Genomic DNA, 72,089 nt, shown 5'->3' with positions numbered 1-72,089 from the left:
ACATAATATAAACAAACAAATAGAAGAACGTTTAGAAGAACTCTTTGAATCCTTGCTCCAAGATGTTGTTCTTCTTCTCCTTTCTTAGCTCCAAGATGAAGCTCCTCCTTCTTCTATGGCTTTTTATCCCTCAAAATTTGATCTCTCTTCTCAATAATGGAGCTTTACTTTATGTAAGTTGAGTGGATCCTCTCAGATTTCCCATTTTGCCCCCAAATAATTGATTTTCCGGACTGGACTAGCGCGGGAGCGCATGACCAGTGCATGACCCGCGCATATCGAGTTTCTTTCTGTCCAAATCACTGAACTAGCGCGGGAGCGCATGACCCGCGCTAGTGGGGTTTTCTCTTGTTAAGATGTTGCTGCTCAACTTTTCGTCATTTGACTCCATTTTTCACTTGATTACCATCATAAATCCTCATTTGTTTATTGAACTCCTGTGAGACATTAAAGTCATGATTAGAGCCAATTTTTGCATTATTTGAACATTTACAATAGTAAACCATCCTTAAGTTGAGCTAAAACATAGGCTATATTAAACAATTTAGCCTATTATCAACACCCCACACTTAGCTTATTGCTAGTCCTCGAGCAATCCACTATATTCTTTTTAGAGAATTCTTCACTCAACCATTTCCCCTCACGCATTACACCTAGAACATTGTACATATATTACGCCTATCAGTGAACAATCCTAGCCTCAAAGTCAACTCTCAAGTGCCATGCAATATTTACACTTCCTCAAAGTACTCTACACAGAAATCAAGACTTGTTTCTCCATCATGATTCATATGCCCTCACAATTACATCAACAAAAACTGAGTTCAATCCACCACATTCAATTCATATATTCACATATATCAAGGAAATCACTCACTCTCACAAAAGAGGTCACATGCATGCAATTGGTACCATAAGCTTGCCCGTAATGTAAATCTTTACTAATGTAGGCTAGCTCAATCCAAAATTAATTAGGACTTTTTCATGGTTGTAATGTGGACTAAGGGACTTGTAGGATGTATTTAGGAATAGTGCATCAACCCCTAAGCACTTTAACACATCACACGAGCAATTTTCAGCATAAATTCTTCAACCCACTTCTCATTTATACATAATATCATCCCACAAATACGCCCTTCTTCTTTATGCACTCTATTAATTCATTCCCACTAGCTAGAGCAAAACACAATGTAATTATCTCTTTTTTTTTCTTGTCATTCAATTTCTGCTAGTGGTGTATTCGTTTACAACATAAGTGCACCTTTCATCCTTTTATTGGTTCCACTCAAAAGCCACTCCACACTTATTTCCTTCTTACTTCTTTTAGCGCTCTTATCACAATTAAAGTGCTTTAAGAGGTAAAAGGATCAAAACAATGTCAATTAAGAACAAAAGGGTATAGGCTTGTAATGCGGGTGCCAAACAAAAAGTCTGAAGGCTCAAAAGGGTTAACTAGGGGCAAATTTTATTTTTAATAAGCAATTAAGCTCAAAAAGGTCAAAGAAAGCCTAACATCATTTTTCAAACCGAGCATCACCTCAAATTTCGCTTCAACTCACATACCGAGCAAGTTCTAGACACAAGTACAATACATGGACTACACAAATACTCACCACACATGGCATATGACTCATTCCAGATCAGCTCATCAAGACACTCCATTACGAGCATTCAATTCAGTACAAACATACAAATAAAGTCACTTTCAGTGAGATTCAACAATTTAGATTAAGTGCGTTACACTCCAGGGTCTAATGTGTTCAGGTGTGTCAACACTATGAGTTCTCTTCTATAGCTTGCATCCCTTATTTTAGTCTACAAATAAATAAAAAAATATAAAAACAGAAATTTAAAACTACCTATGCCCGGTTCAAGATAAATCCTTGGAAAAGAACTGCGGCTTAAAGAAAAACCAAGGGGGGATTGCTACACTTCCTAAGACACAAATAGGCTTTTTTTTTGTATTTTCTTAGACTAACTTCCCTCAAGAAATTTGTCTAAAGGATCCGTCATCAGAAAGAGTTTACATATTTTCCCTTTGTGTCAAAAACTACTACACTAAAATTAAGTACTACAACTGAGCTAAGATAGCATAGAAAAGCACCCAAACAATCTCCTCACCTGACACTTAAAATTGTGCAATGTCCTCAATGCACACTGAGAATAACAAGAAGGTAAAAGAGACTCCCTGGTAGGCCAAAGGCCGAAGAATTAGCAGTTCACGGGATACTCAGACTTCTCTCAGGTATGATCCCTTGTGCGGGTACCTCACACTTAGTTTCAACCACCTGCTCGCTTTTGCACATGCCCATTGGCTTTGACTCCATATGCTCAAAATCCTACAAAATAAAAAAACACTGCAAGAATATTACAATAAGAAAAAAAAGTCAAAAATAAAAGAAAGCAGTAAAGCTGGGTTGCCTCCCAACAAGCGCCTAATTTAACGTCGCGGTACGACGTGAACCACTTTTTGCCTCCACCTCGAACTTATGAATTGAGCCCCCAATTTGGCTTCAAGTCTGCGGCTATGCTCAAGCGGTGGGGCTACAATGATAACCAGGCCAAGTAATAATTTTTTCATTCTGCACTTCTTGGCCTTTAAATGGGGAATGTAATTTTTGCTTTTCGACACAACAAATTCAAGAATATAGGCACTTTCATCCTCACTCTTTGACTCCCCCATAGGCTCAGATGGCTCAATTACTATCTTACTATCTAAGCACAATGTGGAAAAATGATTGGAATGAGGTCTAATGCGCCATAACTCATGAATTTTACTACTATTTACATCCCCAGTTATACAAACACTCAATTCTCCCAAAGTAATGTTATTTACTCCCTCACATGACTCTAGAGCACTCTTCTCAATATTGACATCCTCAAGAAAAACAGGGTCTAGTGATTGGTATTCTCGTTTTAGCTCCTCAATTTGGTCTAGAAGATTTTTTTCAGCTTCACATAACTCATTATTAAATTGTTGGGCGTTACACGCATCAACCTTTGCACTCAAATCTGCATCTAAGTTATGCACAACCAAGCCAAAATTATCACATTTTTGTGCAAGCTCATCTCTCTCCTTAGACCAATCTTTCATCACCGTTGTTAGTAAACAATGTCGTTTCGCATAATCCACTAATCGATAATATCCGTCCCAATACCAACCCTTACTCCCATATTCAAATTCAGATGTCCAAAAGGTAAGGTCATGACTAAATTCAGATGTCCAAAAGGCGCCAAAAACTTGTTGTGACCAAAACACTCACGCAAGCGTACGCGATCGACAAGTAATATAATAGTAAGTAAAGTATCGTTCCCACGAGGAATTGTGATCAACTTATCGACTGATGTAAACTCAAACAATTATCAATTTATTACAAAATTACTACACCAATTTCACAATATTTTGATAACAATTTGGATAAATATATTCCCGGGTCATGGACTTGCTAGAAATTATGCTACTATTTTAGCTTAAAATGGATTTATTGAATTATCCGGATTATTGATTATAGGGTTAATAATATTCATAAGAATCTTTCGAGTTCTTATGCATCTATTCAAGTTAAACTAATACCTATATGTCTATGGTATTAATATTAGCAAGAATGCATTTACAACTCCTATTTTTCAACCAAACAAGGCAATTAAGTATATGTCTATCTTAATTGCGAATTCTTCACCCGATGCCCGAGATTCAAAACTTGTTCTATTTGATTCTATATGCAACCAAGAATTTTCTTTGTCAAGTTTAATTCAAGATTCGTAAATAATATTTCACTGTTAGCTACGCAGTAAAATAATTAGAAGCAGAATCAAATAAACAACCCATAACGATAATTTCAATGTCTTCAATCTAAGCTTCAAACAACATAATTATCTAACGTCCATGACCCAAAAATACTAGAGTTTTTAGCTACTCATAATCATACAAAAATCAACAATAAAAATTTTAAACATAATATAAACAAACAAATAGAAGAAAGTTTAGAAGAACTCTTTGAATCCTTGCTCCAAGATGTTGTTCTTCTTCTCCTTTCTTAGCTCCAAGATGAAGCTCCTCCTTCTTCTATGGCTTTTTCTCCCTCAAAATCTGATCTCTCTTCTCAATAATGGAGCTTTACTTTATGTAAGTTGAGTGGATCCTCTCAGATTTCCCATTTTGCCCCCAAATAATTGATTTCCCGGACTGGACTAGCGCGGGAGTGCATGACCAGCGCATGACCCACGCTAGTGGGGTTTCTTTCTGTCCAAATCATTGAACTAGCACGGGAGCGCATGACCAGCGCATGACCAGCGCTAGTGGGGTTTTCTCTTGTTAAGATGTTGCTGCTCAACTTTTCGTCATTTGACTCCATTTTTCACTTGATTACCATCATAAATCCTCATTTGTTTATTGAACTCCTGTGAGACATTAAAGTCATGATTAGAGCCAATTTTTGCATTATTTGAACATTTACAATAGTAAACCATCCTTAAGTTGAGCTAAAACATAGGCTATATTAAACAATTTAGCCTATTATCACATAGGTCCTTCCGCGATAGCGTAAAGTCATGATTTACAGAGTTATCTAGACTTATGGGTTGAGTCATTTACTCTATATTTCTTCCATGTCTGTTATGTACTTATTTATGTGCCTTACATACTCGGTACATTATTCGTACTGACATCCCTTTTGCCTGGGGATGCTGCATTTCATGCCCGCAGGTCCCGATAGACAGGTCGAAAGCCCTCTAAGTAGGCTATTAGCTCAACGGAAGATGTTGGTGCGCTCCATTTGCTTCGGAGTTGCTTGTTTGGTTAATATGATTTAGACGTGTATTATTTGGTATAGCGGGACTCTATCCTGACCTTTATGAAAATTATGTATTCTTAGAGGCTTGTAGACAGATGTCATGTACGTAAAAGATTGTATGGTCTTGTCGGCCTATGTTCAATGTACGAGTGGTTATTTTGGTCTTATGTATAAATATGTCTTGTGTATAAGTTGGTATCACATGTTGAATTCTACTTATCTCACGGCATCCTTCCGGCTTATTTATCTATGATAGTATGACATAAAAAGATACGTTATGTAGGTACTCGGTTGAGTAAGGTACCGAGTGCCCGTCGCGGCCCATCAGTTGGGTCATGACAATCTCATCGGCCCTTATAGATAATAAAAAGGTTAGCTAAAATGTACGTTGGTTAAGTACGTTGGTGCTTGGCAGGTATGGTTCGAGTGCCAGTCATGGTCCTCCAATTTGGGTCGCGACATGGAGTGGCTATCTAACGTAGTATTAGTGCCTCAAAAGAATGACAATTTTAGGATATGTGTAGATTATAATGATTTAAATAAGGCGTACCTCAAAGACTATTCCCATTGCCAAACATTGATCAAATGATTGATGCTACGACCAAGAACAAGTTAATAAGTTTTTTATGCTTATTTCGGGTATAATCAAATTAGGATAAACTCGGAAGATCAAGAGAAGACTTCTTTCATCATAAACTTTGGCACATATTGCTATAATGTGATGCCTTTTGGGCTTTAAAATGCCGGATCCACTTATCAGAGGCTCGTTAATAAGATGTTTGAAAACATATAGGTAACAAAATGGAAGTTTATTTTGATGATATGATAGTTAAGTCTCTTAATGCATGAGATCATCTGGAACATCTACAAGAGACGTTCGACATTTTGAGAAAGTACAACATGAAGCTCAACCCGGAGAAGTGTGCCTTTAGAGTGGATTCTAATAAGTTCCTAAAGTTTTTGGTCTCTCAAAGTGGAATCGAGGCAAACCACGATAAAATTCAAAGCCATTAAGGATATCTCGAACCAGCTGACAAGCGTGAAGGAGGTAAGGAGGTTGACCGGTAGGTTGGTGGCTCTAACCAGGTTCATCTCCAGGTCTTCGAAAAAGTGCCATCACTTCTTTTCGCTTATCAAAAATAAGAACGATGTCGTATGGACTCCGGAATGTCAACGTGCACTAAAAGACCTAAAAGGATACATGTCTAGCCCTCTGTTATTGTCAAAACCAGAAGAAGGCGAGCAACTGTTCATTTATCGAGTTGTCTCGGAAGTAGCGGTAAGTGTCATTTTGGTCTGGAAAAACAACGCTATCCAATAGTTCAAGGATATTTTTCGTTTATTATGTTAGTAAAATATTATCAGGAGCGAAGACACGCTATCCGCACCTTGAAAAGCTGGTCGTAGCTCTCGTAGTTGCCTCTCGAAAGCTTAAGCCTTATTTTTAATGTCATCCAATAGTCATTATGACAACCTTTCCCATAAGAAATGTCCGTCATAAGCCTGAATTGTCGTTCCGTTTGGCTAAATGGTTAGTCAAAGTCAGCGAATTCGAGATTGTATACAAGCCCAGGACTGCAATCAAGTCAGAAGTTTTAGTCGAATTTGTGGCCGCTTTAAGTATGGGATTAATGCTTTTAGCTGCTAAAGAAGCATTGTTGGTATTGGGAATGGTATCGGGAGTTTAGACCTTATTTACGAATGGGCTTCGAACGTAAAAAGGTCCGGTCTCAGGGTAGTATTAATCACTCCTTCCGAGGAGAGACATGCCATTAGAACTGTGCAAATTAACTAACAATGAAGTCGAGTATGAAACTTTGGTTGCACGACTCAAACTAGCTCGGGACTAGGTTCCGAGGTCATCGAAATAAAATGCGACTCCCAGATGGTAGTGAACGAAGTATACAGAGTCTTCAACACCAAGGAGGAATGCATGCAACAATACTTGAACAAGGTCGAAGTGCTACTTTCTCAGTTCAGAGAGTGGTCGATCATCCAAATTTCAAGGGAGGAAAATATGGAGGCTGACGCCTTAGCCAATTTAGATTTGTCCACAGAAATTAAAGGATCTGATTCTGGTGTGGTAGTGCAATTGCTGCATTCGGTGTTAGAATTGTGAAGTTAGTTCGACCAACTTGATCTGGGATTGGAGGAACGAATATCTAAGGCATGGTAAACTGCCTGAAGACCCGAAAGGATCTTGGGCACTACGGACCAAGGACCTTTGGCTCGGTGTTTAGGGACATCGTAGGTTGACTACATGATGATGGAAATCCATGAAGGAGTTTGCAGAAACCACTCCAATGCAGACTCGTTGGTTCTGTTAGTCAAGGTCGGATACTATTGGCCCCATATGGACGCAAAGACATTTGTACAATGATGCGATGAATGTCAATGCATTGCATAGTTAGTGCATCAACTGGCAGAACTTTTGCATTCGGTGGTACCGTGGCCATTCATGAAATGAGGGATGAATATAGTTGGTCCCTTACCATAAGGGCCGGTAAGGTAATATTTATTTTGGTTTTAGTTAATTATTTTACTAAATGTGTTGAAGCAGGTGCTTACCAAAAGGTCGGAGAACGACAAGTGATCAATTTCATATGGGATCACATCATCTACCGATTTAAAATACCGAAAGAAATTACTTGTGACAATGGGCTGCAGTTTATAGGTTCCAAAGTCACTAGATTTTTGGAAGGATTGAAGATAAAAAGAATTAAACCTTCACTATACCACACGAGTGTTAATGGACAGGCGGAGTCAACCAACAAGGTAATTATTCAAAACCTTAAAAAGAAGTTAAAAGATGCAAAAGGCAAGTGGCCAGATGAGCTACTAGGTATGTTATGGGCATACCGGACCACGGCGAAGTCGAGCACGTGTGAGACATCCTTTTCACTTGTGTACGGTTCAGAGGATTTGATACCAGTGGAGGTGAAAAAACCAACCTTAAGATTTTCCTGAGCAAATGAAGAAACAAACTATGAGGCGTTGCTGGTTAAGCTAGATTTGCTGGAAGAACACCGAGATATGGCATATGTGAGGATGGTGGCACAAAAGCAAAGGATGGAATGATATTACAACTACAGAGCAAATCTCCGATGTTTTAAAGTTAGGGATTTGGTTATGAGGAAAGTCACTCAAAGCACTCGGGAAGTTAATACCAGGAAGCTGAGATCGACATGGGAAGGACCTTATGGGTTTTAGCTATAACCAGTAAAGGTTCATACGAATTAAAAAATAAATATGGAGTTAAATTGCCAAGCAATCGGAACGTGACTCACCTCAAAAGGTATTACTGCTGAAGATCCTTGCTGGTACTGAAAGTATGTGTTGCATTTTTTTTCTTCGATCAGTTTTTGTCCTAATTGGATTTTTCTAGCAAGGTTTTTAATGAGGCAGTTATGTAAAGCATACTATGAAGGAAAGATCATCAGCAAGCTGGTGAATTAACAACCCAAAGCTCTGTTGCCTTCACTTTAGTATGAGTATAGACAACTCTGTATGGATCAACTCGTGTGGCAATCAACCTGTGGATAGTTAAATGATCTTTGGCTCGATAGAATATCTTATCTCCCAAGACTCTCGTTGTTTCCGTTGGCCTCTAGAAATAGATTATTTACCTATCCACAAGTTGTTTCATTAATAAGGAAGCAATGCGAAAGCATATTACGAAGGAAGGGTCATCGGTGAATGCAAGACTTCCAGTGTGCGAATTGACATACTTAGCATTAGAACACTGGGGGATAATACATGACAAGGCATTAGAAGTGTTACAAAGATCGGGGACTGTAAGGACTGGGATCAATGCCTTATCGAGACTAGGGACTGCATGATCAGCCCCGTAGAAATAAGTTGCACGAGTTAGCCACATGTATTAGAATCTTTATTTACTGAAGCAAATGAATGTATATGTAAATGTACTTTTAAAAATAAAGGGAAGAAATCAAAGTTTTTTTGTTTTTATCTTATTTCTTGTCCAAATGATAAGTTAATTTATTTTACCAATTGAGAGTTAACAAAAACTTCAAATGCATGTGCCGGAATGAACAGGAGACGTCCTCTTCAAGAGAATCGTCAACATATGGACCCTCTATTATGAAACACTCATAGTAAAGGGTAGATTCCAGAATTGTTTATGCCCAGACTCAAAAGCTTTCGGATGTAAAAAGATTCTCAAAGCTTTGTCAGTTAAATAAAAAAGAATATTTTAACACAATACTTAAGCAAGGGGCTTCTTTTATTAGTTAAAATGCCAAGCTTAGTAAAAGTTGGCATGATTACAAAAGGTAAAGAAAGATCATTAGTTATTGCTGCCAGAACCTAAAGGAAGCGAAGAATCTTCATTTTCTATATTCGTGGAAGGCTGTTTTGCTTCTGGTTTGTGGCCTTCATCTTCTTCAGTTTCTCCCTAGGTTACCGAATACTCAGAGTTAGTATTCTAAGAATCAGAAGCAATGGGCTGAGGAGGAAGTTTCTCATAAGCAGTTGTCTCCAGCTCCTAGGCCTTGGCAATACATTCATAAATATTAGTGATGCCTTCTTTGGCCTCCTCCAAGGTTTTCCTCTTATGATATATGGCATATGTTTTTTCGAGGAGGATAGAATCTTCTTGGTATTGGAGTATTACTCGGAGCTTATAAATCTTGGATTGGAGCTTTTCATTTTTAGCTTTCATTGTGCTGATTTTTGAATCAAGCTCAACATTGGTGGTTGAGTGAAGTTTATTCTGCTCCATGACTCTTTTGAGTCTTTCTTCCGTTTTTACTCTCCTCTATTTGGCACATTGGCCTCCTTAGTTTTGGAGTGTAAGCTAGCCTCTAAGTTATTAACTTGCTCCATGAAGACAGACTCACGCTCGGCAGCCACGGTTACAACATCATGAAGTTCGACCCACTTAGCCTTAGCATATTTAAGGTCTTCATGTAATTGGGTGTCTTCTTGGCTATGAACCATCCTATCTTGTTCGTACTGCTGCAACCGGGCCTCAAGCTCGTCCATTTGAGCAATTCTTGCCTCCAACACTAGGGGGCTTCGACAAGTTGATTCCTTTCAACCAAAAGTTGATCTCCTTCTGAAGTAAGCTCTTGCTTGTCTAGAATCAACCTTTGCAGGCCTTTGGAAGCAAGAAGGTTGGCCTGAAAAAGGGCAAATCTAGATTTATTAGTGCAAAGTATAGATTGAAAGAAGATAGAAGGAAGTTAAATTGTTACCTGCGCCGAGCAGTGCATGCTGTTGTTTAACAGACACTCACCGAAGAGAGAATCCATTTTTCTCCAATCTCTTTCTGAGGCCAGAGGTAATAGATAATTGGCAAGCTCACCTGCTTGGAAAGTCATGGCATAAATTTGAAACCGTGAGGGTGACACTTTGTTTGCCACTAAGGTTGTGAGTTGGTAACGGGAAAGTATTTCCTAGATTCCCATAGTCGGATGACCGCGGGGAAAGAACATATATTGTTCATTTGGTTAGGGCCGGTGGAGAGGTAACAAATGGTGGAAAAGGAAATGCAGTGGCGGCAGGCTCAAAAGTTGAGGGTGGAGGAAGGTTAGAGGTTGAACTCTTTTGACCAGAAGTAACTATAGGGATTCAAAAACGAGATGAAACGTTTTTGACTATATCCATTTCCTCCTAGAGTCCTTGATCTTCTTCTGGTGGTGGAGTTTGAAGCTCCCCTGGCTGAGTATCTGGTTGAGCTAATGCGTGTCTTTTAATTCTTTGAAGGGGATCCTCTTCATCATTGTCTCCTTCTTCATCGTCGAGGACCACTGTGGTCGGTTCGGTTGATGTTTCTTTTATCCTCTTCTCCTAAGTCTCAGCCGAGGAAGGATGTTTCCTCTATGGTTTCTTATTTTTAGGTTGAGGACTCCAGGAGGAGGTACCTTCATCGGGAGCGCGAGTAGAGTCGCGATCTCTCCTCCGGTTAAGGATATTTTGCAATAACAGTTCAGCTTCCATTGGGTTATTGATAGCCTCGATGTTAGTGCAGACGACATATCCCTTAGAAAGTCCTGTGAAATACAAGAAAACAGTTAAATTACTACCAAGATATATTGAAAGATTGAAATGAGGAAAGAAGAATTCTTGTTTACAACAGTTTTTGAATTTCCACCCATATTTGGGAGCCATTTCCTTCCACCTCCGGAATTTTGGTGTAGTGACATCCAAAATTTTTGTACCCATCGGTCCAGATCTTGAACCTGTGGAGGCTCCCAGTAAGTGGCTGGAATGAAGAAAATAAAAAGTTTTAGCAAAGAAAGAAGTTTTCATTTTACATGGAAAGGAAACAGATACCCGAAAAACTTACGAAAAAGATTCCATGATTCAAAAAAACCCAGTGTTTTGGTCGCGATGATGTCCCTGGTAGCTATGACACCAAACCGTTTCATCCGTCCACGGTCATCGTCATCGTCAACGCTGGTAAGGAGAGCATAATGGTCATGTTTTCTAAGATTTAGAGCACACCCACAAAAACTCTTTGGGGAGTAGAGGTTTATATGTGTGAGATTTAAGGTTTCCCCGATCTCAGAGCACAATTGGAAGAGGCAAACCACCATATGCCATACGGATGGGCCTACTTGTGCCAAATAGACCTGGTACGGGTGACAAAACTCCAAGATTATTGGGTCAGTTCCTTCACCAGCTCTCAAAGTGAAAAGGCTCAAACTAAAAGGGGCATGTGTAAACATACATGAACCTGGCCTGGGGAAAGTAACTCTTTCTACCTTATTGGAAAAACCAGATGTAAGTATGTGGCCGGTGCTAGATGAATCTTGAAGGTAGAGTGGCCGACAATAAAGATTCAAAAATTTGATATCGGATAGCAATGAGCATCCGTTACAGAGAATACCAGCATTTACATCCAACTGTTATGCAGCCATCAATGCCGGTTTTATTCTCATTCAAGGGGAGCTTGATTTGGGGATCTTGCCATTCTAGATAAGGCTATAAATAGGAGAACTAGTACCATTTGGCGGACACGAAACATTTTGTATGCAAAAAAGCTATAGTTTGCTCTCATTTTAACATTATTCTCAATCTTTACTTTGAAACATTGTTCATACTTTTGTCATCGGAGAGGCTAAAATCATAGCCAGTGTATTCCCTTTAATTTCTTTTCATAATCTTATTTTTATTCTTATTTATTTACTATTTTTAGCTCAAATCGATTCGCTTGTTTATAAACCACACTATAATTTCAATTGGACCGTTTTACACATAATTTGCCACGTGAAACGTGCCATCTTTCTCGCACTAGATGTCGCGTCGCGACCTTCAACGCGACCAATTTGATTCGCAACGCATCAGAAAATGTAGCTGCCTCCAATGCTGTATAGGAAGTGTTGCACGTCATTTTGCCCAAGGCTGATAATTGCCTTCCACGTTTTACTTTATTATGTTGCTAAATTCAACCAACTTTGATGCGCTTTTCCAATTGTAATTTCTCCAAGTTCCATTCTTTGCTTTCCTTTTGCAAATTTATATGTCTTTAATCATTAGCCAATCATTAATAGATAATCATGAGCTTGTCATAGTGGTGTATAAAATATTCAAAATCTTTACTATGCTCCTAAATTTCATCTCCAAGATATCTACATTATATTAACACCTAAATAAGTATAAAACTTCATAATCAAGTTAAATTGGACATATTCAATATCAAATATAACCAAAGAGCGATAACAATATGAGTAAATTAATATTGAAATATTTGAAAATATGCCCAACATCAATAGCTGATTTCAAGAGTGCTAATTAAACCTACTCCCTCCAGTCCACTTTTTTTGGCAAATATACCACTAGGCAGGCTGCCTAGTGGCTAATATATATATATAAATCAAAACAAAATTTGGTCCAAAGTTTACAATATGTCCAAAATCAAAGCTAAAAGAGGTAGAGCTACAACTAACTACAGTGCGCATTCTAACTATTACATCAACAGATCTTTGAGATACCAAATAGCTGTAGTGTGTGTATCCACAAGCCAAGTACAAAATCTCACAATAGCACCTTTAACGCTCTCACCAGGCTCCAAGTTTTGCATGCCAAAGGGCAAGGCAAATGTGCATACCAAACAACAACCAACATCATCTTCAACAACTCTCCAGTTATCCAAGCAGCATGTATAATTGTAGTAGCTGAGCTTCAACCTTGAGTTATAGAACTGAAACAACAGGAGTACCTCCTCATTATAGAACAATCGTAGAATGAAGTTAGTTTAGGACAAAGTCCACTTGCAATCTCCTCTTCTAAAGTGGATAGCCTGCCAGTATATCTCTAGTATGAGCCTATGAACATTGTAGCACAACTGGACAATAGGTTGAGAGTGAGAAATATTAATAAGACAATTAGAACAAACAGAGCTATAACTGCCGTCATTGGATCCCATGTAAAACTTGCAAGTACCAGCTTTAATTGTCTGCTTTTCCAATCCATCTTGTACACTACCATATCACCTCCAGGTTGAGCATGCAACCATGCTAATACCACTGGATAATAACAAGACAATATATAGTCATAGATAGTAATGAAAAGAATACCAAAAGCAGGCAAAACCATCTGGAAGTGCTTCATCAATAAGGTGCCCTTCTCTTGGCAATCCTAACCCTAAGATTAGGTATTTGAGCTTTGTCTATATTCAACAGTCTTCTTCCTACACTTGGCAGTTCATAGGAAGTATTAAATGTTGATGCACTTTCAAAGGAAAAACCATAATTAACTCAAAAAATTGCCACAACATTACCTTCGTAAGCACACATCACATTAAACTGATCCCTCATCTCCCGAATCCTCTTCACTTCTGCCATAATGCACCAAGGAGGATCTCATTCTCCTTTTATGGTCTTCTTCATTACTAAGGAATCAATTTCAATTATGAGAGGATGCAACTCCTTTTCTATACAATATGCGAGCCTTTCGACTATGGCTCTGGCCTCAACTACAACAGTGGTTGTCTCCTCTATACTTTATGCCCTAGCATACACCAAATCCCAACACTTTTCCTTACACAAAAGCCAAATGAGCTTGGCCCTGGATTGCCCTGTGAAGCTCCATTAGTGTTACATTTGTACCATCCCACACAAGGCACTTTTAAGGTTACTCTTCTAGTCAAAAGCACAAGCTTATACCCCTCAAATAACTTGATCTTGTCCAGCCACATGAGAGGGATATGATTAAGCCAAGGATACCTCACATTTTCCAAGTAGTGAAGTGTATTATTGACTTCATGAATCACTCTATTACATGACACTGCTCCACCATTTCTAAATTTATTCCTCCTCTTCCAAACTCCTAAGTGCTAATGGTTGGAACTGCTTGATATAAGGGTTTTAGTTTTGGACAACATTGAGCATTCCACCAAGCTCTAATGACTTGATGAACCTGTACTAGCTGTACATTAATCCCTGTTGCACCAAAGAACACTTTCCAACCCCTAGAGGTAGTAGAACTAGTCAAGAACAAGTGATCAAAAATGTTACATCCCAAGTTTTTATACGTGAGAGTACGTCGTAAGTCATTGATGTAAGCTCGGAAATGAGATTATGTTTGGAAGAAAATAAAGTAAGTTAATTATATTATCTTGGAGGTTACAAATATTTAAGATCATGAATAACGAGTACCAAGAGGGTTGGAAATCTTAGAAGCTAAACCAACTGAAGAAAATAAGTTTCGTCGAAAGTCGACAAGTTTGGAATGCTATAATATGTACTTTGGGGTGAGACTAATTTCTTAACATGATAAGGAGGTTATTCTATGAGTTATTTTAGTTGTATGATATTCATTTTCTACATTTTGAAGGCAGGCAAGTTGTGGAACAAGCGTTGGCAAAGGTCATCACAAGTTATATTCATAAATTTGCTGAAATTTAGGTCAAATGTATCTGAGTATTTATCCAAATATACTTGGAATCATGGGGTGTTCTACCTACCAAATTGAATATATACAAGTGTAGTTTCTAACGCATTAAACCGTTTGTCAATACGACATCGGAGTAGAGAGATATTCGTGTTTTTGCGAGACCGCGCAAGCAGTTCCCAATGGGACCCACTTAGGCGGTGGTTGACCTACTTCAATTTATAAACTATTTGGACGCCTATTTTTGCTCATTTTTCAACTTAAATTCATCTCCAAACTTCTCCTAAACATATACCACAAGGGTTTGAAGTGATTACACCATATTTCAACATCAAAACTTAGTTCTAGCGAAGAACAACACCTCTTTGAGGTTGTGTTGTCATTGAGGATTGTTGTGGGCTGTATTTGGATGAAATTCCAAGTTGTTGCTGCTTTTAAGGTGAGTATAACAACCTACTAATTGTTCTTAAGCTTTCTTGTATGTTGGTTAAGTTGTTAGGGTGATAAACTACAAGATAATACTTGGATTAGCTTAAGTCACTTCTATGGTGTTGTATTGCTATTGAGGGTTGTTGTAAACTGAATATAACTTAGATTTTGACTTGAAGTTACTGTAGGAGGTATTTATATTGTGTTCTTGCTTGTACCTAAGGTTATCTTGATTTTGATTAAGTTAAATGGATGGGCTAGACATGAACTAGTGAATAAAGTTGCTAATTGAGGATAGTTGTAGTTGTGGATTAATTTCGTTGTTATAAATATATGGTATAAGGCTGGAATCATTGATTAATGACTTAATTATCATGTTACTGATACTTTTAAGGTTGAAGTAAGAAGTCTATAAGGATTGATAAGGGGTATACGAATTCCAATCGGAGCTTGCCGCTCGTCATAATGTAGTTGTGACTTGTTGTTGTTATATGGTGTCTTGATATTGATAATTATGTATTGATGGATTGCTCTGGTCATTGTTGTTGGTATATGGTATTGGAGGAGGCACTTGTTACAAGGGATATGCTGCCCAAATTTACGTAAACAAGCTACTAGCTTAAGTTATAGACTTAACCTTTGCTCAGCACTGATTTTGAATCTCCTTATACTATGATAGATTGAGTTGACTTGTTTGAAGAGTTTCTTGGAAGGGATTAAGGACTCAACGAGTTTAAGGTATGTTAAGGCACTTTCTTCTTTCTTTGGCATGATCTAAAATGAAATGAACATAAACGATACGCTATTTCAGAATGACTCTACTCGTAGCAACTAAGGTTGTCCATTTTGTTCTTTCCTTATAAAATTAGTCTATAAAGCGTGTATGATCCTTAAATCCTACTAAGGTTCATATTGATGGTAGATATGTCCATAATGTTCTTAAGTCACTCCAAAAGGTTTAGAATGTGATTCCATGAGTCAAGCATGCATTATATATATGTATCTATTTTACTCTACCAAGTCGCGCTATAGTCGGCCGGGTACGACACTTATTGTGCAACCACTGATTAGTTGGGTTTACCGAACTCCACATGGCCAGGTATGATTCTACCGAGCCTTATGATGGTCGGGTACGTTTTTACCGAGTCCTCTTTGAGGCCGGGTATGATATGATGACGATGATGCCCACATAGGCGAATGTTTTAAAAAGTTTATGTATATATATGTATTATGCATTTCATATCAGTAGCCCTAGAGGCACTCAGATGTTACAGGTTGTATCTCTTCTATCTCTCTCTTTACATTACTGTTCTTGTTTATGCTTTCCTGCCTTACATACTCGGTATTTTATTCGTACTGACGTCCCTTTTGCCTGGGGACGCTGCGTTTCATGCCCGCAGGTCCCGATTGATAGGTTAACAGTCCTTCTAGTAGGCTATCAGCTCAGCGAAGGTGTTGGTGCACTCCACTTGCTCCGGAGTTGCCTATCTGGTCAGTATGCTTTGTATATGTATTGATTGGTATGGCGGGGCCCTGTCCCGACCTTTATGATTTTATGTACTCTTAGAGGCTTGTAGACAGATGTCAGGTGTATGGATACTTGTATGGCCTTGTCGGCCTATGTTTTGAGTTTACAAATGGTCATGTCGGCCTTATAGGCTCGTATGTCACATATATAAGTTTGTATATCATGTTGGGTCTTCATATGTTGAGTATTCCCTTATATTTTATTCTTGTTATCTCATGACGTGTTTTTTGGCTCATTTACTCATGATAGTATGATAAGAAAGATATGTTATGTTGGTACTCGATTGAGTAAGGCACAGAGTACCCGTCGCGACCCTCCGGTTTGGATCGTGACAGAAGTGGTATTAGAGCAGTTCTATCCTAGGGAGTCTTCAAGCCGTGTCTAGTAGAGTCTTGTTTATGGGTGTGTAGTGCACCACACTTATAAGCAGGAGGCTGCAGGGCATTTAGGACTGTAACTCTTTCTTCTTACTCTAGATCGTGTCGTAGAGCTCAGTTGTAAGAATTCAAACTCCTAAATTCGACTTTAGTCATAATACAATGATACACACATCCACAAAGACAGTTGGTAAGAGATTGCATGTGGATGTGGAAGAGTTGAGTCAAAGGAACTCGATTTCACATCATGCTTATGATGAGTAAATATGAGGTGTTCAATAGATCATCTATGTACTAAGATGTGTATGCTTCTTAATAAGGAGCCTTAAGGCAGGGATATCTATTCACGAATATGGTGAAAATCTATGAGGGATTCAGAAGCTAGATACAAGTTTCAATAAGTAAAAGAAGTAAGGTGAAGAGGGGTACGAGGCACCCAGATAATGAAGATTATCAATATTTTCAAATCAGGCAGAGAAATATAAGCATTTTGGTACCTTCATCAATGACAGAGGTAAGTACAATTGGCCACACCCATCTCAATTATGTTCTATGGGAGCTAACAGATATTATTTAAGAGAAATATAGGATATCAGGATCCAGTTGGAGTTAGAGTAACCCAAAAATTGTGGATAGGTTGTTATCATTAACTAACTTTTCTGAAAAATGGTGCAAATGTGGTAATAGATCTCCTTCTAAGACACCTAGATGGTGAACTCTAGAGTAGTACAATCAGATACGAATACTGGAATATTTAGAAATTTCAGAAGATAGGCAGTAGGATCCTAGAAGGGACAAATATTTACCTTAGTATGACTCTAGCCCCGAGTAAAAAAAATGAATGTTAGGCATCCAAAGAGCCAGTGAGATGAAGCTAGGGGAGCTTAAAGGGAAAGGACTTTTTGTTGAAGCTTTCAGAATAAAGTGATAGACAAAAAAATATTATCCGGAGAATAAGAAGAAAATAAATGAAGCATCATGAGTAAGATGTGATATATGGGTGACAACAATAAATCAAAATATGACACGATGACAGAGTCTATAGTCAAGTGAAGGAAAATACAAGAGGTGACAAGCCTTAAGGCAATAAAAGAGTATAAGCCATAAAGTCATATCCTTATTTCGAGAAATGAGTTGGTAACTTCAACGTGATTACCAGGAGGAAAGGTTAGACCCCAGAGTAATAAAAATCAGTATGGGCTGGTGAACAAGATAAAACCGAACATGAATTAAGGACCGGAGGATTTGATAATGGTCGACATCATGAGAATTTTAAAGATCGTGCTCCAACAATAATATAATAGACAACAGACGAATAACCTTTAAAGGCCATTTAGGAAGTCGCTTACCTAAAGCAAGCACTCTGAGCAGAGTTAATCTTAAGGGACTAAGTGTGCCAGTTACAGTAGGTGCCACCTTCGTGCGTAAGAAATTTAGTTATCCCTGGTACAGAAGGTTACCATAAGGTGATTAAGGTTCATTGATAATGTGAAAAGATGCCAAAGATGAAGAGGTAAAACAACTATAGGTAGATCATCATAGTACTAAATCTTAGTACTCCCCTAAAGGGGGGAATATGGTGTGATATGGTATTAAGTCGGAGTTAAGCGGTTCAGTTAACTATGGAATGGTAAAGGAAGAATGTGGTAAAAAGGAGAAAGGGATGATGTTGCATTTATTCAGTTCCTGCAGATATGTTGCGACTCCAGAACATTATACAAGCACGACACCGGGGAGAGGCAGTAAAAGTTTCCGGCCAGGATGTTATTGATAAATAAGTGTGAATGGACACTTGATACATCAGGAGCGAGTGGTGAGAGATATATATATATATATATATTATGACAAGAGGTCACAAATAAATCAATAGATCATGCAAGATAAATGTAGTGAACCATAGCATAGTGAATTCAGTCTCGCAGATACGAGATCGCAGTCATTTGAAAAAAAAATTCAGATAGGAGTTGAGGTAGTTAAAGGTACCGTTTTTAAGGTTTATGAAAATAAGAGTGAGTGTCACTAAGGAGACAATAAAAATTTGAGCTTAGAAGTAACCCTACGAGCACAAAGGCATAAATTTATGTAACTAAGGATTATTATAGGCGAGTAAGAATAACGAAAATTACCTTCGAGTGTACGATATATCAAGCTCGCAACTTCACAAGAGCCAGAAGGTCTCCCTAAGTACTACAATGAAAGACTAGCTGAGGAAATAAGGAAGAAGGTTTCCACCTAAGCATAGTGAGCTAAAGAGTAAATGATCCTGTAACAACAGTCTCACTACAATATTGTATACACTCCATAAGAAAGTGGCACCTATCATGGCTAATGAATGGTAAAAAAAATGTCATCAAAGGTGATGTTTGAGATCATATGAGGTACAGGAAATTATAGTATTCGTGGGCAAAAAGACAAGCCAAGTATTCATGCAACAAGTGATAGAACGACCAGCAAAAGTAATTGCTTACATTTAAGGACAACTGAGAAGGAACGAAAAGAAATCTATGGTGCTAGCAAGTTAAAGGAAGATTGCGATAGTATAAATAGATCGGTGTAGGTCCTAAGGTAAAGTATTGTAGAGCAACAAGGTTTTAGGTAGATAGGAGTAAGGATATGAAAAGGTGAGTGAGAAGGTGACGAGAATATGTATGTCCTCGGGATTAAACCCATCAAAACAAGGGAGCTGATGATTTCCATATGTAATAAAAAGCTCGGTACAGCCTGAATGAACAATGAGGAGTCTGAGACTAGGTGCATTTAGAAGAGATGGAATGTTGCCCTGGCAGTAGAATAAGGTTATAATTGTGTGATAAGAGGATGATGCTTAGGCCTTTGATTGAGTAACGATTTAACGAGAAAGGGATTTCATTAATTGCAAGGGATTAGAATACCCCCATAAGATGAATCACATTAGAATGCAATGAAATACGGTTATTGAAGTATAGTATTATCCCTAGGTGGATCAGGAAAATCACTTCAAATGTTCCCCAATAAGATGTGAGCCCTAGTGACAGTGTATTACGTAAGAGGTTGCAAGTTATCAATGATAGATTATAGATCAACATTAAGATAAATAAACAATAGATGGGTACAAGTTCCAAAGTACGAGATGAGATTTGTTTGTTATTCTTAAGATGAATAATAATGAGGAAGCACTAAAGGACTTAGATTTATACATATAGGATAAGCAACGAGAGAGTAACCTGGAGTTGGGTAGCAAACCTCGGTAATAATAAACCGAAGTAAGTTTTATGGTATAGTATAACCTACCTAGATGTAGTAAATCCATAAAAATAGATATACAAGGCTATGAAACAAGAGATAGAAATAGTCTTAAGTTCAATAAAGTACCAAGCGAAAGACATCAGTACACCTATAGATGCCTAGAGGGACAGCTTGTCATAATTATGTATATGTTCATAAAGTGAGGCTTAGAGATTGGCTAAAAGATGGAGGAAAAAGAGAAGACGAGTCGCTAGGCGCTCATACAAGGACACAGTCGTACATACTACATGACATAAGGTAGCAAATGTTACGATGTTGGAAGAATTCCGACCACATGTCATGGCGTGACAAAGAGGCCTAAAAGGGGGGAATGCCCAAGCGTTTGGATTTATTCACAAAACAGTTGCTTAGATGGAAATATGAGCATTAAAGTATTCGTAAGAGACATAGTTTATTAAACTGATAAGCACATCAGTCAACATTCGAGGACGAATGTTCCAAAAGGGGAATGATGTTACACCCCAAGTTTTCATACGTGAGAGTACGTCGTAAGTCATTGATGTAAGCTTGGAAATGAGATTATATTTGGAAGAAAATAAGTAAGTTAATCATATTACCTTGGAGATTACAAATATTTAAGATCATGAATAACGAGTACCAAGAGGGTTGGAAATCTTAGAAGCTAAACCAATTGAAGAAAATAAGTTTCGTCGAAAGTCGACAAGTTTGGAATGTTATAACATGTACTTTGGGGTGATACTAGGGTTCTTAACATGATAAGTAGGTTATTCTATGAGTTATTTTAGTCGTATGATATTTATTTTCTACATTTTGAAGGCAACCAAGTTGTGGAACAAGAGTTGGCAAAGGTCATCACAAGTTACATTCATAAATTTGCTGAAATTTAGGTCAAATGTATCTGAGTATTTCTCCAAATATACTTGGAATCATGGGGTGTTATACCTACAAAATTGAATATCTACGAGTCTAGTCTCTAACTCATTAAACCGTTTGTCAATATGATATCGGAGTAGAGAGATATTCGTGTTTTCGCGAGACTGTGCAAGCAGCTCCCAATGGGACCCACTTAGGCGGTGGTTGACCTACTTCAATTTATAAACTATTTGGACGCCTATTTTTGCTCATTTTTAAACTGAAATTTGTCTCCAAACTTCTCCTAACCCTCCTAAACATATACCACAATGGTTTGAAGTGACTCCAAAGTGATTACACCATATTTCAACATCAAAACTTAGTTCTAGTGAAGAACAACACCTCTTCGAGGTTGTGTTGTCATTGAGGATTGTTGTGGGCTGTATTTGGATGAAATTCCAAGTTTTTGCTGCTGTATAAGGTGAGTATAACAGCCTACTAATTGTGCTTAATCTTGCTTGTATGTTGGTTAAGTTGTTAGGATGATAAACTACAAGATAATACTTGGATTAGCTTAAGTCACTTCTATGGTGTTGTATTGCTATTAAGGGTTGTTGTAAAATGAATATAACTTGGATTTTGACTTGAAGTTACTGTAGGAGGTATGTATATTGTGTTCTTGCTTGTGCCTAAGGTTATCTTGATATTGATTAAGTTAAATGGATGGGCTAGACATGAACTAGTGAATAAAGTTGCTAGTTGGGGATAGTTGAAGTTGTGGATTATTTTCGTTGTTATAAATATATGGTATAAGGCTGGAATCATTGATTAATGACTTCATTATCATGTTAATGATACTTTTATGTTGAAGTAAGAAGACTATAAGGATTGATAAGGGGTATACGAATTCCAATCGGAGCTTGCCGCTCGTCGTAATGTAGTTGTGACTTGTTGTTGTTATATGGTGTCTTGATATTGATAATTATGTATTGATGGATTGCTCTGGTCATTGTTGTTGGTATATGGTATTGGAGGAGGCCCTTGTTACAAGGGAGATGCTGCCCAAATTTACGTAAACGAGCTACTAGCTTAAGTTATAGACTTAGCCTTTGCTCAGCACTCATTTTGAATCTCCTTATACTAAGATAGATTGAGTGACTTGTTTGAAGAGTTGCTTGGAAGGGATTAAGGAATCAATGGGTTTAAGGTATGTTAAGGCACTTTCTTCTTTCTTTTGGCGTGATCTAAAATGAAATGAACATAAACGATACGCTATTTCACAATGACTCTACTCCTAGCAACTAAGGTTGTCCATGTTGTTCTTTCCTTATAAAATTATTCTAAACAAGTGTGTATGATACTTAAATCCTACTAAGGTTCATATTGATGGTAGGGATGTCCATAATGTTCTTAAGTCACTCCAAAAGGTTTAGAATGTGATCCATGAGTTGAGCATGCATTATATATATGTATCTATTTTACTCTACCGAGTCGCGCTATAGACGGCCGGGTACGACACCTATTGTGCAACCACTGATCAGTTGGGTTTATTGAGCTCTACGTGGCCGGGTACGATTCTACCGAGCCTTATGATGGTCGGGTACACTTTTACCGAGTCCTCTTTGAGGCCGGGTACGATATGATGATGATGCCCATAGAGGCGAATGTTTTAAAAAGTTTATGTATATATATGTATTATGCATTTCATATCAGTAGCCCCCAGAGGCACTCAGATGTTACAAGTTGTATCTCCTCTTTCTCTCTCTTTACATTACTATTCTTGTTTATGCTTTCCTGCCTTACATACTCGGTACTTTATTCGTACTGACATCCCTTTTACTTGGGGACGTTACGTTTCATGCCCTCAGGTCCCGATTGATAGGTTGACAGTCCTCCTAGTAGGCTATCAGCTCAGTGAAGGTGTTGGTGCACTCCACTTGCTCCGGAGTTGCCTATTTGGTCAGTATGCTTTGGATATGTATTGATTGGTATGGCGGGGCCCTGTCCCGACCTTTATGATTTTATGTACTCTTAGAGGCTTGTAGACAGATGTCAGGTGTATGGATACTTGTATGGCCTTGTCGGCCTATGTTTTGAGTTTACAAATGGTCATGTCGGCCTTATAGGCCCGTATACAAATGGTCATGTCGGCCTTATAGGCCCGTATGTCACATATATAAGTTTGTATATCATGTTGGATCTTCATATGTTGAGTATTCCCTTATATTTTATTCTTGTTATCTCATGACGGGTTTTCTGGCTCATTTACTCATGATAGTATGATAAGAAAGATATGTTACGGTGGTACTTGGTTGAGTAAGGCACCGAGTGCCCTTCGCGGCCCTCCGGTTTGGGTCGTGACAAAAAAGAACTCCTCTTGTGGTTGTTGACAACACCAACATCTTGATACATGCAAGTAGCCAATCCTTCTCCACCAATCATCAGTAGGCAACTTAAATCTCCATAATTTCCATAGAAAGAAAGATATCTTGAATGGCAAACCTTTAATCGACATGTTTTTGAATTTTGAATTAGGGTTTGCCATATGTCTTAATATTTGCCAAGCACTACTCATAGAAAACTTACCTGAGCTAGTTGGCATCCACCATAGCTTATCCCAATAATCATCACTGTCATCAAAGTGTACATTGTGCCTAATATGATCAGTTATCTCCTCATGAAATATTTGCTCATTCCACCCTTCACCTTGTATCAAATTTGCCACCTCTTGGATGTCTTTATTAATAGGAAAATATAGAGGTACTACATAATACAATGACCCAAGTTTGGTCCAAATTTTATGTCACACATTGGTAGAACCCCTTTGCATCTCCCACCATATTTCATGCTCCACTTCCTGCCTTGCATTCAATATTTATATCCAAACATGTGACCCTCCTCTAAACTGTACCACTATTGGTATCTCTTTCTTGCAGTACTTTTTCCACATAAAATTGGATCAAAATGATTTTGTGGTCCTAAATTTCCACCATACCTTAGCAAATAGTGCCTTAGATACATCCACCAAAGACCTGAACCCTAATCCACCTTCTTCTTTGGGAAGACACAAGTTGTGCCATAAAGATTAATGTCTACTCCTGCCTTCTTCCTTTGTGCTCCAAAAGAACCTTGCAAAGATCTTATGTAGATGTTCTAAAATATTGTTAGGTGGATCAAGAACTGACAACAAGTGTACTCTCATGCTTTGTAGCACACTAGTAATGAGTGTAGCCTTACATCCATATGATAACAATTTGCCTTTCCACAGATGCAGTTTTGCCTTTAATTTTTTGATAAGATCTTCATAATAATTCTTCCTTCTTCTATTGTAGAATGTAGGGCATCCAAAGTAAGTAAATCACACGGCTATATAACCAAAGATCAGGTCTCCGACCAAACTTCCCTTAGCTACTTTGAAATAACACATTTCATCCTTAATTAAAATGAGTGGTAATTCACCTTAAGAGAATCATGTAGCATCACTTACTGCTTGAAATAAAGCATTAGCTACATTAGCATGCATATAGTATGAACTCTTGGACTTGTTGAGAAACTGGATTGAGATCTTCCCATAACTATCCAAGATTGTCATCACCTTCTTCAAAGATTCTGGATGAGCTGAGGCAAAGATGATGGTATCATCTGCATATGCTTGATGATTTAAAGGATCAATCCACTTAGGCATCCTAAATCCAACAAAAAACTTATCTTCAAACAATTTGTTTAAGGACCTTGATAACACCTCTGCAGATATTATGAACAAGGCATGAGAGAGTGGATCTCCTTGCTTAACACCCCATGTAAATTTGAAAAAACTTGAAGATTTCCCATTCACCAAGACTGAATACCAATTATTTGATAGAAGGTTCCACACCATGTTAATATGATGCTCAACAAATGTCATCTTCCCTAGCACATGTAACAAATATTTCTATGAAACCCTATCATATGCCTCGGGCATTTCTAATTTAATCATCACATTAATAGGCTTATCCTTTAGTCATATATCAGTGATAATATCTTGTGTGAGAAGTATGTTCTCAAAGATGCCCATTCATTTCACAAATCCAGTCTGATTAGGTGAAATCAGTGAAGGCGATAGCTTCTCAAGTCTATCATGAAGCACTCTAAAAATCACATTGTTGATGAAGTTACTCAAACTTATAGGTCTCAAGTCTGAAATGTCTGCACCTTTGGCTTCTTTGGCAGTAAAACCAAATGTTTGTATGTGATAGAGTTAGGCAAAAATGCACCATCATAAAAATGTATTGCCATGATATGTATGTCATAGCAAATGATCTCCTAACACTCTTGATAGAAAGCCCCAATGAATCCATCAGGACCACTAGCATTATCACCACTAAGTTCAAACACAACTCTTTTAACCTCCTCAAGTGTTGGATACCTACAAATCTCCAGATTCTGCTCCATAGTGACCATAGAAGGTACATTGTTTAACAAAGAGAAATCAGTAGGATCAACCTCTTTAGAGAACAGTCTCTGATAGGAATCCACTGCAGCATTAGCTATTTGATCATGTTCTTCAACTCAATCCCTATCTTCATTCTGGATCCTCTTCAATTGAAGCTTCTTCCTCTTGTTATTGATATTGTTGTGAAAGAAACTAGTATTTTTATCACCCTCAACAAACCATATCATTCATGTCTTTTGCTTCCAATATTGTTCCTCAATACTCAAATACTTTTTCAATTCTGCTTGAGCCTTTTGGAGAACAATCATGTTTGTTAATAAAAGGTTCCTCCTCAAACAATAGCTCCTTCACATTTACAATATATTCTAGTATTACTAATTGCTTGAAAATGTTTCCATATGTGTCTTTGTTCCATTTGGAGTGCACTTTTAACCTTCTTCAACTTGTGTTTGAACATGAGAAAAGGATCACCTATAAAGTCAGCATGCCAATTCTGCCTCACCACCACTTTGAATGATTCATGCTTGGTCTAGAAGTTCAAAAAACCAGAATGGTTTGACATAATTTGAGGCATGTTGTCCACAGCCTAAGAACAAAGGTGCATGATTAGAGCATGTTCTTATCAAGTGTTCCACTTCAATTGTAGGGAACAAATTTCGAAATGGCAAGTTCACAAATATCATGTCCAATGTTTTGAAAATGCACTCAGTATTAGGTCTACCATTCTGCCAAGTAAAAGGACTCCCCTTGAACCCTAGATCAAACAATCCACTAGAGGTGACACAAAAGAGAAAGTCCTCATATTCTAGATGATGTACTAGCAAGCCATAAATCTTCTCATCTTCATGAAGTATTATATTAAAGTCTCCACCTACCACCCAAGACATCTCCATATCACCCATATCACTTGCAAGGTAATACAAAGTATCCCACAACTCTAATCTCTCAAGTGCAGAACACTTTGCATACACAAAAATCATCATCACATGGTGTCCAATGTCTTGATAAAATATTTTAATTGTCACCTTTGCTCAATATCCATCACAAGTTCCCATTCCATTTACACCAGAATATCAATAAATAATCAAATCTTACTATTAACATTTGATAATGCAGCTTCCATGTTTAGTCTTCTCCTATACCTCTGAATATGTCTTGAATTCTGAAATAGTTCCATCAAAGCAATCACAAAGAATCCATGTTCCCTTTTCACATTGATCACCCTCTGAAAGGCCTATTGAGTTTTCACAGACCTTATGTTCCAAATCAAAGCTTTGATAATCATTTAGATTGTGATACTGCCCTCTTGGGCAAGATTCTTGTAGGTTGAGGTGCATCTTTTGTCTGACCTTTCTTCTTCCCTTTTTAGCACTTGTACCAGTAGCTCTAGGTGATAGGTCTTCCTCTCTTGCCACTGCCTTGAAGTTTCTTGCAATTGATTCATCATTTCCTTCCTTCTCAAGTTGACTTTGTTCTACTACTATGTTTTCAATTTCCTCAAGACTCATATTGTGTGTGATAATATCATACAGAATTTGGTTTGGTGATTTCAATAGCACATTAACTTGAAGTTGCATGTTTTGCTAGTTCCTAAAGTACATGTCATTGGGATTGCCTCAATTGCACCTGAAGCCTTAGGAACAATGGCTTGTTCCATTTGATCATGTGATAACCTGTTCACCTCATTCGACACTATTGCATTCTGTTCCTTGCCGCCTAGTACCTCCTACATCACCTTAAACTGTAAATCATACACTATCCCTAAGCTAGGGTTCGCCGACTGTTTGGTTCTGGGACCTCATTGCATCATGTAAGACCATTATAAGAGCATTATTATTAGGCCAAAAACCTTCACCCTCCATAACTTGATCTGTAACTGAAGCAAAATTCTGGGTGGTATTCCCAAGGTTCATTGTAGCAACAGTTGTAGGAATTACTGTTCCATTGATATTAGAGGTTCTAGCTTCAGTTGATTGGTCTGGCCTCATTGTATCCCCTAAGACCTCAACATTATCATTACCAATCTTATAACCACCTGAAACCTATACCGGATCACCTCTAGAAGTTGCAAAAATCTGAAAAGTTCCACTAGGGTTTACTGTTCCATTGGAGTTCTTCTTCCTAGATTCATCAACAGCTGATCCAACTGTGATTTTATCTCTCATTTATGAACTACAATCAGTTGCATTGCATGTTGCTTTCATGTTCCTTAAATAACTTCAACCCTAGTTTTTTTAGAACTAGGGTTTACCGTAGCACTGTCCTCAATAGTATTAGTTTGTTTTCCCTATGTATTGCTCCTTTTGTCTTTGGTGCTAGCACTTGAATTAGCACCAGAAATATCCTATATATGCTCCACTTCATCACTCCCCAAAGCATTGCCGTTGTTTATTGTTCCAGTGTGCTCTACTACCTTTGTACATCTTGACTCGATTGGTTCATGGTGACCTCTTTAGGAGCCCCAAACCTTATTTGTACCCAATTAACTGTCATTTCCTTACTAGCCTCCACCCTAATCCCTGTAGGAATAGGATTAGAGTTGTCATTCTTTGCCTCTATAGTAATCCTAGTTGTCTTAGGAATGGATCTGGAATTTTGAACATTCTCCAGCTTCTTCTTCTCCTGGTCCTTCTTGGATTCATTCTATTTGTTTCTTCTCATTCTCTCTAACGTTCACTTCTCCCTTGCCATCAGTAAGCATCAAAATTGGTTGTTCAATTTCTTCAACTTCAAATGCATCAAATTTATTTCTTGTAACTACTGCCTCTTCATTGATCTTTCCCTTCAATTTGTTAGCCTATTGTTCCTTCGCATTGTCGATTATATATCCTCTCTTATCCCTTTGGTGTTTATTTTGTCTTATTTGTATCCACTATTGCTTTACATGGTTAGGAATAGGTTTCCCAACCACCTTACCATTTGTGAGAACCTTAGTAGTGTTATCTGCAGCTCCAACAACTTCCTTTCCTTTAGTTTGATCTTCAATAGCTTCATCAAATTTCTTGTATAACTCAGGATGTATCACCCAACAGTCCACTTTATTATGTCCTTGCTTCTTACAAGTATTACAATACTTTGACATGTAATCATACTTTATTTTGATCCACTTAGATTCCTCAGGTCCAGATTCAACTTCTTCCTCTACAATTTTAGTTCTTTGAGGAACCTTTGCTAACAAGTTCACCTCAGCCTTCACCTTGGCACAACTAGGTCTAGTACCATTTTGAGTAGCTAAATCAACTTGTAATGGCTTTCCTACAACACTTGCCAAAGAGAACACAAATTTCTTATCCAAGAAGTTTGGAGGCAATTCTGAAAAACTAATCCATGCAATTGCAATTGAAGTTTCTTCATTAGGCTTCCACCAAGGATTCCACTTCGTACCCTCATCTGCCAAATCTCACCTTGAACTTTCAAATAAAAGGCTGGCTTTGAGAGCAAGTGAGCATAATCTTCCATTAATGAAAGTCTTGATCAAGACATGATTATCTTCAATTAAACCAATTGAATAATCACCTTTGAGTTCACATTGAATAGGGATAGTTTTGCGTAATTCAGTGATCACAGGCTTGCCATACAAAAATTTTCCAAGCACTTCCAGTTGTAAACCTTGTTGCACAATGGATTGCTTAAATTCTGTCTTCTTTCACTTGATTATAGACTCTGCATGTAGATACTCGACTATTTTGATAGGGATATTGGCTAGGGTTTGCATAAACACATTTAATGCTTTTGGTTGTGGTAACAGCACATAGTTTTGTAATGGATTAGGGTTTGTACTGGATAGGAGAGCCTGTGGGGAGGTATTTGACAATTGACCAACCTCAGAAGGAGGATGGCCAGTGGCCGGAGAAGCCATGAAAGGCTCGTGATAGTAGCTCCTCAATTCTTTACAAATCACTTGATGCTAGAGACTAGGGTTCCAAGCGGAAAGGATTATCTAATTTTTTGGTCTTTTATGGTCCAAAATATTTAATTTTTTCAGATTTCAAGAATGAATCAATTTTTTTCCTACATTGTCCTTGGAGTAAATAGTGTTGGAGTATGTGTTAGGAGTAATTATTTTCCAATGCAATTGAGATTTTTTGCTGAAAATTTGAAATAGTCTTTGATGCTCACAAAGTTTTCAATGTTCTGCCAGGTACTTCGTCTGCCAGATGCTTCGTTCAATTTTGATGGAGTTTTATACGCCATTTGCTTCGTCTAGATACAATTTGATGTCACTATTAATTTTTTGACTTACGTAAAAAAGGTCTTTGGAAAATAGCATCTATCAGAATTTTGGAAAGTGCTCTTGGCAATCACTAAAATTATTAATACTCTGATCACACGAATTACCACAAGAATATGGGAATCGCCAGAATTTTTCATATGATCATCATCATGAATTACCACAAAACATGACAATCGCGAGAAACTTTATGAGATCACCAGGATTTACAAAAGTATTGCAATCGCCAGAACTTTCATATGGTGATCATCATAATTTGCAAAAATATGGCAATCGCCCAAAAATTCATATGGTAATTACCAAAATTTGCCACAAAAGCATGTCGTCATCATAATACGTGTGCTTCAAAATTTTCGTAGTGATTGCGTCCAAGGGTGTGACCTAGTGGTCAATAAAATTGGTGACCGTGAAATCTCTGGTTCAACTTCCAGCGAAGGTAAAAAATACTAGGTGATTTCTTCCCATATATCCAATGCTTGATGGATAGAGTTACCGAGTACTTATTGCTATTAGGAGGTGGCATGTATCCCGTAAAATTAGTCAAAATACACGCAAGTAGAGATATGTCGTCATTTTTTTGACGAGATCAAAATATAAACGATAATGTTAAAAAGGTCCATCCAGCGTAATTATAACTTTTAAAAGGGTCCTCCAGGGGGCTATTCGTGTACTGGCCAAGTTCCACTATATTTTAGGGCCTTAGTCCAACTTAAGCTAAAAATGGGCCTAAGCCCATCAATTACGAGTTCAAAATCAATAGAAAAACAAACATATTAAAGGTCTGTTTGGCAAAAGAGGTTTTGGAGGAAGAGAACTTTAGAGCTGCCGGTTGATTTTCTCTTTCACTTTCTCTTTCCCTTGGAGAAGAAGTTTTAAGTTTTTCCGCTTCAGATTTCGAAAGAAGCAAGCAATAATGGACGTAATCAAGTCGCAGCAAATATCAGCTCGGCCGATTGAGAAAGTGATAGTACATCCGCTGGTACTTCTGAGCATCGTAGACCACTATAATAGAGTTGCGAGGGACACCAGGAAACGTGTTGTTGGGGTTTTGCTTGGGACTTCTTTCAAAGGCACCGTTGATGTTACCAATAGCTATGCAGGTCTCAGATCTATATATTCACTTTTGCCCTTTTATGGAATTTTAAGTTTTTCAGTTGTGTTTTTTTAATTACAGAAATAAAAGTTTTTTAGGTTTCATATGAGTTAAATTATTAGTAAAAGAAAAGTAAGGGCAAACTATGTGAACTAAATTGTGAAATAACAGTTAGTTTGCCTTTATTTATGGGATTAAGTTTTGCTTGATGGGGTTTATGGTTGTTTTTGTGTGTGGCTCTGTGTCATTTATGTTCTTGCCTTGTATTTGGATGGAATTGACCTGAATAGAGTGAAATTGACGCGAAGATTGTATAGCTTACCTAAACTAGTTAACATTTAACGTAGTTGATTGTTATATTTTTTTTTGTCTCCTGATGGACATAAAAGTTAATTAGTTTAGGTTTTCTTCTGAGCTAAGTTACGGAAAGAAAGTGGGTATTTACTCCAAAAAAGAAAAAGGTAAGAAAAGATCAAAAGAAAAAGGGTAAAGTTCTTGCCGTGAATTAGGTATAAGTATTTGATCGTGCATCCAAGGGTGTGACCTAGTGGACATTGAAGAGGGAGAATATAACTATGAGGTCTCAAATTCAAATACTAACGGAGGCAAAAAAACGCTAGTGATTTTTTCCATCTGCCTAGGCCTTGGTGGTATAGTTACCTAGTGTTTATGCTGGTAGAGGTAGCAGCTACCTAGTGGTAGTAGATGTGTGCAAGCTGGTACACCATCGTAATAATAAAAATAACTGCCTAATCACCGGGAAATTGTAACATGAAATTCAATCTGCCTCCTTATTTTGGGTGAATACATCAAGGAAATAAACTGAACTGGAGCTAAATATAGTTGAGTTGGCCCTAGAGCCAAGAGGCTTTTGTTTGGTGGTCAATGTTGACTTGACGTTTAGATGTATGCTTACAATTTAGAGAAATATATGGTTTTTTGAAGAGCAGATCTGTTTTTCTGTCTGTTGGGAGGTCTTGCCTGGAGCATGGAGCCATGGAAAAGCAATAAGCTTTTTGGTTGTCTAGAATGGGAAAGAGAAGCTAGAAGTAATATAAAGTGGCTTCTTTTTAGTTTTCAATGTTTCATATGAATTATGCTACATTTCTGGAAGGAGGAATTGTTGTATTCTCTGTTCTTATAATTACTTAGATTTGTCGCTTTATTCTTCTTTAGTAGAAGATCATATTTCTGTGTAGGTTCTCTACTCTTTTGGTATACTGCTTGTATACGAGGTTTTTCCCCATCATTAATAAAATTATTACTTCATCAAAAAACTTAGATTTGTCGCTTTATTGTAAAATGTTCTTGCCTCTTTGCTAAGCTTGTCAAGGAAGGACAGAATACTCATGATAAAAGGCTTTTAAAATGTGTGATTAATTGGCTTTATATTGTAAATCTTATTCTAGAAAAGTAAGGAAATTTATGTTGGCTTGGGGAAAGATAGAATACAGCTTATCCTATCAACTCCTCAAAATTATTTTTACTGAAGTGAATGAAAATAAGAAAATTCTAAACATACTTTGGTGACTGATGCTGTTAAGTTGATTGCTGAATTTTGAGGGAAAGACTGGCATCTAGCTTTCCTGTGGAGATACATTATCAGTTAGACGCTATATAAACTCATACTTAGTGAAATGCAGTTATAGCTGTGAAACCAATGCAATATCTTGAGGTTCAAATGAATAACCTTCTTTAGATGGGTTCATTCCGCTGGAATACTTTACCCTTTTCCATGTTTTCTTCTGCCTAAATCAAGAGCTTGGTCCAGCCTTTATCTATTAGACCGTTGTGATTTTACCTAACATCTTTTGTTGTTGCATGCAGTGCCCTTTGAAGAGGATGACAGGGACCCAAGTATCTGGTTTCTTGACCATAACTATCATGAATCAATGTTTTCCATGTTCCGTAGGATAAACGGTATGTTTATTCCGTACGACGTGGTTTTCAGTTCATGATTTTATTTAGAAGTATTATCACCTTTAAGGTTCATACTATTTTTGACTTAAATGTTTCAGCCAAGGAGCATGTTGTCGGCTGGTATAGCACTGGTCCAAAACTTAGGGAAAATGACCTGAACATCCATGGGCTTTTTAATGAGTAAGGACATTACCTTTTTTTTTTTCGTTCGGAGATCCTATTTGACCTTTAGTTTTTTTGAGAATTATTTGATCTTTAGTTTGTCAACATGAGAATCTGCCGTGATCGATTATGCCTGGATGCTTTTTTCAAGCTACAAGCTTTACTTATCAAATGAAGCTATTAGAGGGGAACGGGAAACTACAAAAAGAGAAATTGGGGACAGAACTGCTTACAACACAAATGAGGGGTATACCTAAAAAGAAAACAAATTAATAGACTTGCAGGCAAAAAGCCAATGTCACAGGAAATGGTTGAAATGCACAAGTCAAACTAGCTTACCTCCCTGTTGATCTTGTACTAGTCACTTGATTGAACAACTTTCCTTGTTGACTTCCCAACGCCCTTAAGGCAATTTAAATAGCATCTTCATGGATATACAAAACTTTCAGCTCAAAACTTTTTTTTTGGGATAAGGTACTTTCAACTCTAAACAATTTTTAAGTCGAGTTTCATGGAATTAAATTGCCTTGATGGTGCCAAACTCAAAACAACTTTATACATGATTATTTTCTAATAAATTGCTATACTAGATTTGTAAGATAACTTAGTATCGATTTCGATAGTAGTATAACATTGGCAAAAGGCCTTTTGAGCCGAGGATCTCCCGGAAACAACCTCTCTACTCTTTCGGGTAGGGGTAAGGTCTGCGTACACTCTACCCTTCTTATACCCCAAATTTTATTGGGTTGTTGTTGTTGTTGTATAACATTGGCAAAAGAGGTGTTAAGGGTATGTGCGAGTTGTGGCTTGTTCTTTCTCATTTGCTACATTTTAAGGAAGCAACTTATATGCAAAAGTTGGGTAGATGTCTCCAATGGGATATTTTATCTATTGCTAAGAAAGGTTCCCAATATATGAAGGTGGGTATGTGGGGAGTACCATCCCAATTGCTTAAAATTGCTCCTCTTTATTTTTTCAAGAGTGTAAATTTCTTTGACTTGTGGCAACGATGTCTTAAGCATTGTATCTTTTGTGCTATAACCCAAATATGCTGCTTATTAAAAAATCTGGAGAGTTGACAAGACCATCAAAAAAATCTGGTTGATGATCCCTGGTGCTATTTTTTGGTGTTTCTGGAATGAAAGGAATAGAAGATGTTTTGATGGAATCTCAACTCCAAATCACACTCTCAAAGCTATTTGCCTACTCAATCTTTTTTGTTGGACTAAATTAGCTTCTGTAATTAGCACTGACCAATTTTTGAACTTTGTTAGCTCCCTGGTCTTAGATTGACACTGTAAAGGGAGCTACAATTCTTATTTTTTCTTTTTTCTGCATTTCATTACTTTTGTAACTTGCATCTCCTTGATGCCTTTTGCTAATGGAACACCTTATTTCATCAATATGCTGCTTATTATTGCTGGTGTTATTGCAGCTATGTCCCCACTCCAGTCTTGGTTATAATTGACGTCCAGCCCAAGGAGCTAGGAATACCAACTAAGGCATACTATGCAGTTGAGGAAGTTAAAGAGGTAACGACTTAGATTAGCAGTTGATTATTTCAAAAAGCGTTTGGTGCTTGTTGACATTCATAAGCTGGTTGTCCTATGAACTTGATGTGCTGGACGGGTAAATTTGCAGAATGCAACTCAAAAAAGCCAGAAGGTGTTTGTGCATGTACCTTCAGAAATTGCTGCTCATGAAGTTGAAGAAATTGGTACAACTTCAAGCTTGTCTTTTTGTTCTGTAATTTACTATTGTTTTACTTGTAAAATTTTGACTTAAAACTTCTATTCTTTTTCTTGATTTTGTAAGTAGTTTCCCAATCTTCTCCATTGCAAGTGACATTTACATGTTGTATATGCATTAAGAATTTTCTTACCATGTATTCTAATTGACAGGTGTTGAGCACTTGCTAAGGGATGTGAAAGATACTACAATCAGTACTCTTGCAACTGAGGTTTCTTTCTGAACCTTCTTATGACCTTTTTACATTAAAAAAATAGATGATGATAAGTTTGGCTTCTTAACAAGTAGAGGGCAATAAGAACTTTGAACACTTCCAATCCAGGTAACTGGGAAACTGGCAGCTTTGAAGGGATTGGATGCTCGACTTCAAGAGATACGAAGTTATCTAGATCTTGTCATTGATGGGAAGCTTCCTTTGAACCATGAGATTCTATACCATTTGCAGGTTACCATTGCTATAAACTTTCCTTCTCTTTTTCTGACTTCATAGTCAGTCTTTTAGTTGCTGATTTCTATTTTTCTAAAGGTTGTTGATGTTGGTAAGGAATTTTTTTTGTAAAAAGTTTAATGAATTTGTAGGTCTAGTTCAAGCAGCTTTCTCTGTTTTTTAAAATACAGTTTTCACTGCTTAAGGACCTTATTTAAACGAATTAAGCTGCTAGATTTTGGAATATCTTGTCCTTGGCTACAGGTTTTCTTTAAAGAATTTTCTGCATGGCAGTTTGGTTGAACAGACGGTGATTGCTTGTTGCAATCTTCCCGAATCATTCTATGGTGAATTTTATTTTAGTGATATGTTGGAAATAACTTTAATGCTTTAGGCACCAATTGTAATATTAGATCGTGTCTATTGCTACAACATGAATTTTAACAGAAAGCGCCGAAATGATTTCTGTTCTGCACTTAAACATAAGTGTTTCTATCTGTTGATCCGGCAGCTGCTGCCAATGTTTTGTTCGTTTTATTGTGGTGCGGATAGTCTGATTTTTAATCAACTCTCCATCCAATTCCAAGATACTAACATGTTGAACTTGAAAAAACTTCTTGCAGGATGTCTTCAACCTACTGCCAAATCTAAATGTTGCTGAATTAGTTAAAGCATTTTCAGGTAAATTAGCTGGAATGCCATCTCTGTTTCAATAACAGAATCTCTACCACATTATGTTGTCTTTTAACCTTTTGAGTTTCGATTCAATTCCTTCTTGCAGTGAAGACGAATGATATGATGTTGGTCATATACCTATCTTCACTTATCCGAAGTGTAATTGCTCTCCATAACTTGATCAACAACAAGGTACATTTTAATCTGTAGTTTCACTTGTTTGTTTGTCATCATTTTTAGAAAAAGAATCTGTTGTGCAAAGATTAACACTGATCTAAATGAGTGTTTATGACTTGTAAATAAATAAAAAAGAGAAAGAGAGAGAGAGAGTTCCAGCGACTAGTTCAGTTTGTCAGTGGCACGGCTTTTAGTTTCCACAACCAAGCATATGGTTAGAAACGGATGCAACTGTCAATCTTTCACTGAGTCGTAGCTTCTGCTATTTTCCTGCTTGTACCTAGAATGTTGATGTTGTTTCCTGCTGCATTTTAGAGCATCTTATATTGTACATCAAGTGCTTTATCTATTTTCTATAGTAACTGAGGCTTGTGGTATCCATTTCAGATGCTTAACAAGGAACATGAAAAGGCTGAGGATTCAAAGCCTCTTGCAGTGCCAACTGCAGCTGGAAGCTAAGCACTCAGTCCCCCTTCTTCCCCCTTTTGGTCATTCACTGCACAACACTTGTAGCTTGTTGCAATTGGAACCTGAATCTGCCTTGTGACAATCTTGCACGTGGAGGAAATCTCTTATGTTTTAGCATGTCTTCCGTTAGCATTGTTCCTCCAGATTTTAGATTTAGATCGACTGACAGAGAACATATATTTTTCTTTGTATTAACTGATCAAACTTCGTCCCTTGTTTCTTTTTCCAAATTCAGTTAAAAAAACAGGCTCAACTACATGGTGTGTCGTGTATGAATTAATCGCTTGGTACCTAAAATAGATGAATGTGACTTCTTATTTCTTAATTGCACTCTCAGCGGGTGTTTTGGTGTTTTAGAGTGGCAAATGCCTATTTGCTACTTGTATGTATAGAGAGTTCTTCCGTGCATCAAGTCTCCCCGAGATTGCCGGAAATTGTTTCCCGAAAAAGGAAGAGTTTTCATTCGATAAAATTATGTTTTTCACTTGGAGAAGTAGATGCAAGGTCTTTATTTTGACAGTTGGCTCTACAAATCATATGCCTATTTGAGCTCAATTCACCATTTCGAACCTTTAGTAAGGCTTTTTATACTCCTCCCTTTATCTGAGGTATTGGAGGAGTGGAGTATTCGAGGAGTGAGCGTATATTGCAGACTGAGCATATGTTGTAGGCGTTCTTCTGCTTGCATTTTTTAGGACAAAAGTGGTATTTCCGTAGTGAACCAAAAGCTATGGAACAACTTAGGTGTGGTGCTTTTGTAGAAATGGAGCTTTTTATCCTTTTTATTAACCGTCGTGAATGGAGAGATCATTACACATGGTATGCTTGATCTGTGTTACGGAGTTTTTTTTTTTGCTTTATGCCCATAGTGTCCTTGAGCCTAGGGTCTTCGGAAACAGCCTCTCTACCTTCACGAGGTAGAGATAAGATCTACGTGTACACTACACTCCCCAAAATCCACTTGTGGGATTATACTTGGGTATATTGTTGTTGTTGCTTTACGCCCATAACCTAAATAAAAAAGCCTTCTTTGTCTTTAATATTTGTACGGTCGGCAATTGTGACCTCTCAAAAGAATTGATGATTGCATAAAAAATCAGTGCTAATATATCTAAGACTCCTCAATTGACATTGTTAGCGACTTCTCGAGAGAATTGATGACTGCATAAAAATCCAGTGTTTCTACATCTTTGGCTAGTTGTAGCACAAGATTATCTTGGACATAGGCCGATGCTTTCATGGTGAATTTTCAATTTTCGACAGAACGTGAAAAATGAGAAAAATTGCAACAAAAATAAAGACGAGTAACCTACTTTTAATAGGCAAAGCGAGCTCCTTTACTTAGAATCAAACTCCCACCCAACGTGTGCGCTCATCTGTGCGTTTCACATCTTAATCATCCTTAAGTATATGCTCCAAAATCCAAATTTTGTGGTCAATGCTCCCTGCAAATTCTGGCTGTTGTAGCTCTCTTGTAACGAATTCATTACTATGCTGGTAGCTCCCCTCATCCCCCAATAAGATTTTAACAAAAAGAACTAAAAATCACAGATATTAAAGGAGAGAAATTCAAAAATAGCCAGATTTACAAGTGGTCGTTAAAAAATAGCCACAGTTTCAAAAGTAATCGAAATTTAGCCACTTTTCATGTAAAGATAAATCTGAATGAAAACACTGTTCAAAATCCAAAAAAATATTCCAGTATAATATACTGGAGTTCCGGTATATTATACTGGAACTCCAGGCTAATATAAGAGTTCGGTGCACCTGTGTATGAATTTCCAGCATATTATGCTGGACCGGTATACTTTGCTGACTCCAGTATAATATACCGGAGCACCAGTGCTCCAAGCTCCAGTATATTATGTTGGACCGGTACTGGAGTTCCAGCATAATATACCGGTCCAGCATAATATACCGGAGTTTGGAGCACCGGTGCTCTAGTATATTATACTGGAGCCATCAAAGTATATCGGTCCAGCATAATATGCTGGAAATTCATACACAGGTGCACCAAACTCTAGTATATCATGCTAGACCAGTCTCTGTTGCAGCAAAATAGTGGCTATTTTTCAATAACCTGGCAAACACTAGCTATTTTTGAATGACTAGCTCGAAAACTGGCTAGACCGTGCTATTTTAACGTATTAAAGGCTTATAGAAGTTGAAACTGAAGAACTGCATTCTCCCTATATTCAATTTAATTACTAACCTACTTAGCTTGCAGCCTCATCAATACGCCTTCATTGACCATGTTTAATCAGGAAATCAACTTTCTTATATATCCATTGATCCAATTACTCCTTACATTACCCAATTCAGCCTCTTACCTCTGACTTTATAACTTTTGACTGATCATGCTCATCTTGCACCAATCAATTAAATAATCCTCAAACTATTAAGCGGTTGACATATAACTCATTTGTATCCATCCCACTCTTTCTAGACCCGCTTTATTCTCAAAGACAGACATTCTGCTATTGTATTAGAATTGTCTAACAACCCCCTTGCATCAGCTATTAATGGAGCACGATATCTCGATATGTAGGTATATCTATACAGTTTACACTGTTATCGAAATAGAAGATCAGGCTATCAGCAAAATGCTAAAAAAGTTACCGGTATTAAATTTTAGGGCAAGACCATCATTCACAAGCACTCATATGCTGCATCTTAGAAGCAACCCAAAAATGTCTTTTAACAATGAATAAATGTAGAACAGAGCATGAACATATAGCATCACATACAGAAAAGAAACCACATAGTAAATGCACTCATCACACAATGTTAAGGTAACTCCAGCACGGAGGGAAGAAGGAAAAAAATGATATAGGTAGAAACATCCAACAACATTCAATCATCTCAAATATTATTCGTTACAAACTTCCTAAAAGATACAGCAGTACAAGCTACTCTTTCTGATATTTCAGGTGCCAGGGCGCCTCGGTCAGTTGCCAAGAAAGGTGATGTCTTCCTTGCTACCACTTGACTCAATTTACGTAATGAAGGAAAGAAAAGAGTAATATAAGTTTCTCTATCACTTATCTTTGGTGGAAACACCGTACTTCTCCTGAAGCTTCTGTAACTCTTCCTCCTTCTTCTTCTGGTCAAATTTCTTACTCATCTTCGCTTGCTGGTAATACAGAACTATCAAGTATCTGCCCAATAACAAAAACACCAAATATACATCAGATAAGTATGTCAGTAGAAAAAAAGAGAAACTCTAGTGTTAAAGAAGCCCTAATTTTCTTGAAAAAGAAGTCCAAGTATAAACATCTATTATCCGAAAGCACTAGCCTGACTAATCCATATTTGCGTCCGTAGGGCCCACTAAAGGGGGAAGCACTCCCTACCACTAGTTTCTCCATTCCTAGGGCTCGAAGAACTCTGGTTTAGGGTGAAATCTCTTATCCATCCCACCATAACCCTTGATGGTAGCAAGAATGGATACACATTCATATGACTGATCCTAACTAGTTTAGAACTGAAACCAATTATACGTCAAAATAAATAGGTCTGTACCTCTAGTTATAGAGAACTCCTGATCTCTATTAAATTATTGAAATAAAAGCTAGTCAAAATTGAGCACAATGGGAATTAGTATTCATATAGCAGACTCCATCTAGTTCGCCTAGTTGTTGTAATTGTCAAACACTTTTTCTAACTATGAATTCTACATACACAGTTTAGATAGTTTTAATTATAGAAAAATTACTAGTGCAAACTTTATTTTACAATAAACTAGCTATGTCTGACATGGGAAAAAAAATGATATAAGATGAGGGAGAGAGCGGGAAAAAACCCTAAGTGACAGTCATCCAATCACATTGAAGCAAATAAAATTAACACAAGTGAGATAGACAACAAGAGGTTTTTACCGATTAGCGACATTGAAGCCGGAGAGGTGGTCGACGGCGGTTTTAGCATCGTAAATATCCTCGTAGACGATGAAAGCAGTACCACGGGTATCCTTGTTTGTGCCGATGCGAATCTGCCTAATAGCACCGTACTTGCCGAATATATCGTACATCTCCTCGCTCGTTATGTTGAACGGAAGGTTCCGAACATATAGCACCCTGTTCACCTCCGGGGGTAGCCGGGTATTTCCCTTTCTGAGACTTATCGCCGCCATTTTTTCGCCGGAAAAAAATTGAGAATTTTAGCTTTTTAGGCGTTTACCTAGATTTATATGGGGGTTATTTAATTTGGTTTTTGTAAGGAAAAGGAGAAAATGGCAAAAACGTCCATAAAGTATGGAGTAGGTCTAAAATAGTCCCTTAAACATATTTCTAAGCAAATTCAGGTCTTTTAATATGTTATAAAAGTGAATATTTTTGGACTCCGTCAAACATTAATAAATTCTGATTATTAGATAAGATTTAATAGAAACTGTGAAAGAAAAATTAAAAGACTATATGTACGTAAATAATTACTCCCTCCGTCTCAAATTATCTGTCGTATTTTATATAGGGTAAAATATGTTTATATTAAATGATCGCATGAGGAAGTAACAAGTGGAGCCGAAGATAGTTGAATCCGAAGGCAACGATCCTGAGAAAATGATACTCATAAAGATGAATAAATGCTTGTCACCCAGTAGCGTTTAGTGAGAAATATTCTACAGCATTAAGTACATGGTCCGTTACAAGGAATATGGCATTAAATGCCTGCCGTTACACGTTCTTCAATAACCCTCATAATTGATATTAAAGAGGGGCTTGATCCTAGGACATTGTTCCTTACGTACAACTATAAATAGTAAGCTCTATTATCATTGAAGGGACATGAATTTTCTGAGAAACATACGCTACACTCTATTTAAAGCTTAATATAGTTTTATCTTTTTGTTTACTGATATCGTTGCTATTGTCCTCGGAAGCCCTGTTCCCGGTGTTGTTATTTCTACTATTTTATCTCCATTTCAAGGCTAAATATTATATTTTTGTCCAATTCATCCATTATATTAGGGTCAAATTAATTCTCTTGTCTATAAACCACGTATAAATTCAACTATACTGTTTTACGGGTAAACAGTTTGGCGCTCACCGTTGGGCTAGACAGTTGTGTAATTAAGTTGGTCCTTGCCTCTTTTACTAACACATTTGATTATTTGTTCGTAGCAAAAAAACATAGAAAATGACAGATAATGATGTCAACAACACACATAACCTTAAGACCCAAGGAAATCAGCCTCAGCACAAGAATTCAATTAGTGAAACCCGCAGTGAGCAGGATGAGGCCACGCTGGTCCACGGCAGGTGGTACTCGCGACATGTGTGAGAAGCGATTGCTGACGATGCTAAAAAAGAGCACGTCGTCGAAGCGGTAAGAGTCCTACAAGAGCAACAAACGGTCATTCTAGGCCATCTCACACGGCAGAATAAGGTTATGGCGGAGTTGAAGCAGGTATTGTCGAGGGCTTCCAATAACGCGAATGGACGAGTTCCAGTTCCTCCCGGTGCTCCTGCAAATCAAACAATGCAGAGGTTCGACAACATCACCCCGAGGTGCGAGGTCGGCTTCGATGGGGTCGGGGGAGCGGATCCGGTCACAACAACGAGAGTGATCCCTTCAAGAATGAACTCATATGATTTATGAGTGAAGTGAACGCCCACATGGACCAAATTCCGGGCGCACCACCAGTGCTGAAGGGGTCGCACTCAAACAAATACACTCAATTGCCGTACAAATCAAGTGCGACACTAGAATTGATCCCGAAGTGATTTAAAATGCCAGACATGCCGAAATATGATGGGACTTCAGATGCTCAAGAGCATATCACCACTTATACAATGACGGTGAAGGGGAACGATTTAGCTCCCCCACGAGATCGAGTCAGTTTTGCTGAAAAAATTAGGAGAGACTCTCACGAAGGGAGCCTTAACCTGGCATTCACTTTTGCCGAGCATTCCATAGATTCCTTCGAGATGCTCGCGGATTCTTTTATTAAGGCCCACACTAGGGCCAGAAAGGTATAGGCCCGAAAGGCCGACATATTCAGGATTGCAGAAGGAGAGTCCGAGTTGCTGCAGGAGTTTGTAACCTGGTTCCAAAAGGAAAGGATGTTCCTATCGGCTGTTCTGGATGAATGGGTGGCTGAAGCATTCACCAAGGGTTTGAATCCGAGAAGTTTCGATGCTTCCCGGAAGTTGAAAGAAAACCTGCTTGAGTTCCAAGCGACAACTTGGGCGGATGTTCACAACCGGTACGAGTCAAAGATAAGGATTGAGGATGATCAACTCGATTTTCCTGTGTTGGTTAAGGGTCGGTACCAGGAAAAGAATAAAGAGAAATCAAAAAACCAATTTGACACAGATTGACGATCTTCGAAAAGCCGTTTTTTGCCCTATGAATGGGCCGAAGGACGCGGTAGAGGTTTCCGATTGGTGGATAGGTTCCTTACTAAAAGAAGAACTAATCGCGACGGGAATAACAAGTCGTTACAGGATAAAGAAACATCTGGTTCTCAAGATTCTTCCTACCCCATACTTTCAAAATATAACTTCAGTGTTAGTGTAGTATAGTTGATGTCAGCTATGAGGAACATTAAAGAAGCATGATTCCCGAAGCCAACGAGACCTGATCCCAGCCAGAGGGATCCTAATTTTTGGTGAGAATACCACGGAACGAATGATCACCGGACTGGGGACTGCCGACATCTTCGCGAAGAGGTGGCGATACTGCTGAAAAATGGTCGTCTCAGGGAATTCTTAAGTGATCGGGCTAAAAATAATTACGGTCGCAATCGTGACAACACGGAGCCCTCAAAAGCAGGAGAAGATCCCCAGCACCTGACGGTCAACATGATTTTCTAGGGGAACGAGATTAATAGGTATACCTTCTCGGCGGCGAAAAAGATGAAGGTGTCAGTAACCCACAACAAGAGGCTATGGGAAGTCGCTGAAGACGACATCACTTTTACGGAAGAGGACACAGATAGATTGTTGCTACCACAACGACGTATTGGTAATCTCTTTAAATGTATTAGATTTTAAAATCAAACGTGTTCTGGTGGACCCAGGGAGTTTGGCCAAGATTATACAATGAAGGGTACTAGAGCAAACCAAGATCATCAGAAGCATCATTCCGGCAACAAAACGCCTCGTTGGGTTTACCCTAGCAAGCGTGACAACCCAAGGAGAGATACTGCTGCCCACTGTGAGCACGTGATTTTTGCCCTAAATATGATTATTCCCAAAATCCCAAACAAAATAATTTTCTTTATTTTTACAATTGTTGTGCATTTTGGTGTCATTTTCTGATGATTGTTGCATTCTATTTGCGCATGTTAATTCTTATAAAATACAAAGAATATGCATTTGCATTTAGGTTTTAATTTTTATATTTAGTATCAATTAAGGGATAATTGGTTTAGAACAAAGCATGAAAAATCACAAAAATTAGCTCACTTTTGCATTTTAATGATTTTTATTGTCATGAAATAGTTTTTGAACAATTTTAGGAATTAATTAGTCTTTGTTTTGAAATAATTAGGATTTTTATGTTAGTTTTACATCTTTATCGGAATTAAAAAAAAGTAATTAAAAATAAGAAAAGGAAAAAGAAATAAAGAGTAGAAATTTGGTCTTAATAGAAGACCCAAATTTGGGCCAATTTGTTGGATTTTTTAGGCCCAAACGCCCTAAACCCGTTGCAAACCAGTCCAACCCAAACCCCCAACCCGGTCTGGTCCCTAGTAAGTCCAAACGACGTCGTTTCACCAGCATTTAACCACGACCGTTGGATCTCATCAATCCAACGGTCCGGATCTAACTAGGATGTTTGGTATATAAATGTCCGAAAACTTCCCCCCTACCCCATTTGCCTCATCTTCCTCACCCCACCTATCCTCTCAAACCCTAATCTGCGCCGCCCCTAAATCCCTCGCCGGCGGTGAATGCCACTTACCTCGTTCAAACCCAGATTAACACCACAGATCCCCCATGAATCCCTCTTTCCACTCCCGTTATTAGTTTTTCTCGAATGTTGCCGGATCTCGTCGAATCTTTGGTTGAAGTTTTCGGTCAAATCGTAGGTTTACCCAAACCAGCCCAAAGTCGCACCACACAATCCCCGGTCTTCCCTCAACACTAATCCATGATTATTTTCCTTCAAATCTCTGTGAAACGGCTCGAATCTCAGATCTAAGAATTTCTGGCCAAAACCCTAAACCAAAATCTTTGTGATTTCGAACCGTAGTATCCTTAACCATGTGTTCTCTTGTAAGAACACATGGTTAGGGATGTTACGCGTCAAAAATCTGAAAGGATTCAGACGTCAGTGACTGACCGGAGTTCCTCGTGCTTTTGTGAGTCTTTCCTGTTTCTTTTTACTTGCATGGTTGAAGTTTTAGTTACAGTTTTTGTTTCATTAAGTGTTCTGTTAATTTTATGATTTATTTGTATAGTATAGTTCTGTCCATTGCTGTTAGTTCTGAGTTTGATATTTGAATGGTCGATTGTTAGTTTATTGGTTAAGAATTAGTTTAATTTCATTTAATGTTGATCATGTTAGCTTAAGCTTTGCTTTGATCGATCCTGGTTTCTGGTTTCTCTTAGTTTGATTGAGTTGGTATAATTGAACAATTGGGTTTGGTCAGTTTGATTAGTTGATTTCTGAGTGCTAATTAATCAGTTTCAGTTAGTTCTGGATTAACTTAGGGGATTGATTATAGCTGTTAAGGATGAGGGTAGGTTCAGTAACTTTGAGAAGCCTTCAAGGGTAGTTTGGGTAGGGAAAAGGGTAATTCTGATAGGAATAGTAATTCCAAAGTATATGAAAGGGCAGTACAGGTATTGTATGGGTTGGGGAACACCCTAGGGCCTTCTAGAATAGGATTTTAGTGCACATTTCAGCACAATAGGGGTGTTTACTTGTTTAGCAAGTCAAGAATAGAGGGACTAAATTGAAATAAGTTAGAGACTAAAAAAGAAGGCCTAAAATCTGATCTACTCTCTCTTGTTGCCTATATAAGGGCATGAAATGCCTTGGGAAAGGGGGTTCTTCTTCTGCCTTCAGCTCTAAGCTCAAAAACACCCCACCAAAAACTCTCCTCCCTGCTTTCAATTTCAGCTGACATTTTAATTCCAAGTTTATTCAGAAAACAAAACATCAAAAATGAAGAAATCCAAAACAATTTTACAGTTTCATTACTAGTTTTGGATTTCAATTGGGTTTGGGTATAGCAGGATTGCAGGGGTATTTAGATTCAGCTGTGAGGGCTATGAGTGTATTTCAAGTGTGTGTTGAATTGATCTGTGGAGTCTGCTGGTATTTCTGGTTTTCAAAAGCAGTTCCTGACATGTTCTGTGGTGTATATTGTTGAGTTTGTTGCTGTTGCTGTTCAAAGTAGCTGACTCATTTCCTTTTCTCTATTTACATTCCAATTTCCAGGTACATTTCTTTGAACCTCACTGATGTATGCTCGTTGAAGTTGAAATGAAATGTTCAAAGGGTCTATCATTCAACTGAAGGCAGTCTGTTTTTAACTAATATTAATAGTGTAGTTTTTCTGTTATATAAACTGGCAGTTATATGTAATTAAGATTATCCAGTAAGGTTGATTACATGTTGAATGTTGCACAACGTTGGACTGTTGAAATGGGCATTTGAAATAACATTGAGCATAGGTTTGGTCTAATTTGAAGGTTCGTGTGAATTCAATAGTCATCAGTAGCAATTGGATCTATGTAAACGACATGTGAATTCAGGAGCAGGTCTGGTGACATTTAGCCTAGTTACTAATATTTTTGTCGTTGATCATGCTAGTATAACAGAATGTCTGCTTTTGATTAAAGGTTCTGAAATCGATTGATAGGTAAACCTGATTTATTGTTGGTAGATTGGTATTGAAACCAGTTAAAAATCATGAAACAAAACTCATTCACAATTGATTAGTTCATTAAAAGCAGCAGGTCTTGATAGGTAATTGGTAGGATAAATCGTTTAGGAATTTTGGAGTTCCCGGCTTCAGTTAAAATGAGGGTATGCATTGTCATTGTAATGACTCGTTGATGTTATATCAATTGTTGCAGTGGAATCGTACCCATATTCGTTGGGCCAATTGGACTGTACCAAAGTCATGAGGCAGGCCCATTTTTTTATTTGAATTTGGTTCTTAGTTTACTTCAATGTAATTCAATTCTAAATTAATCAGTCTTTTAGAGACACATAATAAGTAGGAAATTATAGTTACTTCGGGATTACTACTAGCCTCGCCCAAATAAAATCACTAATTATGGGGCCCTCAATGTGGTTATTAAAAAATGATTAGAATTTGGGATGGCCATTTAGCGAACTCCACGGTCTTCCCCAAAATAATACTACGTTAGAATCTTTAAGCGCGGTTTTAATTAAAGTACCTTCTTGAACTCGGGTGCGCATTGATGCGACCCAAATCCAAATCTCGACGAAGTCGAAACGTGTTGACAACCACAGGTGCACTGTTTGCGACGTGGTTAGAAACTCGTTTTCACGACGTCATAATTCTTTTAAAATAAATAATGATAATAAGCGGTTTCACAAGTAAAAGGCACATGAGCTAGCATGTATTAAGATTAGATACAATTAAATACAACAGTTAAGCGACCGTGCTAGAACCACGGAGCCCGGGAATGCCAAACACCTTCTCCCGGGTTAACAGAATTCCTTACTCAGGATTTCTGGTACGCGGACTGTTAACAGAGTCATAAATATCCTCGGTTTGGGATTCAACCGGTGACTTGGGACACCATTAATCTCTCAAGTGGCGACTCTGAATATTAATAATTAAATCCCGCTCCGATTGTCCTTTGATTGGAAAAACTCTTTTACGCCCTTACAGGTGTAGGTAAAAAAAGGAGGTGTGACAGCTCTGGAGACTCTGTTGGGGACACGAACCCAGAATCTCTGGTTCAGGGTTCAGAATTCGAGCTTAAATAAATTGCTGTATTTAATTGGATCTGATTTTCATACATGTTTTATGCTGAATGTGCTAAATGTTACCGCTTTGATATTATCCGAACTGTATATAAACTGTGTCGACACCCTTCTCTCTGCACCTCCGGGGATGTGCTTACTGGTTGAGACTCCCTATTCTGTTAGTGTCATACCTTGAAATAAGAAAGAGGCCGGACAAGTTACGAAGCCGGATGGCCTTTTGGTTCCCGGTAAGTTGCCCCCTCCTCGACTCGAGTTGTCCGCTCGGGTACATAGTCTAGAACACCGACTCAGGTTTTGAACATAGAATAACATGACTTCATGCCGGATCCCTAGTAGGAACGCTTATTTGCATCACGTTGCATTTGACTTAGGGGACTCAACACAGGGGTTGGGTCCGTCTAGGACTAGCAACCTGAAATGAAAAGACCATCCTGATGCATCCTACTTGCTCTGTGCATATATTTGTTTCGAACTTGCATGTCGACTGGTTTCTGAATCTCGGGAATATTGGAAAATTGAAAAAAAGAAGAGAAAAGAGTGGAAAAAAAATATCAGTTAGGGAGTTAATTGATTATTTTAGAAATAAAAATCAATGACCAATTGCTGGCGAAACTCTGCCGAAATTTTGAGAAAAAAAAAAGAGAGGAAAATGTTTTATTTTGTTTTACTAAAAAAAAAAAAGCAAAGAAAAAATAGAAAAAAGAGTCTTTTATTTTTGGAAAGTTGTTTGTTGATAAAGAAAAGGATAAGAAAAGTCGTTGTTTTAGTTTGAGAAGCATAAGTTGTTTCATTATTTGTTGAAAAAAAAGAACAAACAAAAAGTCTTTTATTTTTAGTTTGGAAAATAGGTTGTTTTATTATTTGTTGAAAAAAAAGAGAGAGTCTTGCTTCCAAAAATAGTTTTTATTCGCTTATGAAATGCCAAAAATAAAAATGGAAAAAGAGTCATGTTTTAAAATAGTTCGGTTAATTTGCCCGAACTACGCATGGTTTGATTCTCACAGGGTGTGAGATACGTAGGCAACCCTCATCAGGTCCAACTTCTCCTTTTTGCAAAAATAACCAGAAAATATCAAAATTTTAATTTTGTCATAAATAAACCAGGTGATTCCGTTTTGTCAAAAATAGCCAAATGTTCTCAAACGGAACGTCGGAAGGTTGACCTTGCATAGATAGCCACCTGTGGTCATGTTTTTTCAATCCACACAGCCTTAAGTTTTCGTCCTCGAAGTGTTGAAAGGCCGTGTTGCAATACTGGGTATTTTTATCTTAAATTAAAAAAAAGGAGAAGTAAGAATTGCGAATAAGCTAAGTAGAGCCGTTTTGTCATGAATAGCCTTAAAATCTTGGTTCCCAAACTGCTGAAGGGCCATGTTTGAGAGTCAAGTTCTTCGCTTGAAAATATATAGGTAATTTTGAGTCGAAAATATAGGTAGTTTTTTTTAGTTGAATAAGAGTTTTCTTTTTGCTTAAACGCTTTAATAAATGTGCAGGATGAGCACGATGATAAATGAGCCCTTTTCAGTAATGACCAAAATCCCTTTTGAGTTGCAATTATGGTGGAATGATTTAGGCAAAGAAGGGCAAGACGAAGTGAAAAAATATTTGAAAGACCTTCCGGATTTATTAAATGTTCAACCTCGGGGGGATATTATCAGGGCATTGGTCGCCCATTGGGATTCGGCACATAATGTATTTCATTTCTCAGACTTTGAGCTCACCCCGACATTGGAAGAAATAGCGGGGTATATTGGAAGTGATCAAGCTCCATTGAGGTTTAAATACTTGATTGCTCCTAGGGCCATTACCATACACCGGTTCTTGGATTCCTTGAAAATACCCCGAACAGTTCATCATCCAGATTTTGCAAAGGGTTTCTGCAGTTTTCGCTTCATATATGATAGATATGGCCATGTGGGCGGGTTCAACAATCCAGAATTTAAGCTATGCAGTAGAAGTAACCAACAAAAACGGGAGGAACACAGACGGGTGGCTTTTATGATAGCTTTCTTGGGCCTCATAATATTCCCAAGGAAAGATGGTAATATGGATTTGAAAGTAGCAGGGGTCGTCAGTACCTTGCAAACCATGGGGAAAAGCACTTTAGCACCTATGATCGTGGCTGACATCTTCTAGGCTCTCACTGCATGCAAAGCTGGGGGCAAATTTTTTGAGGGATGTAACTTGTTGTTACAAATGTGGATGACTAAGCATTTGTGCCCACACTCTCAGCTATTGAGTTATGGTTCGGTTGAGAAAACTTGTATAGGAGAATTTTATACGAGAATCAAAGGGGCTAGTCTACCTGAAGGAGTCACGGCCTGGACATTATTATTTCGGAACCTCAATGCCAGCCAGATACAATGGGTGCTTGGATGATTGCCTGTCGAAGAAGTCATATATATGCCAGCAGCCCGCCCGCATTTTCTGTTAATGGGACTCAAAAGCATCCAGCCCTATGCACCATATCGGGTTCTGAGGCAACTCGGGAGGTATCAAGTAGTACCAAGAGATGAAGATCTGAGTACCCAAGTGGTCGAAATTAGTCCTGACGGTCGATTCCCCGAGGAAGAAGTTCGACAAATCTGGAGTGAGTGTCAACATTTGATGGCGAACACTTGTGTTTCTGATAGGGTTAAAGGGGAAGTTGCCCCAGGGTATCATAATTGGTTCAGAGGTGACGTGGCATATGGAAGACCGGCTAAACGACCTCATCTCGAAGATTTCGCTAGGTCATCCCAGGAGCAGTGGGACTGGTTAGCAAAGGAAGAAGGCTATCGAGTCGAGATTGGTAAACTGAAGCAGCAAGTTGAGAGTCTGAAATTCGAGAACAGTGTACAGGTTGTCGCGGATCAAGGTGAAAAGAATAGACTGGCTTGATAAAATGAAGCACTTAGGGCCCAAATCTGGCAATTGAAGATAACCGTCGATAAACAACCAAGGAGCCGATCAGATGAGCAATTGATAAAAAGATTGGAAAACGAAGTCAGGGAATGGCGGGATGAATTAGAAAAATCTGAGAATGTTGTGGCAGAACTTAAAGCGCAATGGGCTACAAGAACAGAGGAGCGTCGCCAGTACCTGAATCAGTTGAAAAGGGACCATGAGAAAATTGTTGCCAACTTAAAAAGAAAAGTGGTTGCCCTTGAGGGTAAAGCGGTTAGGCAGGCTAGAGATTTTGAAATTGAAAGTGGACATTGTTACGACTTGTTGGCCCAAATGGAGGTAGAAGTGCAGCGGCTGCAAGACCAACACCTGCAGGACTCTCGAGCTTTAAAGATGTGCAGCGATCATAAGACGCTTGCTCATAGAAAAGAAGCAAACAAAAGACAGGATTAGAGCCATTGCTTATGCCATTTTCAGGAGATGCCGGGTTTGTGAAGACATGACCCATACTACTTTTGTCTCAGTAGTAATGATCTATGTAAAGCGAACCATGAATGAATTAGAGCAGCTTGAAAGGGATTTGGATCCTAGGCCCGCGGCGAGGCCGAACGACGCCCCCCGGACACCTAAGTTTGAAGCACTAGAATATGCATAGTCCGTGTCTGTAATTTTCTACCATTTTGAGTCAGTCTTTTGTATGTTCGTTATCTTTCCGGGTCAAGTATGTTTGCAGTCTTAGAGTCTGTGGTTTGCTTTTAAGTTGTGTCTGTTAGTTTCGTTCCAAAAAAATTGTTGAGTTTGTAAGAGTTTGTTTTAGTAATGAAAGTTGAAAATTTTATTTCCACCCTTTATTTTTTGCATTTATTTTCACGAACTACGCTTGGTCTGATTCGTGCGGGGTCACGATACGTAGGCAATCTCCATAGGATTCGACCATAATCGTAAGAAAAATAGAAAGAAGAAAATAGAAGGAAAACCGAGAAAGAGAGAAAGAAAGAAAAGAGCGGAAAAACAAAAAGAGAAAGAAAAAGCACAAGAAAGGGACGAGGTGATGAAATTTGAAAGAAGGGTAAAAAGAAACTAGGAACGAAGTGTCGGGATGACGCATGCAATCGAGCAAACGCATAATAGAAATGATTAACTATATAAGTGCATTCATGCCAACGTGCGGTTGTTAAATCTGTTAAGACTTAATCGCTAACAAAGTGGTTGTCTAAATGTGTGAGTTCAGGCAGGTGGTTAGTTAATTGGCAATTCTGGCAACTCACCCATACAACACCCGGTCGAAAGATCAAGTAAAAATGACAGGGCAGGATTCGGAGATCAGCATCGTAGACCCTTCAAATGAAGTTGAGGTAACAGATGTGGGTGCTATGAAAGAAGAGATGAGGAAATTAAAAGCACAAATGGCTGAAATGCATCGGGCATGGTCTCAGGGATATCCGGCACCACTATATCCTGTTAATCCATCTTACATCCCACCCCTGGCTCAAGCTCAGGAGCCTACCACTCCCCACGCATCTTCAGCCTTCCCCTATCACGCCCAGGGTTATGGTACCACTTCATACGCTCCCCCAGCTCCACCCCCCAAATAGAACCCTCCACCACCCATGGTTCCCGTCTTTGCGGCACCTCCCCCAGCCCCACTACATAGATCGTCCAGTGAGCCGCTATTCTAAGCTTACGACACCCAATATTACCCTCCCGAACCCACTTTCAAAGCGCCTGAGCCATATACCTATTCTCCCCATTTTGAAATCCCTGGTGAGGTTGAGAAACCAGTTAAGAATACAGAACAGGAGGAAGTGATTCGTAAAGTCAAAAGCTTGGAGCAATCCTTCAGGAACATGCATGATTTAGGTAACCAAGTAAGCGTCGCATACAAAGATTTGTGCCCTTTCCCTGATGTTCAGTTGCCTGCGGGGTTTAAAATGCCGAAGTTTGACTAGTGTGAGGGGCACGGTGACCCAATAGCCCATCTGCATGGTTTTTGTAGCAAAATGAGAGGTGCTGGGGGAAAGGATGAATTGTTGATAGCATATTTCGGTCAAAGCCTGAGCGGGTCAGCGCTAGAATGGTACACGAGACAGGACCCTGGCCGATGGTATACATGGGATGATTTGGCACTAGCATTCATTGGCCATTTTCAATATAACCTTGAGATAGTCCCCGACCGTCTGTCATTGTTGAAGCTGGAAAAGAAGCCGGGGGAAAGTTTTAGAGAGTTTGGTTTCCACTGGAGGGAACAAGCAGCGAGGGTTGATCCCCCGATGAGGGAGAGTGAGATGGTAGATTACCTCTTTCAAACATTGGAGCCTACCTATTTTGGTCATCTGGTGACGTCCGTCGGAAAATCGTTTAATGAGGTGGTAAAGATGGGGGCCATGATTGAAGAAGGATTGAAATCTGACAAGATCTTGAGCTACTCGGCGTTGAAAGCAACCACCCAGGCCATCCAGAGCGGTACTGGTGGTGTGCTTGGAAAGAAAAAGAAAGAAGAAGTTGCTACAGTTGAAGCTAGTGCTTGGTCCAGGCCCAATAACCCTCTACTCTATTACAACCAACCCAGACCCCACCACCCAAACTACCAATATACCCCATATGGCCCGCTGCAACACTATTATCCACCACCAGAACCACACTTTCTATCCACCACGCACAGACTTACACTCATCCCCCGGTGCACTCGCAATGGCGTGCACCGAATCCCCAAAACACACATCCACCCCCACAAAACACCTATCCACCTCCCAGGGCAAACAGACCAGGAACCAGCTTCCGCCCAAACCAAGCTTTTAGAAGTGAGAAGGCCCCAAACAAAAAAACATTTACTCCGCTGGGAGAATCTTACACTGCTCTCTTCCATAGATTGAAACAGTTGGGAATGTTGACCCCGATTGAATCCAAAGCACCAAACCCCCTTCCCAGAAACCTGGACCATTCTGTTAGCTGCGAGTACTGCTCAGGGATGCCGGGGCATGATACTGAAAAATGTTGGAAGTTGAAAAATGCGATACAAGAGCTCATTGATAATCGCCGTATTGAAGTACAGGCTCCAGAGGCCCCAAACATCAATCAAAATCCGTTACCAGCGCATTATGAGTCCAATATGATCGAACCGATACATAAGGGGACAGAGCCTAAAAAACCTTCGCAGGTGGTTATGGTGATTCGTTCTACGGAAGCCAAAGAAAAGACAGTGAGTGCAAGGCCAGTGGTTCAGTTAAAAGCAATAAAAGACAAGCCAGTGTTGGTAATGGGAAAGGGACCATTTGTGGCTGCAAAAAAGCTGGAGCCAGTCAAGATAGTGGTACCAGGGTCATCATCTGCACCCGTGGTGGTTGTGAAAGGGGCCTACGTAGAACCGGTTGTCATAAAACCGGTAGTCCAGTTACCCATGGTTGATAGCAAAGTCGTACCGTGGAGATACGACAAGGTAGTGGTGACATACAAAGGAAAGGAAATTGAGGAAGAGAGTTGTGAAGCACAAGGACTAACTCGGTCGGGACGTTGTTTTGCTCCTGAAGAGTTGAGAAAGGCTAAGGGCGCTAAAGACAATACAGTGCCAGTCAAAAAAGTTGTGACGGAAGAAGAGGTAGAAGAGTTTCTGAAAAAGATGAAAGTGCAAGATTATTCCATTGTTGAACAACTGAGAAAAACACCGGCCCAAATCTCGTTGTTGTCGTTATTGATTCACTCTGACGAGCATTGCCGAGCTTTGATGAAGATATTGAATGAGGCTCATGTGCCCGACAAAATTTCAGTGAACCATCTGGAGATAATTGCCAACAAGATCTTTGAAGTGAACAGGGTAGCATTTTCTGATGATGAACTGCCTGTGGAAGGCACAGAACACAACAAAGCTCTCTATTTGACGGTCAAGTGTAGAAGGTTCAATGGTTACTCGGGCACTGATCGATAACGGGTCGAGTGCTAATATTTGCACGTTGTCCACGTTGAACAAGTTGAGGATCGATGAGGATAGAATCCGCAAAAATAGCATTTGTGTTCGAGGGTTCGACGGAGGGGGAACAAACACAGTAGGGGATATTGTACTCGAATTGACTATTGGCCCAGTCGAGTTCACTATGGAATTTCAGGTGTTGGATGATGCAGTATCCTACAATCTTTTGTTCGGTTGACCAAGGATTCATGCGGCCAAAGCCGTGCCTTCCACGCTGCACCAAATGGTCAAATTCGAGTGGGACGGACAAGAAATTGTGTTACATGGGGAAGATCCCACATGCGCCATGAATGATGCCATTATGCCCTTTATAGAAACTAAAGATGATAAGGGACCATGGGTTTATCAGGTCTTCGACACGGTCCCGGTGAGCAGAGTGCCCGAAGGTAAAAGCATGCCATGTCCCAGGGTGGCAGCTGCGACCGTCATGGTAGTATCAGAAATGCTGAATAACGGGTTCGTGCCGGGGAAAGGTCTGGGGGCTGAACTTCAGGGCATTATTCAACCTGTGTCCCTGCCCAAAAATCTGGACACCTTCGGATTAGGTTTCAAACCAACAGCGACATATGTTAGAAGGGCCCGTAAATTGAAAAAGAAAGCTTGGGTTCTTCCTAAACCTATTCCACGTTTGTCCAGGTCCTTCGTCAAGCCGGATAGCAAGAAACAGTCATGGGCAAAGATGTCAGGTTCATTGATTGGAGCAGAGGGGAATTTGGATAAGGTGTTCGAGAGAGTATTTGCTGAAGTAAACATGGTTGAGGCCGGGGAAGGGTCAAGCGGAGTAGATATACAGCACATCAGACCACATGTTAACATCAACAATTGGGAAGCTACTCCTCTGCCAATTCGGAGGGAGTCGTGGTAGTAGGTTTTGTTTTCCTTTTGTCACCTGTATTATTCCAGGGTTTGTAATCCAGTTGCTATGTTCCGTCCGTTTGGATGAGTTGAAACCTTGTTATCTTTACATTTAATGAAATGCAATTTTCTTCGTCCCTAATTCTCTTTCCATTTTCTTTTCTTTTCTTTTTGTACAGTTCTTTTTATGCTGATATCAATGATATGGCATGCATGAGGAATCTTCGGCCCAGTTTTAAAAGCCAATCTAGCTCGGAAGTAATAATACAAGAGATCGAGTGTGATGATGGGGTGGATGGTAACAACGATGAAGATTATGAGGAAATTAGTAAAGAATTAAGTCATTTTGAAGAAAAACCCAAACCTAACCTAAATGACACAGAAGCAGTTAATCTAGGGGACCAAGACAATGTGCGGGAAACTAAAGTAAGTGTTCATCTGGAGCCACAACTCAAGGAGGAGATAATTAAAGTATTGCATGAGTACAAAGATGTTTTTGCATGGTCATATGACGATATGCCGGGTCTAAGCACCGATTTGGTGGTTCATAAATTACCCACTGATCCGGCACTTCCCCCCGTCAAGCAGAAGCTGAGAAAGTTCAAAACGGACATAAGTGTGAAGATCAAAGAAGAGATTACCAAGCGGTTTGAGGCAAAGGTCATTCAGGTTACACGGTACCCTACTTGGTTAGCTAATATCGTGCCTGTGCCGAAGAAAGATGGCAAGACCAGGGTGTGCGTCGATTATCGAGACCTTAACAAGGCAAGTCCAAAAGATAATTTTCCACTGCCCAACATCCATATACTGATTGACAATTGTGCCAAACATGATATTGTCTCTTTTGTGGATTGTTACGCGGGTTATCATCAGATTCTAATGGACGAGGGAGATGCAGAAAAGACGGCATTCATCACGCCGTGGGGAACATATTGTTATCGGGTCATGCCGTTTTGTTTGAAAAATGCTGGGGCAACTTATATGAGGTCCATGACAACCATCTTCCACGATATGATACATAAGGAAATCAAGGTATACGTGGATGATGTGATCGTGAAGTCTAGACAGCAATCCGACCATGTCAGAGATCTGAGGAAGTTCTTTCAAAGGCTTCGCAGGTACAATCTTAAGCTCAATCCTGCAAAGTGTGCTTTCGGGGTGCCATCTGGGAAGTTGTTGGGGTTTATAGTCAGCCGGCGGGGTATTGAATTAGACCCGTCGAAGATCAAAGCCATTCAGGAGTTGCCACCTCCAAGAAACAAAACCGAGGTGATGAGTTTGTTGGGAAGATTGAACTATATCAGCAGGTTCATTACTCAGCTCACGGCAACTTGTGAACCAATTTTCAAGTTGTTGAAAAAAGATGTCGCGGTCGAATGGACTGATGAATGTCAGGAGGCTTTTAATAGGATAAAGGGGTATTTGTTGAACCCACCCATGTTGGTTCCGCCGAAACTAGAGAGGCCTTTGATTCTATATCTGAAAGTTGTGGATAGTTCATTCGGCTGTGTACTGGTGCAGCACGATATTACGGGCAGAAAGGAACAGGCTATCTACTATCTCAGCAAGAAGTTCACATCTTACGAAGTTAAGTATACTCATCTGGAAAGGACATGTTGCGCCCTGACTGGCACAGAAGTTGAAACATTATTTGTCATCCTACACTACTTACCTCATATCCCGCTTGGACCCATTGAAGTATATTTTTCAGAATCCCATGCCCACATAGAGGCTTGCAAAGTGGCAAATCTTGCTCACAGAGTTCGACATTATCTATGTGACACGTACTGCCATGAAAGCACAGGCATTAGCCGATCATTTGGCTGAGAACCCCGTCGATGAAGATTATGAGCCTTTGAAAACCTATTTCCCTGATGAAGAGGTGATGCACATTGATGAATTGGAACAAGCTGAGAAGTCGGGATGGAAACTTTTCTTTGATGGGGCTGCAAATATGAAAGGCGTGGGAGTAGGAGCGGTACGTATTTCTGAAACAGGTCAGCATTACCCTGTTACAGCTCGGCTTCGTTTCTACTGTACGAACAATATGGCAGAATATGAAGTGTGTATATTGGGATTGAGATTAGCTGTGGATATGGGTGTACGGGAAGTCTTGGTCATGGGTGACTCGGACCTACTGGTACACCAAATTCAAGGAGAATGGGAAACGCGGGATTTGAAGCTTATACCGTATCGACAGTGTCTGTATGAGCTTTGTCAGCATTTTCAGGCCATAGAATTCAGGCACATTCCAAGGATTCATAATGAGGTTGCTGACGCTTTGGCTACTTTGGCGTCGATGTTGCATCATCCAGATAAGGCTTATGTTGATCCGTTGCAGATTCAGGTCCGTGATCAGCATGCTTACTGTAATATGATAGAAGAGGAAATTGATGGCGAGCCGTGGTTCCATGATATCAAAGAGTACATTAGAGCGGGAGTATATCCGATACAGGCCACCGGTGATCAGAAAAGAACGATTCGGAGATTGGCAAGCGGGTTTTTCTTTAGTGGAGGAGTGTTGTACAAAAGAACTCCAGATCTCGGGTTGTTGAGATGTACAGATGCAAGACAGGCCGCAACTATCATGACTGAGGTACATTCCGGAGTTTGTGGACCGCATATGAGTGGGTACGTTTTAGCGAAAAAGATTCTCCGAGCAGGTTATTATTGGCTCACGATGGAGCGGGATTGTATCAGTTTTGTGCGTAAGTGTCATCAATGCCAAGTACATGGAGATTTGATTCATTCTCCACCATCAGAATTACATACGATGTCCGCACCATGGCCTTTTGTTGCGTGGGGCATGGATGTTATTGGGCCAATTGATCCAGCAGCATCAAATGGGCACAGGTTTATTTTGGTAGCTATAGATTATTTTACCAAATGGGTGGAAGCTAAGACGTTCAAGTCTGTGACTAAGAAAGCTGTAGTCGACTTCGTGCACTCAAATATCATCTGTCGGTTTGGGATTCCAAAGGTAATCATCACAGATAATGGGGCTAATCTTAATAGTCATTTGATGAAGGAGACATGTGAGCAGTTTAAGATTACTCATAGGCATTCTACTCCATACCGTCCCAAGGCAAATGGTGCGGTTGAAGCAGCCAATAAGAATATAAAGAAAATACTCCGGAAGATGGTTGAAGGATCTATACAGTGGCATGAGAAATTACCTTTTGCATTGTTAGGATATCGCACCACCGTTCGTACCTTGGTGGGGGCAACTCCTTATTCATTGGTATATGGCACCGAGGCAGTAATACCCGCAGAGGTGGAAATCCCGTCTCTACGAATCGTTGCAGAGGCTGAGATCGATGATGATAAATGGGTGAAAAGCCGTCTTGAGCAGTTGAGTTTGATTGATGAGAAGAGATTGGCATCAGTGTGTCATGGCCAACTGTACCAACGAAGAATGGCAAGAGCATACAACAAGAAAGTACGTCCAAGGAAATTCGAAGTCGGACAATTAGTACTGAGGCGGATTTTGCCTCATTGGGCTGAAGCAAAAGGAAAGTTTGCCCCAAACTGGCAGGGACCATTTGTAATAACCAGAGTGTTGTCTAACGGAGCATTGTATTTGACAGATGTGGAAGGAAAATGTATAGAAATGGCCATCAATTCCGATGCGGTCAAGAGATATTATGTATGATTTCTTTATTTTCTGAATGTATCTGTTTGTATTTGGCATATCTTAAAGATTGAAATGAGGAAGGCGTTTTGTCCTACTATCCAAACACTCTTATCCCTTGTTATCCCCTTTTGAGCCTTACTTATTTTTCATATCCCTCTTTCGGAATCAACGGCACTATCAGGGAACACAGGTGCCGAACATAAAAGAAAGAAGAGAAAAACAAAAGAAAAGAAAAAGAAAGAAAAACAAAAGGAAAAGAAATAAGAGAAAAACAAAGGAAAAGAAAGAGAAAGGAAAGCAAAAGAAAATAAAGAAGAGAAAAACAAAGGAAAAAGAAAAGAAAGAAAATGAAAAGAAAAAGAAAGAGAAAGAAAAGGAAAGAAAGAAAAACACAACAACAAAAGTTAATTACGATACAGTGAGCTACGTTTGACTTGATCTCGAAAGGGTACATAGGTAACCTTACTCCGAGGTTCAGTCATACCAAAATAGAAATCCAAAAATCCCCAAGCAAGAAACTGGGGCAGAAGTTGTGATTTTTGTGAAAAATTGGATTCCGAAAGTTGTAATTTAAACCCATTCGAATTGTTTTGAGCCTTTTATACCTTTCTTTCTAACCCAATCCAAAAGCCTACATTACGGTCCAAAGAAAGACCTTTTGATCAATTTCTAAGAAGTGCCAGGTCGAGCAAGTAGCGGTAATTAGTATCAGTGGCAACACTCTGGTTCAAGCAAGAAAGAACAAAAGTAAAAATGAGAGAGTCTTATTGGTGAAAACCTTCACGGGCACCGTAAGGCGACGGGAGCTGAGAGAAAATAAAATGAGAGAGTCTTAGTGGTGAAAACCTTCACGGGCACCTCAAGGCGAAAATGAGTTGAGGGATGGCAAACTGAGAAAGGTCTGTTGATGGAAACCGTTGCGTGGTACTGCAGGAAAACAAGGTTAAGGTCTGGGTAATTCAAACCATTGATGGAAGTTCTGAGCAACAAAGTATGGCAATCGAAAGTTGGTTATTTGGACAAATTGGGCCGATCAATCCAAAATGCATGTCATAAACCATTGGTACCAGTTGTCTCGCTCAGATAAGTTTCTTTTCCTTCTCTTTTTAAAACAGCCATCTGGTTTTGGATTCTTCTTATCCTTGACTAAAAACCATCGCATTTCATTTTCTTTTTGAGGGTTTTATCTAGCTGAGATGTTTCAGTACTAGTATTGGTCAATGCAAGCAGAAAGGACTTCAAAGATCACTACCGGTTTCTAGAATTGTAAAGCACAACGTGGTCAGAGCATGTCAAAAACAACTTGATGCCAAGTGGAATACAGGGAATTAACGGAAGTTTTATCGGTGAAATGATTGGGGAATGTCGTGATAAAGGCAAAAGCTTAAACAAAAGGTCAGAAAAATGAAATAACAGCGTGGGTGTAAAACATTTAGGTCACCGGATGTTGGGAAATTAAAAAGTTGGTCAGAAAGTCAAGGGGTTCAGGGACAGTGCGTGGAAGGCAGTCAACACAAAGCAAGGCAGTGGAAGGATTTTTCAGCAAGAAGGCCATCAACTAACCAACGTTTTAAATTGACGAAATTTTCTTTGATTGTAACAGGGGCAGAAAGTTAGCCGTTGAGAAGGAATTCTCCAAGAAGGAAAAACAAGCAGTAATCAGGTTTGATCTCAAAGTGCGGTTTGATTAAATACAAGATAATCTTGAAATGCATAAGGGGAATGGAATTTGGTTGCAAAGTTTGCATGATTAGAATAAGTGCAAGTTTTCAAGACCTTCCTGGATAATAGGACGTAATTCATATACCCGGGTAAGATACCTTGGTGCGGTGAGAAGTAACACCTTAGGTTCATAATTGTTTGGAGCAGTCAGGAGCCCGCCTGGATAATAGAGGAATACATTCAATTTCAAATTCAGAAATCAGGAGTCCGCCTAGAGAATAGAGACATACAATTTAATTTTAGCAATCAGGAGTCCGCCTGGAGAATAGAGACATACAATTTAATTTTAGCAATCAGGAGTCCGCCTGGAGAATAGAGACATACAATTTAATTTTAGCAATCAGGAGTCCGCTATACAATTTAATTTTAACAATCAGGAGCCCGCCTGGATAATAGAGAAGCAGTTTCAATTTTAAGTTCAACAGTCAGGAGCCCGCCTGGAGAATAGAGGTGTTAAATATTTTAAGCAGTCAAAACCAGGGGCTCGCCTGGAGAACAAAGGTGATATAATTCAATTTTAGTTTTCAATCAATCTCTTTGTCTATTTTGAAGTCAGGAGCCCACCTGAAGAATAGAGGCATACAATTCAAGTTTCGGAGGTCAGGAGCCCGCCTGAAGAATTGAGGTATTAAATTTTAAGTAGTCGAAGTCAGGAGCCCGCCTGAAGAATGGAGGTATTAAAATTTTTAAATAGATGAAGTCAGGAGCCCGCCTGGAAAATTGAGGTTGTTATATTTTGAGTTGTAGTTGAAGTCAGGAGTTCGCCTGGAGAATAGAGGTATTATAATTCAAGTTTTAGTTGTAAAATCTCATCCAGTAACATGTGCTCAGTTTTCAAACTGGGGCAAAAAGTTTTCATTGTTGTATTTGTGTTGTGAAGTCAGGAGCCCGCCTGGATAACAGAGGAATACATACAGTTCAAGTTTCAGAAGTTGGGAATCCGCCCAGATAATAGAGTAATACCTTCGAGTTCGAGTTTATTCAAGTTCAGCAGTTTGGAGAGAAGGAATAACATCTCAAGTCACCAGGGGAATAACAACAGGGAATTTTATCGAGAAAGAACAAGACAATGAGGCAACAAGGAGACACAAGACAACAAGGCAGCAAGGAAGTACAAGAGCAAGTTTGAATAATTTAGATAAGATTTTTTGTAATTCATAGAGCATAGTTAGTTTAGCTTCTTTTATCTTTGACATGGTGTAATAAGGGAGGTCAGCAAGCAGTAACAGCAGCAGTAACAACAGCAAGCGCAGTGCAATCACAGTTCCTGGTAGTCCCAGCTACTAGACATTCCCGAACTACACTGACCTAATTCCTGTTTAGCCCAGGATATGTAGGCAACCTCTGAAGTGGGACGCGGTCAAACTTTTCAAAAATGCTTCACACGGAATTTTCAAACGGGCAAAATTGCTCGTATTTGCTCACTTATCTTTGCCCGAAAACATTTCATGTTTTCAAGCAAAGAGGGGCAGCTGTGAGCACGTGATTTTTGCCCTAAATATGATTATTCCCAAAATCCCAAACAAAATAATTTTTCTTTATTTTTACAATTGTTGTGCATTTTGGTGTCATTTTCTGATGATTGTTGCATTCTATTTGCGCATGTTAATTCTTATAAAATACAAAGAATATGCATTTGCATTTAGGTTTTAATTTTTATATTTAGTATCAATTAAGGGATAATTGGTTTAGAACAAAGCATGAAAAATCACAAAAATTAGCTCACTTTTGCATTTTAATGATTTTTATTGTCATGAAATAGTTTTTGAACAATTTTAGGAATTAATTAGTCTTTGTTTTGAAATAATTAGGATTTTATTGTTAGTTTTACATCTTTATCGGAATTATAAAAAAAAAGTAATTAAAAATAAGAAAAGGAAAAAGAAATAAAGAGTAGAAATTTGGTCTTAATAGAAGACCCAAATTTGGGCCAATTTGTTGGATTTTTCAGGCCCAAACGCCCTAAACCCGTTGCAAACCAGTCCAGCCCAAACCCCCAACCCGGTCCGGTCCCTAGTAAGTCCAAACGACGTCGTTTCCCCAGCATTTAACCACGACCATTGGTCTCATCAATCCAACGGTCCGGATCTAACTAGGATGTTTGGTATATAAATGTCTGAAAACTTCCCCCTACCCCATTTGCCTCATCTTCCTCACCCCACCTATCCTCTCAAACCCTAATCCGCGCCGCCCCTAAATCCCTCGCCGGCGGTGAATTCCACTTACCCCGTTCAAACCCAGATTAACACCACAGATCCCCCATGAATCCCTCTTTCCACTCCCGTTATTGTTTTTCTCGAATGTTGCCGGAGCTCGTCGAATCTTCGGTTGAAGTTTTCGGTCAAATCGTAGGTTTACCCAAACCAGCCCAAAGTCGCACCACACAATCCCCGGTCTTCCCTCAACACTAATCCATGATTGTTTTCCTTCAAATCTCTGTGAAACGGCTCGAATCTCAGATCTAAGAATTTCTGGCCAAAACCCTAAACCAAAATCTTTGTGATTTCGAACCGTAGTATCCTTAACCATGTGTTCTCTTGTAAGAACACATGGTTAGGGATGTTACGCATCAAAAATCTGAAAGGATTCGGACGTCAGTGATTGGCCGGAGTTCCTCGTGCTTCTGTGAGTCTTTCCTGTTTCTTTTTACTCGCATGGTTAAAGTTTTAGTTACAGTTTTTGTTTCATTAAGTGTTCTGTTAGTTTTATGATTTATTTGTATTAGTATAGTTCTGTCCATTGTTGTTAGTTCTGAGTTTGATAATTGGATGGTCGATTGTGAGTTTATTGGTTAAGGATTAGTTTAATTTCATTTAATGTTGATCGTGTTAGCTTAAGCTTTGCTTTGATCGATCCTGGTTTCTGGTTTCTCTTAGTTTGATTGAGTTGGTATAATTGAACAATTGGGTTTGGTCAGTTTGATTAGTTGATTTCTGAGTGCTAATTAATCAGTTTCAGTTAGTTCTGGATTAACTTAGGGGATTGATTATAGCTGTTAAGGATGAGGGTAGGTTCAGTAACTTTGAGAAGCCTTCAAGGGTAGTTTGGGTAGGGAAAAGGGTAATTCTGATAGGAATAGTAATTCCAAAGTATATGAAAGGGCAGTACAGGTATTGTATGGGTAGGGGAACACCCTAAGGCCTTCTAGAATAGGATTTTAGTGCACATTTCAACACAATAGGGGTGTTTACTTGTTTAGCAAGTCAAGAATAGAGGGACTAAATTGAAATAAGGGAGGGACTAAAAAAGAAGGCCTAAAATCTGATCTACTCTCTCTTGTTACCTATATAAGGGCATGAAATGCCTTGGGAAAGGGGGTTCTTCTTCTGCCTTCAGCTCTAAGCTCAAAAACCCCCACCAAAAACTCTCCTCCCTGCTTTCAATTTCAGCTGGCATTTTAATTCCAAGTTTATTCAGAAAACAAAACATCAAAAATGAAGAAATCCAAAACATTTTACAGTTTCATTACTAGTTTTGGATTTCAGTTGGGTTTGGGTCTAGCAGGATTGCAGGGGTCTATCATTCAACTGAAGGCAGTCTGTGTTTTAACTGATATTAATAGTGTAGTTTTTCTGTTATATAAACTGGCAGTTATATGTAATTAAGATTGTCCAGTAAGGTTGATTACATGTTGAATGTTGCACAACGTTGGACTGTTGAAATGGGCATTTGAAATAACATTGAGCATAGGTTTGGTCTAATTTGAAGGTTCGTGTGAATTCAATAGTCATCAGTAGCAATTGGATCTATGTAAATGACATGTGAATTCAGGAGCAGGTCTGGTGACATTTAGCCTAGTTACTAATATTTTTGTCGTTGATCATGCTAGTATAACAGAATGTCTGCTTTTGATTAAAGGTTCTGAAATCAATTGATAGGTAAACCTGATTTATTGTTGGTAGATTGGTATTGAAACCAGTTAAAAATCATGAAACAAAACTCATTCACAATTGATTTAGTTCATTAAAAGCAGTAGGTCTTGATAGGTAATTGGTAGGATAAATCGTTTAGGAATTTTGGAGTTCCCGGCTTCAGTTAAAATGAGGGTATGCATTGTCATTGTAGTGACTCGTTGATGTTATATCAATTGTTGCAGTGGAATCGTACCCATATTCGTTGGGCCAATTGGACTGTACCAAAGTCATGAGGCAGGCCCATTTTTTTATTTGAATTTGGTTCTTAGTTTACTTCAATGTAATTCAATTCTAAATTAATCAGTCTTTTAGAGACACATAATAAGTAGGAAATCATAGTTACTTCGGGATTACTACTAGCCTCGCCCAAATAAAATCACTAATTACGGGGCCCTCAATGTGGTTATTAAAAAATGATTAGAATTTGGGATGGCCATTTAGCGAACTCCACGGTCTTCCCCAAAATAATACTACGTTAGAATCTTTAAGCGCGGTTTTAATTAAAGTACCTTCTTGAACTCGGGTGCGCATTGATGCGACCCAAATCCAAATCTCGACGAAGTCGAAACGTGTTGACAACCACAGGTGCACTGTTTGCGACGTGGTTAGAAACTCGTTTTCACGACGTCATAATTCTTTTAAAATAAATAATGATAATAAGCGGTTTCACAAGTAAAAGGCACATGAGCTAGCATGTATTAAGATTAGATACAATTAAATACAACAGTTAAGCGACCGTGCTAGAACCACGGAGCCCGGGAATGCCTAACACCTTCTCCCGGGTTAACAGAATTCCTTACTCAGGATTTCTGGTACGCGGACTGTTAATAGAGTCATAAATATCATCGGTTCGGGATTCAACCGCTGACTTAGGACACCATTAATCTCTCAAGTGGCGACTCTAAATATTAATAATTAAATCCCGTTCCGATTGTCCTTTGATTGGAAAAACTTCTTTACGCCCTTACAGGTGTAGGTAAAAAAAGGAGGTGTGACACCCACAAGTGCTGAAGGGGTAGTAAAGCCGACCCTTTTCGAGGTGGTGGATGGTGATATGGGTTACAATATTATCTTGGGAAGACTATGGTTGCACAAGATGAAGGCAGTGCCATCGACATATCACCAGTTGCTGAAATTACCAACTCCCGAGCGAATTAAATAAATAAGAGGTGACCAATCGGCAGCAAGGGAGATGAATGCAATTTTGGTCTCCAGTAGCAAAGGGAAGGAGCATGCGGCATAGCAATTACAAGAACCGATGCCTGCTCCCGAGTCAAGCGAAGTCAACCAGAGGGAAGAGGCGTCAGAATCTTATCAGGTGCCAAGGTATTTCTAGGTACCAGAAGAAACGGACGTAACAAAATCCACTACGAAAAAGCTTGAGCAAGTCACATTATTCAAAAAGTTCTTAGAAAGGAAATTCCACTTGGGGACAGGACTGTACCCCAAACTAAGGTCTGGATTTATTAAATTTCTTAAATTTAATATTGATTGTTTTGCGTGGTCACATGCGGATATGACAGGTGTCCCATTGAAAGTGGTTGTACACAAGCTAAGCTTGGATCCCAGCATTCCTCCGGTAAGACAAAAAAATGTCATATTGTCAAGGTCAGAAACAAATTCGTCAAAGAAGAGGTAACTCACCTTCTTGATGTCGGTTCAATCCTAGAGGTAAAGTATCCAGACTAGATAGCTAACATAGTAGTAGTTCCAAAGAAGAATAATAAATTTTGCATGTGTTAAATAGGGCGTTTCCAAAGGACTCATTTCCATTGCCGAACATTGATTAAATGATTGATGCAACAACCAGGCATGAGTTAATAAGTTTCCTTGATGCTTACTCCAGTTACAATCAAATTAAAATAAACCCGGAGGATCAGGAAAAATTTTCGTTCATAACTAATTTCGGCACATATTGCTATAATGTGATGCCATTCGGGCTAAAGAACACTAGCTTCAATTACCAGCGACTCATAAACAAAATGTTTGAAAAACAAATAGGAAAACCATGGAAGTTTATATAGACGATATGCTTGTTAAGTATTTAAATGTAGGTGATCATCTTAAACACTTGCAAGAAACTTTTGACATCCTAAGGAAGCATAACATGAAGCTTAACCCTGAGAAATGTGCGCTCGGGGTCAGCTCCGGCAAGTTCCTGGGATTCCTGGTGTCACAAAGGAGAATTGAGGTTAACCCCGATAAAATCAAAGCCATCGAAGACATCCGGGACTAGCTCATGGGGAGATTGGTCACTTTGAGCAGGTTCATTTCCCGGTCTTTAGAGAAATGCCATCATTTCTTCTCATTACTCAAAAAGAAGAAGAACTTCGAATGGACCCCTGAATGTCAGCAAGCTTTGAGGGATTTGAAAAAGTAATTGTCAAGTCCTCCGCTATTATCAAAGCAAGAGGAAGGTGAAAAATTGTTAATCTACCTAGCAGTCTCGGAGGTAGTGGTAAGCGTTGTTTTAATCCTGAGGATGAAGATATACAATCTCCTATTTATTACGTTAGTAGAATTTTAACGGGAGCAGAAACTTGCTACCCACATTTGGAGAAGTTGGCCTTAGGTCTCGTAGTCGCTGCTCGGAAGCTAAGGCCTTATTTTCAATGTCACCCGATAGCTGTAGTGACCACCTTTCCCCTATAGAATATCTTCATAAACCCAAAATTTTGGGTAGGCTAGCCAAATGGGCCATCGAAATGAGTGAATTTGACATAGAATATAAACCTAGGACTGCGATTAAGTCACAAGTTTTAGCTAACTTTGTGGCTTATTTCAGTCCGGGATTGTTACCTTTGGCAACCAAAGAAGCGGTGATGGCGTCGGAATCGCCATCAAAAGTTTGGACCCTATTTTACGAACAGAGCTTCTAATGTAAAAGGGTTTGGGCTTGGCATATTATTAACACACCTTTGGGAGAAACCCTAAGGTAGGCCATAAGAACGGTTCCTCTAACTAAAAATAAAGCGGAGTGTGAAGCTTTGATGGTTGGTCTTGAATTGGCCCCGAGGACTAGATTTCAAGGTCATAGAAATCAAATGCGACTCCCAACTGATGGTAAATTAGGTCTATGGGATCTTCGAAGCCACAAAGGAATGCATGGAACAATATGTAGTAAAGGTTCAAGATCTACTTGCTCGGTTCCGAGAGTGGTCAATTACGCATATCCAAAGGGAAGAAAATGCAGAAGCGGATGCATTAGCTAACCTTGGCTCATCAACGGACATGAAGGGATCAGACTCCGGTATGGTCGTATAGCTTATGTATTCCGTTTTGGATGCGGATAGCTACTACGAGGTAAACACAACTAATTTGGTCTGGGACGGAGGTCACTGATAACATCGAGCACGAAAAGTTACTTGAAAATCCCAAGGCATCCCGGCGTTGCACGCTAAAGCAGTGTGGTATAGTTTCAAAGGAGACTAATTGTACAGAAAATCTTTCCATGGCCCGCTGGCCTGATGTTTAGGAGCCTCCGAAGCTAATTATGTTATGCGAGAAGTCCACGAAGGGATTTGTGAAAATCATTCGGGCACAAATTCCTTAGTCCTAAAATTGGTAAGGGCAGGATACTATTGGCCCCGAATAGAACAAGATGCCAAAGCATTTGTTTAAAAGTGCAATAAGTGTCAACTTTACGCACCATTGGTACATCAACCAGCATAACCATTGCACTCAGTTTGTCTCCATGGCTATTCATGAAGTGGGGAATAGATATCGTCAGACCATTGCCGCCGGCCCCTGGTAAGGTAAGGTTTCTTTTGATTTTAACTGATTATTTTCCTAAGTAGGTTGAAGCAAGTCCCTATCAAAAGATAAGTGAACGTGAAGTGGTGGATTTCTTGTGGGAGAATATAATTTGCAGGTTTGGGATACCAAAAAAGATAGCATACGATAATAGGCCACTGTTTACAAGCGCAAAGGTCACGAAGTTCCTTGAAGACTTGAAAATCAAAAGGATCACGTCTTCGCCCTATAATCCGAGCACAAATGGTCAAGAAGAATCAACTAACAAAGTGATTATACAAAATCTGAAAAAGAGATTAGAATCAGCTAAAGGCAAATGGCCTGAGGAGCTACCCGGTGTATTATGGGCGTACCAAACAACGGTCAAATCAAGCATGGGAGAGACTACTTTTTCCCTTGTGTACGGAGTAGAAGCCTTGATCCTGGTGGAAGTAGGGGAGCCTACTTTGAGATACTTCCAGGCGAATGAAGAAGCAAATAATGAAGCAATGTTGGTCAATTTGGAGCTACTTGGTGAACGCAGGGACTTGGCGCATATAAGGATGGCAACTCAAAAAGCGGAGAATGGAAAGATATTAATATCGAAGAGCCAACCTCCGTTATTTCAAAGTCGGAGACTTGGTTTTAAAGAAAGCAACTCAAAACACCCAGGACCTTAATGCATGGAAGTGATGTCGTGAGATAATTCCATATATTTTGACATTATTTACCTTACATGTTTGTTGTTTGGATGCTAATTTGTGCGACAAATTGCAGCTTAATAGAGCTTCTCTCGCGTATAGGAATGCTTGGATATGATTTGGATAAAAGTTGCTCGAAATAGTACCTCAGAGCTATAAAATGGAGCAATAAAAGAAGAAGCGCAAGACAACGAAACAGTAGTGCCATAGACGGTGCAAGGCATTGTCCAGGGAACTATCATTGGCACTCCAGACAATGCCTTGCGCCGAAACAATGATGCCACAGACAGTGCAAGGAATTGTCCAGGGCACTGTCATTAGCGCCCCAGACAGTGCCTTGTGTCGAAACAATGGTGCCATAAATAGTGCCTCGCGTCGACGTAGCTTATCTAAGCCACTTTTATTTTCTCACTATTTTTGGACCGAGGTATCTTTTTTGGAGAAGAAAAGGTTGTTGAGCACTTGGAAGCAAGGATCAAAATGAGTTTTCTCTCAATTTATCTCTTTACTTTCTAGTTTATGTCTTTGAACATTATGTTGATTATTGTTGTACTTATGAGTAGCTAAACTCTCTGATCTAAGATTTGATGGAACCTATTGGAGAATGATTTTCTACTGCGTTTAATATAGATATGGCTTTGATTTTTCTCTACTTGTTCAACTATATTTTCATTGTTGTTAATTGAAGAACTCTCAATTAACTCTGCCTATTTAGTGTATATATTGCTCGAGAGAGAGTACACATTTAGGTAGTTGTTAAACAACACCACTCCTAACGAAGTTGAGAGATCAATATGGAGGGTTTGAAGGCGGGATTAGAAATAACGAAGGCTTTGTGTGATCATAGTGAGCGGTGAATTAGTGCCAACAAGCATAGTTCGAGAGAATACATCTGGTAAATTGTGTTCGTTGCTCAAGAGAGAGCTATGACACTCAAAGTACTTATGATTGGTAGAGAATATTTAGGCAAATTTATAGGAAATGTAGCGGGAAAGATTCTGACAATACGGAAAATCATAACCTAAGACTTTTCCAAATCTTGTCAACAATATTTGCTTTGCTAAGTGTAAGGCCCTGCTAGATAAAATGGCTCAAAACTCGGGATGGATGACAAGAGACTCCACAATTACCCCTATAGTTCACTCAGTAGCATTAGACCCGAACAATTCCATAAGCGAGAATATGGCCACTCTGATGATGCAAATGAGTATCCTCGCCAAGAAGATTAATGAATCAGGCCAGAAGCAAGTACACATAGTTGACACAATTAATGAGGGATTATATACACCATGCATTAACCAACCATACGTGTGTTCATGGAGTGGTGAAAGTGACAACCAGAACTATCAAGAGAAAATGAACAATGTGGGCAACTATGGAGGACAGAGGCAAGGTGGTCAGAATTGGGGGCAGCAAAATCAGCAGTATAGACTAACACAACAACAGTACAATAACACCAACAACTTTGGAGCTATGCGACCACAAGGCCAAGTAGTCTCTTACCAAATACAACAAGGATACAACCAGCAAAATCAACAGCTAACTTATCAACAACCTTAACAACAGATAGTGAGATAAGATCATAGGCTATCTGAAATAAGGGAATGCTGCAACAACTTATTGGATCCAATGGAAAAATGCAAGAGAAGGTTGAAGCACATTAATCAATGATAAAAGGCATTGAGATTCAATTAGGGAAGATATGTATGGCTCTAAATAACCGTCACCAAAGGACTTTACTTACAGACACACATGTCAATCCAAAAGAGCAGGGCCCGAAACAGCTCATGGTGGTGAGTTTGAAAAATGGTAGAAATCTTGATTTAGAGCAAGAAATTGCTCGTGAGAGCCGATCGATTAAAACACTTGTTTCAGTGTCAATTGAGGTATATTAGTTAACTGAGCTTACAAGAGTGAGAGTGTAGCCAGCCTATAAGGAAATAAACAAGTAAAAAGAGGTTTCGGAGGAGACTGAAAATGTACAAGAAAAGGCACTAGAAAAAGTGCTTGAGAAGGATCTAACTCAAGCCATAGAAAAGAAGCGAGCTCCAGCACTTTTCTGCAGAGTTTGGCTAAATATCAAAAGGATAAATAGTACAAAAAATTCATGGAAGTGCTGAAGCAAATTCAGGTAAACATTCCTCTAATCGATGCTTTGAGGGAGATGCCCGGTTATGCAAAAATGATGAAGGACTTGATGTCTCGTAAATTCGACTTCCAAGACTTGGCAACTGTCACATTGACACAGACCTGTAGTGTTATTGTGTCAAGACCTATAGCTGAGAAGTTATCTGACCCTGGAAGCTTCACAATTCCATGCACCATAGGTAGCTATGCATTTGCCAAGGCATTGTGTGATTTGGGAGCAAGTATAAATCTGATGCCATTGTCTATCTATATAAAGTTAGGCATTGGAAGAGCAAGACCTACATCCATGTTACTACAGCTAGCCGACCGAACGGTAAAAAGGCTATCAGGTATACTTGATGATGTACTTGTGCAAGTTGGAAAATTCGTGTTTCCAGCAGATTTTGTCATTCTAGACTGCAAGGTTGATGAAGAAATTCCTGTAATTTGGGAAGGCTGTTCTTGGCCACAAGAAGAGCGCTGATTGATTATGAAATAGGGGAACTGAAGATGAGGCTGAATAATGAAGAAATAACATTTAATGTGCAAAAGTCTATGCGGCGACCTACTGAGTTTGCAAATTGCTCTTTGTTAGACACAATGGATGTAATCATGGAGGAAGATGATGAGGCACTTAATGCAAAAGACCCTCTAATAGCCTGCCTTATGAACTTAGAAGAAGTAAATAGTGAAGACTTGGAAGAATGGGTGTTGGCTCTTCAAGGTCAAGTGTACTGGAAAAGAGAGCTCGAATTTGAGCCTTTACACTCAGAAGAAAGAAAGACCTCCAGCCAAGCCATCGATCGAAACACCACCAATATTGGAGCTGAAACCGCTACCATATCACCTCGGGTATGCTTTCTTGGGGCCTAACTTGACTTTACCTGTTATTATCTCATCTGGTTTGTTAGATGCACATGTAGAACAACTTTTGCAGGTGTTAAAAGAGTGCAAGACTGCAATTGGTTGGACCATTTCACATATTAAGGGTATCAGCCCAGCCTTCTGTATGCATAAAATTCTACTGGAAGATGGGCACAAACCTTCCAGAGAATATCAAAGAAAGCTGAACCTTAACATGAAAGAAGTTGTAAAGAAGGAAGTGATCAAATGGTTAGATGCGGGAATTATTTTTCCCATCTCAGATAGCAACTGGGTTAGCCAATTCAGTGTGTGCCAAAGAAAGGTGGGATAACTATTGTGCAAAACGAGAACAA

General features: G+C 39.0%; 3 protein-coding genes across 3 annotated transcripts; 2 read left to right on the top strand and 1 right to left on the bottom strand.

Annotated features, from left to right (window-relative positions):
- The first annotated feature begins 30,526 nt into the window (after nt 1-30,526).
- Nucleotides 30,527-36,742, top strand: LOC107816075 (26S proteasome non-ATPase regulatory subunit 7 homolog A). The gene is made up of 10 exons (XM_016641747.1): nt 30,527-30,846; nt 32,667-32,759; nt 32,858-32,939; nt 34,357-34,453; nt 34,563-34,638; nt 34,823-34,881; nt 34,993-35,115; nt 35,721-35,778; nt 35,879-35,964; nt 36,337-36,742. Exons 1-10 carry the CDS (start codon nt 30,660-30,662, stop codon nt 36,406-36,408), a joined length of 933 nt encoding a protein of 310 aa, XP_016497233.1. The 5' UTR covers nt 30,527-30,659; the 3' UTR covers nt 36,409-36,742.
- A 2,481-nt stretch (nt 36,743-39,223) lies between these two features.
- Nucleotides 39,224-40,601, bottom strand: LOC107816076 (splicing factor 3B subunit 6-like protein). The gene is made up of 2 exons (XM_016641748.2): nt 40,296-40,601; nt 39,224-39,575 (listed from the first exon to the last, which is right to left on the bottom strand). The coding sequence occupies exons 1-2, from the start codon at nt 40,547-40,549 to the stop codon at nt 39,455-39,457; spliced, it is 375 nt and encodes a 124-aa protein (XP_016497234.1). The 5' UTR covers nt 40,550-40,601; the 3' UTR covers nt 39,224-39,454.
- A 30,251-nt stretch (nt 40,602-70,852) lies between these two features.
- LOC107802089 (uncharacterized) lies at nt 70,853-71,356 on the top strand. The gene has a single exon (XM_075236242.1). The coding sequence runs from the start codon at nt 70,853-70,855 to the stop codon at nt 71,354-71,356; it is 504 nt and encodes a 167-aa protein (XP_075092343.1).
- Nucleotides 71,357-72,089: the final 733 nt, after the last annotated feature.

Source organism: Nicotiana tabacum, chromosome 18 (assembly GCF_000715075.1).
Source record: "Nicotiana tabacum cultivar K326 chromosome 18, ASM71507v2, whole genome shotgun sequence".
In the NCBI taxonomy this organism is placed as follows: domain Eukaryota; kingdom Viridiplantae; phylum Streptophyta; class Magnoliopsida; order Solanales; family Solanaceae; genus Nicotiana; species Nicotiana tabacum.
This window is presented reverse-complemented; position numbering and strand designations above follow the sequence as displayed.

What these genes read in the sequence shown, in the direction of transcription:
- LOC107816076 (XM_016641748.2), bottom strand. Translation starts at nt 40,549, where the DNA reads ATGGCGGCGATAAGTCTCAGAAAGGGAAATACCCGGCTACCCCCGGAG. An exon ending in GGCTTCAATGTCGCTAATCG is followed by an intron (nt 39,576 to 40,295) that starts GTAAAAACCTCT and finishes GTTATTGGGCAG; the next exon opens with ATACTTGATAGTTCTGTATT.
- LOC107802089 (XM_075236242.1), top strand. Translation starts at nt 70,853, where the DNA reads ATGGAAGTGCTGAAGCAAATTCAGGTAAACATTCCTCTAATCGATGCT.
- LOC107816075 (XM_016641747.1), top strand. Translation starts at nt 30,660, where the DNA reads ATGGACGTAATCAAGTCGCAGCAAATATCAGCTCGGCCGATTGAGAAA. An exon ending in TGTTACCAATAGCTATGCAG is followed by an intron (nt 30,847 to 32,666) that starts GTCTCAGATCTA and finishes TGTTGCATGCAG; the next exon opens with TGCCCTTTGAAGAGGATGAC. An exon ending in ATAACTTGATCAACAACAAG is followed by an intron (nt 35,965 to 36,336) that starts GTACATTTTAAT and finishes TATCCATTTCAG; the next exon opens with ATGCTTAACAAGGAACATGA.